The 60,948-nt window shown below is 42.4% G+C and overlaps 3 protein-coding genes across 3 annotated transcripts; all 3 read right to left on the bottom strand.

Annotated features, from left to right (window-relative positions):
* Nucleotides 1-1,342: 1,342 nt before the first annotated feature.
* On the bottom strand, nucleotides 1,343-21,875 carry LOC306818824 (protein NLRC3-like; the record flags this gene model as incomplete). Its single annotated transcript, XM_079336542.1, has 7 exons — nucleotides 1,343-1,403; nucleotides 4,923-5,096; nucleotides 5,644-5,817; nucleotides 7,958-8,131; nucleotides 17,093-17,269; nucleotides 19,136-21,321; nucleotides 21,840-21,875. The coding sequence occupies 7 exons, from the start codon at nucleotides 21,873-21,875 to the stop codon at nucleotides 1,343-1,345; spliced, it is 2,982 nt and encodes a 993-aa protein (XP_079192668.1).
* A 22,283-nt stretch (nucleotides 21,876-44,158) lies between these two features.
* Nucleotides 44,159-52,112, bottom strand: LOC306818495 (uncharacterized protein). Its single transcript, XM_079336111.1, has 11 exons — nucleotides 51,792-52,112; nucleotides 51,354-51,620; nucleotides 50,150-50,572; nucleotides 47,576-47,842; nucleotides 46,739-46,993; nucleotides 46,388-46,633; nucleotides 45,888-46,145; nucleotides 45,501-45,815; nucleotides 45,129-45,392; nucleotides 44,731-44,814; nucleotides 44,159-44,568 (listed from the first exon to the last, which is right to left on the bottom strand). The coding sequence occupies exons 1-11, from the start codon at nucleotides 52,097-52,099 to the stop codon at nucleotides 44,502-44,504; spliced, it is 2,754 nt and encodes a 917-aa protein (XP_079192237.1). The 5' UTR covers nucleotides 52,100-52,112; the 3' UTR covers nucleotides 44,159-44,501.
* A 19-nt stretch (nucleotides 52,113-52,131) lies between these two features.
* LOC306818823 (protein NLRC5-like) lies at nucleotides 52,132-53,523 on the bottom strand (the record flags this gene model as incomplete). Its single annotated transcript, XM_079336541.1, is given in 3 exon segments — nucleotides 52,132-52,395; nucleotides 52,397-53,292; nucleotides 53,425-53,523. Coding segments are annotated over 3 exon segments (1,182 nt in total), but the record flags the coding sequence as incomplete, so codon positions are not given.
* Between the last annotated feature and the right edge of the window lie 7,425 nt (nucleotides 53,524-60,948).

Genomic DNA, 60,948 nt, shown 5'->3' with positions numbered 1-60,948 from the left:
AACCTTGAACCCATCTGCCTGTCTGCTTCTCTAAGCAGCCAGTATTCAAGTGGTGGATTTTGGCCACTAGATGGCACTCTTTGACCATACAATCCAACAATTAACATCAATTTTATGTTTATGAATAACCTGACTATGAATAATCAGACTAGACCCACATACGTGCTCTTACCTAAATATCATTGAATAATATTCCAACTAAAACAGGATTGTATTTGCATATGTAATCCAGCCAAACACACAAGTGCCTGCTATGATAAACATTGAACATAACATACTTTAATGAAAAAAATAATTAGAACACATGTCCTGCATTTGGAGGTCTTCAGTGTCTTCAATTTATTTGAATTATATGTGTATAAATAATCATGATGGTAAAAAATCTTTGTGATTTACTTTCTCTTTCCCATTCATATCTAGTAGCCTCAATTTCCTTATATTTCCTAGAGAAAGTTTTGACTGTGAAGGGGATAATTTAAAAAACCAAACAAAACCATTATAATTTGCATTTTTCACATTTTCAGAAATAAAACAAATCAGTTTATAATTCAAGAACTTATCTGTGCTTCATTACATTCACCTCCAATTGTTGTCCAGGCTGATATGGCCACGATACAGAGACGCACAGGTACGAGCTCTTTATGTCTGCTCTGATGGCGAGCACAGTTATGCAATGCCAAGTTTAATTTGAACTACGTTTTGCTTATATAAAAAGATAGCAAACGGTACAATCAATGATATACAGTTTAATTCATTAATAAGGTATTACCTTTCACCTCGAACAATACCAACGTTCAAGTCGCTCACAGTCATTTATTTTGTATAATATTTGGATCACGTGTATGGTCTTACGGACGTCAATAATATAAATAAAACATAATGTAGATGAAGGTACTCAATCCTAAACAATTATTTTGCTCTCAACAGGACCTCCTTTTAAAATAAAGTTTTATGGGCAATTTTATTTGTCTCAAACTAAACATTATTTTTCTATTGCTATGAAGTGATTTAATATTTACCTGTTCATTCTGATAAATACACAATAATGTTTTTCTAAAGAGTTTGAAAAATGACTCTTGGTAATTAGGATATTAACATCGACTGTAAACAGAATGGAAGGGATGAGGTCCTCGATGGAGTGAAACTTTTATTTTTAGAGCTCCCCCTGCTGACTACTTTCTACTATTCCTTCATTGAGGGTATCATTACATTCTCCATGCTGGTTCTACTCCGAGCGCGGTCACAGTCTGCTCTAAGATCAATCGGACTTCCTGTAAGGACTCTGTCTACCATCGAGGAGCAGCAGACCCTCAGTTTAGCAGGTTGGACCATGCAGGACCCCTCACACGCTCTCTTCCCAGCGATGAGAGGCTCCCTTCAGAACGCCGCCTTTTCTGCCCCTGCTGCAGGACACAGAGGAGAAGAGCAACCTTTGTACCCAGGGCTGACCAGCTACTCAAATCCTGCCCCCTAATGCTGTTTATTATGCTTATATTGGTCTTCATGCACTTCTTCTGTTTGAAATCAGGTCTCATATCTTATCCATCAAAGCATTATGGTCACTTTATTATTTCAGTATTCATCTTTGTTTATATAGTTCTAGTATATATTTAGTCTGTGCTCTATTGTGCACCATGCACCTCTATCCCTATCTATCTGCCTACTTGCACATAACTCAGTGTATTTATAAGTATAAATCATAACGTAACAAGCTATATATGTACATATATACACGTATATAAATGTTTGTATGTTTATATGCAGTGATACGCAAAGCATTCAGAACCCTTTACATTTTTTCACTCTTTGTTTCATTGCAGCCATTTGCTAAAATAAAAAATAAAAAAACACCCCAGTATGACAGAACCCCCCCACAGAAATGTAGAAATGCTTGCAAATTTATTAAAAAGGAAAAACTGAAATATCACATGGTCATAAGTATTCAGACCCTTTGCTGTGACACTCATATTTAACTCACATGCTGTCCATTTCTTCTGCTCCTCCTTGGGATGGTTCTGCTCCTTCATTGGAGTCCAGCTGTGTTTAATTAAACTGCTTGGACTTGATGAGGAAAGGCACACACCTGTCTACATCAGACCTTACAGCTCACAGTGCATGTCAGAGCAAATGGGAATCATGAGGTCGAAGGAACTGCCCAAGGAGCTCAGAGACAGACGTGTGGCATGCTTTAATTGTCTAAACAGGAAGTGACGTCCACAGCGAAAGTGAAAGTAACCACCACACGCTCGATTTTCAGACCTAAGGTTGGATGTGTGAAGGCTCACGTCTCACTCAGATTTACACCTCGCTGAACATAAGGAACTGTTTTAGATTTACATGGACCATAGACTATAAAATGAGGACACAGAGGACACGTGCATTGAAGTCAACAGAAGTAAGAAGTAGGCAACAATAAAATAAAGAAATTAAAATAACCACCTGTTTTAATTGTTGGACAAAAAAAGAAGTATTAATGATGTGACATGTTGGAGAATTACATTAATTCAGATGGCTTAATGCTGATTATCTCGAGCCTTTCATTAAGTGGCAGTTTTGTGTGACTATTGCGTTTAAAAACACTCAAAACTTTGAGTTCATATGAAACTCTAACGTTTGTGTCATGGCTCTTTCTAAATGAGCACAGTTCAGTATGCAGCGTGGACTTGTCAGTGGACTATATATATATATATATATATATATATATATTTATATATAAACTTTATAAAACTGATACAGGATAAATCAAATATGATCAGAAACAGAAGACCACCGTTTGATTACATCTAAACAATAAAAATGTGTTACGATTCTGTTCTGTTTTGTGCCCTCCCACTTGTGTGTTGTCTGTTTTCCCTGTCTGTCTTGCTCCTCCTGTTTCTCACGTCATGTGTGTCTCTGTTTGCAATCAGCGGGGGTTTGGCAGCCAGCTGATCGTCATCATCTCATCAACCTCCTGTGCTTATATACATTTTGGGAAAGTACTGTGAGTTTGAGTGGAAGATCACAAGCTCCATCTCCTGGAGAACATTGGGTTGGAAGAGTCTGATTAGATACTTTATTAAAGCTGGTCAGAAATCTCATTACACAGACTCTATCTCACTTCTCTTCAGTGCTATCTCCTGGCTCCTGGGCCCAACCCCACGTAGTTCTAGACCGGCCATGTTAAGGGTGGTCCCAAAGCTCTTATACTGAAAGAAGGAGAGAGGAGGGAGATCTGAGGAGAGAGCTGACTTTACCCAAGTCTTTTTACTGACAGCCAATATCTCTGTGCATCTCTGCTGGGAGGGACTAAGACACAAGTGGAGGACACTTGGATGCAATGAAGGGAACTGAGATGTACCCATAGACTCTTCTAGCTGCTGGAGGAATTGTGGCTCACAGGAAGCAAATCCCTACCACCTGTTCTGTCAGAAAAAACACAGCTTCTGCTTTGAGATCCACAGAGAACCAACCGATGTCTTTAAAGTCAGATACCCAGGAATGGGAACGAGTCTTCCTTGCTAACCTGCATTCATCCACTAAACCAAATACTCATTTGGAAGCCTGAGCATTGCTGGCAGAAAGGCCATAACAAAGAAATGTTCCTCCACCAGTGGAAGACTGCTACCATGTAGTTTATGAAATCTATTCAATGACACAGATCACTTGTTCTCTGAAGCTTCACAAAAACTCATTTGAGGATCTCTGGATAAAATGAAAATCCTATATCTCCCCTAAACTCCCATCTTTTCTTTCAACTGCTTTTCCTTTAGTTATGAACCCCTGTATACTTTGTTTTTGTCTTTCTCTTCAGTGGGAGATCACCTCATCTCTTACATCGGATTTTTTGTTGTTTTATATATTTTTCCTATCTGATTTATTTTGTTATGTGTTAAAGCACAAAAACATAAAAAGAGGAATCACTCTATTGTTTAAGCACAAATGACTGCACTGTACAAATGTCTCTGAATATGTGTGATTATAAATACAATTAAAAAAAGGCATATGACTGGAATGAAGTGTGAGCTGATTCCTCTGTCAGTCCCTGATGGATGAAGCTCTCCTCAGCTTGCAGAGCTTCTCCACACACAAGATGGTGGAGGTTCCTCCTCTGTGGATCATCAGCTGCTCCTCTCTGCACCACCAGCGTCCTGATCATCATCTCACATTATGACAGAGATGGTCTCCATCTAATGAGAGAAGAAGAGAGATGACAGAAATCATTTTCATCAGCTGTGAGTCATCAGATTCCCCCACAGCGCTGTAACTAAGCTCCGCCCCCACTCCACCTTTGGACTTTAACACTGAACGGTTTCATGTTGGTGTCTGAGTGTGAGTTTACACTGAGTTATGAGAGCTTCACGTCCACAAACACTCAGACACACACAGCGTCGTTCTGTCCTACCAGCTCCTCTCCACTTTAAAGAGTCAGAGCAACACATTCAGTTCAGAGAAGAAACAGGACTTATTATAGTCAGGTCAAAGGTCAACTAACCATGGGAAGAAAATAGGAGAAGCCGTAGTTTGGACATGAATCCTCTCTGATGTTTCTTTGTTTCTCACAGTTGTCCTTCCTGCATTTGTTCCTGCAGCTGTGTAACTTTAGTCTTTGAGCCTGTTTGTCTTCAACTTCTTCATGTTATTCAGATCGTTTGTTCAGTCTGTTAGATATTGTGATAGGTTATATTAAGATAGCTCCGCCCCTTTTTTGAAACTCTGGGTTTACTTCTCAGGTTGATAAGCAGCTTCATGTGACTGTTCAGCACCATCTCTTCTGTCAGGGTTAGTGAAGCCAGATCACAGAAAACCAACCCTGAGTATGTTGAACTCTCTTTGTAGTAGAGAACCAAGAAAAGGATTTCTCCAACAACAAACAACAACAATGTAAATATATGTGTGAGCTGATATGTGGAGGGTTTACTAAAGAACACTGAGAGACTTACCTCAGAGTCTTCAGTCCATAGTTTGGATTCTCCTGAAGAGGGTTCAGCAGCTTCACGTCTGAACCCTGCAGCTTGTTCTCACCCAGGTCCAGCTCTCTGAGATGGGAGGGGTTGGACTTCAGAGCTGAGGCCAGAGAAGAACAGCTGATCTCTGACAAACTGCAGTGCCACAATCTGAATAAAGAATAAAAGAAGAATAAAAATAATGTGTAATCCAGTCACATGTGTTCAGGTTGTGATGAGTATCTCAACATCACTTTGTCCTGATGAATCAAGTTTTCTCTAAATGATTAGAGGATCATTTGTGTATTCACTAAATCTAAATCCTCCAAATGTCAGCTCAACATTCATCCAGCTGTTCATGTGCACAGATGAAGAACAGGCTGCTGATCTCAGTCAGCTCTGTGATGTTAGTACATTTAGCAAATCAGACAATATTGAATCACAAGTCTTCATGATTTCACTTCTTAACAGAACCAGAGAAAACCAGAGAGGCTTCATGTGCACCTTGTTCAACTTTACTTCACAGAGTCACAAAAACATTTTCACATCAAATCTCTAAATTATTCAGCAACTTCAAGAAGAAGAAATCTCCTAAATCATTTCATTTCCAGAGATTTAAATTCAGACAAATACTGAAAATATATAAATCCTGAAATGTGCAACAATGGAGGATGTGGATTGAAATGATTCAAATGAATGACACAGTCAGTGATCTGACCTCAGAGTCTCCAGTCTGCAGTTTGGACTCTGCAGATAATCACACAGCAGCTTCACTCCTGAATCCTGCAGCTTGTTCCTGCTCAGGTCCAGCTCTCTGAGATGGGAGGGGTTGGACTTCAGAGCTGAGGCCAGAGAAGAACAGCTGATCTCTGACAAACTGCAGGCCCTCAATCTGAATAAAGAATAAAAGAAGTAAATGTAGATGACAGTGAGCTTTATACATGAATGTATGATGTTGTCCACATGAACACACTGATGTGATCATCATCTGTTCATTCACACATTTAAGGACTTCATAGTGATTCATTCATGTTTTTGTACTTCCTGATCATTCTTTGATTGAAACGTACAATATGTTGAATTTTATTAGAATCTTTACATTTAAATCTGAATTCTTTTTAAATGGACTAAACCCATGTTATATATCCAGTGTTTCATGGTTTACAGCTTCATGGGGGGACTTAAGTTTTAATTTTGAAAATAACAGTCAACAATTAAGTCTTGAAGCATTGTGATGCTAAAGTGTTTGTTCAGCATGCTGGTAACTGTAAGAGTGGACTGAATCTATTTGATATTAATATGAGGCTGTGATAGAGCTGTCACCTTTCTCTCCTCCTTTCTGCTCTGAGGGAGAAACTCTTCATCCTTACACTTGGACTTTAGGAGCTCTCTTAAGGACTGACATGCTTTGTGAATAACCTTGATCTTTATCAGGATCTAGTCTTTAATCTAAGTAGAAATGTAGCCGCAGCGTGTTCCAGCTCCAGCTGTCTGCCACTGTGGCTGAAACTTCTCTTCTCCCTTCTGTTGTCCTCGTGCCCTGCTGTCACTCTCCACTCTTCTCAGGACTTTTTTCATTTCAATCTTGATTTTAACCCGTCTGTTGTCGGGATCTGATGCTTTTAAACCCTTTAACCAAAAGTCTTTTTCATGACAGAAATCCTGGGCTAAAATCTGTGTGCCAGTGCACAATTCAAGTGTAGCAAGCGCTCACAGGAGTGACAGCAGTGAAGCTGTCGGGTACGTTGACAGCACGTCCAACTTATTAAAGCAGTCAAAAAGATAGCACGCCAACGTGAACATCACTGCAAGCAGGAACTAAGACAGTGTGGAGCAAAGCCAAGTCTCCTTTGCATTTAAACAGCCTCTTGATAATAATTCTGAACGGGCCAAAGACATAACAAACACCACTGCTGTTTTTATTACAGTGGATTACATGCAGAATGGGACTTTGTGTTTTTACAACTTCTTATATTGACAGAGGGAAATATGAATAGTTGTGAGATGAAACTGTCCCAGCTTTATTTTGTGCTCTAAAAAGTGCTGACTTCATAAACAGAAAGGTGTCAGTGTTTGTCTCTGTCATTTAAAACACATCTTTTTGTGTAGACTATAGGCTATATGGATGATTTTATTTCATTCTAAATTACTTTATTTCATTCATTTCTTTTATTGATTGGAGACTCTTTTGGTTATAAGTATATTTTATTTGATGTTATTTTTGAATGTTTAATTGAAAATGTCATGAAAAAGAAACCTGAGCAGGTGAAGTCTGAACTGTCCATGCTGAACTTAAGACAATGTGTAAAAGGGAAGTTGTAAATGTTCCTGATAAAGAAAAGAAAGTGTTGCATCAGGTCCCTTACTGGACCCAAAATGTACCCAACCCAATCTTCAGAACTGAGAACCGTACCCAACCCAAATGTTTGTGTAGCGTTACAGCCCGAGTAGAGACACAGCTGATAGTAAAGTCATTTCATCAAGTTCTCAACAAATCAAAATGTGAACCATGTTTGAACAGCATCCCCCCCTTTTTAAAAGCAGGAATAAGACGGGGGTCCTTGATGTTGTAGCTCACCTCTTTTTATGTCTGATTATTTTATGTTTCTATAAAAGTCTGACGGAGTTGACTCAAATCTGGGACACAACTTTAACAGGTCCAAATGTTCCTAAAAACAACATTTTAAAGTGTCAATGACTATAATAGTATTTTTACACCTTTAGTATCAGAAGGTTTTATAGTTTGAAGAGTTTGACACTTTTTAAATAGTTTCAAGATTTAAATTGTTTTCTGTCATAGGGCAGCTTTAGACATTAAATAAAGAAATCAGAACCAACATTTGGGATTTCAAATTAGTTTCATAATAAAAATCTTTTAAAGAGATTTTCATTAAAAAAGGAATAAGTTCATTTGTAAGTGGTGTTTGTTTGTCTGGGACATGATGTTTCCAAATTCTGAAGAATGGGTGAAATTCAAACAGTCAACACAGTTTCTATTATATTCATATCTATATTACAGTCAATGATCTGACCTCAGAGTCTCCAGTCTGCAGTTTGGACTCTGCAGATAATCACACAGCAGCTTCACTCCTGAATCCTGCAGCTTGTTCCAGCTCAGGTCCAGCTCTCTGAGATGGGAGGGGTTGGACTTCAGAGCTGAGGCCAGAGAAGAACAGCTGATCTCTGAAAACCTGCAGAACTCCAATCTGAATAAAGAATAAAAGAAGTTAATGTAGATGACAGTGAGCTTTATACATGAATGTGTGATGTTGTCCACATGAACACACTGATGTGATCATCTGTTCATTCACACATTGAAGGACTTCATAGTGATTCATTCATGTTTTTGTACTTCCTGATCATTCTTAGATTGAAACGTACAATATGTTGAATTTTATTAGAATCTTTACATTTAAATATCTGAATTCATTTCAAATGGACTAAACCCATGTTATATATCTTTTTTTTGTTGAGTACTTACATTGCATCAAATATTTCCAACAGTGATCAGAGTCAGAGAAATATTAGAGATGTAACTGGATGTGTCTTGTCGTGGCGGCAGATTAGGGCTGGGAGATATATCCAGTTTTTAAGATTTATGGATATGTACTCAAACATGATATAGGGTAAGACAATATCTTTAATATGGATATAGTTCATGTTGCATTAAAATATGGTTCTACACATCTTCTGTAGAGCTGACAGTTCAGCTATTTCTCATCTCACTGTGTCTCCCTCTTCACCCTGCTCCTCCTCTCTCTCTCTCTCTCTCTCTCTCTTTCTCTCTCTCTGTGAGCCTAACTCAAAAAACTCAATGGATAACAAAGCACTGTTTTTATTGAGGACAGCCAGAATAGTAGTTATTTAGCTGACTCTTACTCCCAGCATGTTCTGCAACAGCTAACACATAGGTGTGAAGTTTAGGGTGAATAAAAGCAGTCGTCTCCCATTGTTCTCTCTCTTCAAATGCTTCCAGCATCCAGAGAAACAAGTCTACTCCTGCTTCACAGCATGCTGCTGTTGTGTCCAGCCAGGATGGCAAAATTCAGGCTGTGTACGTTTGGAGAACTACGACAAAAGACTCTTTATCCCAGCATGCCTTGCAGGTACTCCCAGAATGCTTTGCCACACCTAACACATAGGTGTGAAGTCTGGGAGGTATAAAACCGGCCATGCCCCATTGTTCTTTCTCTTTCATACGTCGTCTGGCGACGTTCGAGGATACCAACTCTGCTTCCTGTTTCAACACGCTTCTCTTTGTTTAAAAGTTTTGGCACGCAGCTAATCCAAAGGCCTTGAAGCATACCGACGCCCTGAATTCCGAGCTCAGATCATCCATTTGAACGCATCTCAAAGAAGAGCGTCTTAATTCTCCTGTAGTAAAACGGTATTGAGAGAGATTGTAAGGATTACGTCTCGTTCCGTCCTTTAAAGAAAGGACATCCACGGAGATCACCTCGCTCGACGGAGGACACGACGGCTCTGCTCAAACCCCGTGGATGCGCTGCCATCACCATATAACTGCAGGAAGACGCTAGAGACCGCCACAGCGACGGACCCTCTTTGTTGCTCCTTTCATCAACCGTGGACAAAACGGTTACAAGTGAGGCTTAGCTAGGTCTGGGCAGTTAGATATAGAGAGTGTGTTTAATAACTGAGTTATTATTGTGAAACGGTGATAATATTTGCTTGGTGTTTGACCACTGTGTCTTAGGTTTTATGAGGGTAAAATCTCTTTTGTTTTCTTTATTTGTGCTGCTGCATCCCGTGTGTTTCTCCGTGAACTCTTGCGTCATAACCGGGTAATAGAGTCATTATCAGAAAGACTAGTGTGAACGCCGTCTGATACAAATCCGGCCACTGGCTTCTGATAGTGAAGTAAACTATGCTCTGAGTTGAGCGTGAGCTCCAGTCTGAGATTGAGCTTTCGAGGTTGTTTTCTCTCTCGCTTTACACACACGCACCTTTCGGCAGACGCACACACATAGAGATCTGTGGCTTTCCAGACACTGAATAGACCTGTGTTCAGTGTCCGCCATCACGTGACCACGCGTGGTCGCCGCCATGTATGTATGTATGTCTGTCTGTCTGTCTGTCTGTCTGTCTGTCTGTCTGTCTGTCTGTCTGTCTGTCTGTCTGTCTGTCTGTCTGTCTGTCTGTCTGTCTGTGTGTCTCTCTCTCTCTCTCTCTCTCTCTCTCTCTCTCTCTCTCTCTCTCTCTCTCTCTCTCTCTCTCTCTCCGGTGTGTGTGAGCGTGAGTGGAGGTGGTGGTAGTGAGAGTGGCGCGGAGTTTGAATTCACCTGTATGTTTCTTTGTTTCTCTTCATGATCAGGTAAGTGTATTTTGTATTTTGTATTAGTGAGTTTAACTGTGTGACGGACAGATCGTCAGCGGGTTTGTTTCGTGTTTTCGGGAGGAATGGCGTCCGCGGAGACGCCACCTCCGACTATCCGGCACGGTGTCCGGATAGTCCCTCCGGACGGCTCAGTGAGCGTGGAGGAGGTGTTGCTGTCTGTCCGGGAGCAGGTAGGACATGACAAGCTGAGCTTTGCCTCCAGGATGAACAAAGCTCTGGTGGTGTTTTAAAAACGGAGCCTCAGGTGCACCAGCTGATCGAGAGCGGCATGTTTATCAGGGATTTGTTTGTCCAGGTATCTCCCCTCTCTGTTCCCTCAACGCGGATCACCGTATCCGGTGTTCCGCCGTTCATACCGAACGAGCTGTTAGAGAACGAGCTCCGGCGTTTTGGTAAGTTCGCCAGTGGTTTAAAATCAGTGAGTTTAGGATGTAAAGATCCTAAACTGAAGCATGTTCAGTCTCTGAGGAGACAGGTCTTTATATTTTTAGACGCCTCCTCACAGACTCTGGAGGTCTCCTTCAGAGTCAAACACGGGGACGCGTCATACATGGTTTACGCCAGCTCAGGTCAGATGAAATGTTTTGAGTGTGGAGACGTGGGTCACAAGCGTTTCGCCTGTCCACATAGACAGCGCGGGGCGGCTGATGCCGCCGGCGCTGTTGATGTTTCTGCTGCGGCTGCTGCGGCCAGCGGCGCGGCTGCGGCAAGCGGCGCGGCTGCGGCAAGCGGCGCGGCTGCTGCTGCAGACCCCGCGTCTGGCGTTTCTCTCGCGGTTGATGCGGTTGATGCGTCTGGTGCGCCTACTGTCTTTTCCGCGGCCGACGCGTCTGACGCTGCTGACGCGTCTGGCGTTGCTGACGCGTCAGGTTTTTCTCCTGCGTCTGGTGCGTCAGGTGTTTCTCCTGCGTCAGGTGTTGATTTTGTAATCAGAAGTCAGTTAATGAAAATAAAGAGCCAGAGAGGGACACACAGGCTGAGAAGCAGCAGGGCTCTGAAGCTGCAGTAAATCTGAGTAGCTCTCAGTCTGCTGCTGTTAAGAGAAAAGCAAAGACAGGTGTGAATGAGGAGGAAGAAGCTTCCTCTAGTGGGACAGGTAAGAGTGAATGTGATGTAGTGAACAGCCAGGCTTCATGTGAGGGAGACGACATGGAGGAGGATTATGAAACTGAATCAGAGGATCTGCAGGAAATAAATCAGTTCATGGACTCAACTTTTAACAAGAAGTATGTTAAAGTGAGCGATTATTTCAGCGATACAGAGAAGTTCATGGAGTCCGTCAACACTCTGAAAAAACAGGTAGGGTATGACATTTTAGACAAACAGAAACGTTTCCGTCTCTCAAAGCAGCAGACTGCTCTGAGGAAGAGTAAAAGGAAAACTGTTCAGAAACCTAAAAAGTAAAATGATCATGGATCACAAGGTGTCACTTTCATCACACTGTCCTTCATCGTTTCTTTGGTGTCTGTCTCTCTTCTCGGCCCTCCTCATGCAGAACCTTAATATCGGCTCTTTAAACATTAATAGTGGGCGGGACAGACAGAAGAGGGCGCTCATATCTGAAGTCTGTCGTCAGAAGAGGTTAGACGTGATGTTTCTCCAGGAGACACACACTGTTCAGTCTGATGACACAGACTGGGCTTTATGGTGGGAGGGCTCATATCACCTGAGTCATGGCACAAACTTCAGTGCAGGTGTAGCTGTGCTCTTTAAAGCCTCTGCTAATGTTCAGGTGTTGTCCTGCAGGGAGCTGGTTCAGGGCCAGCTGCTGCTGGTCCAGGCGCATTAATGTATATGCTCCTAATGTTGGAGCTGATAGAGGAGCGTTTTACTCCCTGCTAAAGAGGGAGCTGATGGTCTACCATCAGGACCAGATTATCATAGGGGGGGATTTTAACTGCACTCTAGACTTCACTGTAGACCGGATAGGAGAGGAACCACACCCACAGTCATCACACTCACTCTGCTCTGTCATCTCTCACTTCCATCTGTTAGACACATTCAGGGTCAAACATTCACAGACTAGACAGTACACATGGATCAGGGTCATCAACAACACAGTCCGAGCAGCCAGACTAGACCGGATCTACATCTCCAAAACCCTCAACCCCAAACTGGTTCACTGCATCATCAGCCCCGTGGGTTTCTCGGACCACCATCTGGTTAGCATCCAGCTAATCCTGTCTCCAGGGGAAAGGGTTAAATCCTGCTGGCATTTTAATAATAAACTGATAAAGGACAGCTTCTTCTGCCAGAGTTTTAAAACTTTCTGGGAACAGTGGCAGAACAAGAAACCAGACTTTGGTTCCCTGAAGCTGTGGTGGGAGGTCGGGAAGGCCCAGATCCGAGTCTTCTGTCAGCAGTACTCGTCTCATTCTTCTGCTCGCCTGAAAGCTGCAGTAAGAGACCTCGAGAGAGAAATCAGAGACATTGAGGAGGGGCTGCATCAGGGTCCTGATCCCAACCATGGTCCTCGTCTGCAGGAGAAGAAGATGGAGCTGAGCGCCTTCCTGCAGGAGAGGGTGAAAGGAGCCCTGGTCAGGTCACGCTTCCTCCAGCTGAAGGATATGGACGCTCCGAGCTCCTTCTTTTTTAACCTGGAGAGGTCAGTGGCTCAGAGGAAGCTGATGTCCTGCCTCAAGCTTCCAGGGGGCGGAGTGACGACTGATCCAGCGGAGATGAGGGGTCACGCCATGGGTTTTTACGCAGACCTCTTCGGTTCTGAACCCTGTGACGTGGAGTGTCAGCGGGAGCTTCTGGAGGGTCTTCCTCAGCTCAGCCCAGAGGAACAAGCTGCTCTGGATTGCGAGCTGACTCTGGAGGAGCTAACAGCTGCTGTAGGTCAGATGGCATCAGCTGCTGTAGGTCAGATGGCATCAGGCAAAGCGCCTGGTATTGACGGATTATCTGCTGACTTTTTTAAAAAGTTCTGGAACATTGTTGGAGCCGACCTTCATGGCGTGTTTTTAGAGTGTTTGGGCACAGGAGCTCTGCCTGGGTCCTGTCAGAGGGCTGTACTCTCCCTGCTGCCAAAGAAAGGAGACCTGGCTCTCCTGAAGAACTGGAGGCCAGTCGCTCTCCTCTGCACTGACTATAAGATCCTGTCCAGGACTTTGTCCAACAGACTGAAGGACTTCCTGGGAAGTATCATTCACACAGATCAGACTTATTGTGTACCTGACCGCTCCATTATGGACAACATCTTTCTTGTCAGGGATGTTGTTGATTTGTGTTCTGTGTATGATGTTGACTGTGGGATTTTATCTCTTGACCAGGAGAAGGCTTTTGACAGGGTGGATCATTCATATTTGTTTTCTGCACTGAGGGCGTTTGGTTTTGGTGACGGGTTTATGTCTTGGCTGGGTTTGTTGTATGAGGGTGCACAGTGTTTGGTGAAGATGGGGGCAGGGCTGAGCCGGCCAGTCCCTGTGCAGCGGGGGATCAGACAGGGTTGTCCCATCTCCGGCCAGTTGTACAGCTTGGCCATTGAGCCCCTGCTGCACAGGCTGAGGGCCCGACTCAGCGGGCTCTCTTTGCCCGGGTCCTGCGTCATTGAGTGTCCCCCTACGGTCTCTGCTTATGCGGATGATGTTAATGTTTTTGTCTCCAGCCAGGGGGATGTTCGGTGTCTGCAGGACACCCTGTCCCTTTTCGAGAAGGCAACGTCTGCACGGGTGAACTGGGCAAAGAGCGAGGCTCTGTTGCTTGGACGGTGGAGGGACCAGGCTGTGCCCGGTCTGCCTGGTGGTCTTGAGTGGAGGAGGGAGGGGTTGAAGGTGTTGGGGGTATTTTTGGGCACTGAGGGTTTTCAGAAAAAGAACTGGGAGGGAGTAAAGGAGAAAGTGTGCGCTCGGTTGTCTAAGTGGAAACACCTGCTACCCCAGTTGTCGTATAGGGGAAGAGTTCTGGTTGCTAATAACTTGGTCGCCTCGACTCTTTGGCACTGGCTCACTGTGCTGACTCCACCGAGGGACCTGCTGGAGGACATCCAGAAGACCATCGTGGACTTCTTCTGGTCTGGCTGTCACTGGATAAGGGCAGCTGCTCTCTACCTGCCGTTGGCTGAAGGTGGGCAAGGACTTATTGACATCCAGTCTCGGATGGTGTCTTTCAGACTGCGGACAGCACAAAGACTGTTGTATGACTGTGGTCCCAGTTGGATGGACACGGCTCGCCTGCTGCTTCAGAAGGCTGGACGCTGGGGATACGACCGTCAGCTCTTTCTGCTGAGGTCGGAGGATATGGACCTTAGTGGACTAACGTCTTTTTACTTCTCCGTGCTGCAGGCCTGGAGGACCCTGCAGACGTCTCGGGTCACAGATGAGACTCCGGGCATGTGGCTGTTTGAGGAGCCGTTGGTTTTGAACTCGTTTTTAAGGACTCAAACCCTGCAGTCTGCCAGTCTGAGGGTCGGGCTGAGAGAAGCAGGATGCACCAAAATGGGACACCTGATGAGGCTGAAGTCTTCACCTATGGACCTGCTGAGACAGAGGACCAACATCACCTCAGTCAGGCTAATCCATAGAGTGCTGGAGGAAGTGTGTGCTGCTCTGTCACACCATCAAAGGACCTTTGTGAGGAACCAGACACTGTGTGAGCAGTGGGCTGAAGGGGGGGAGTACAGCTTCCCTGCTTTGTCTGTCTCCGCTGCTGTGGGGGACTGGCAGGAGGGCGGAGGTCAGCTGCTGTCCTTCACAGCCCTTCACCTGGAGGACTTTAAGGACCTGGAGAAGAAGGCCATGTACCAGGTGCGTGTGAAGGTCCTGAATGTCCGGTCTCTGGAAGGAGTCAGGGAGTCGAGGTGGACCGAGTTCTTTGGCCCAGATGTTTCCCTGAAAGGCTGCTGGCGGTCCCTGTACAAGCTGCCTGTTGAAAAACGGACAGCTGACCTCCAGTGGAGGGTAGTACACGGAGCTATAGCTACAAACAGATACAAGGCGCACATTGATCCTGGGGTGGGGGGGGGGGGCAGTGTGGTTTTTGTTCTGAGCCTGAAACTCTCACACACTTGTTTGTTGACTGTTCACGTCTCGCTCCTCTCTTTGAGTTTTTAACTAAATGGTTTCAGGCTCTTGGGGAGGTCTTTTCTTTTCTTTTGTTTTGTTTGTTTGTGGACCGAAGTACTCGGCTAAGAAAAAGGCCGTTCACACGCTGATGAACTTTCTGTCAGGTTCTGCTAAGCTAGCCATCTGGCTGAGCAGGAAGAACCAGGACAAGGACTCTGGGTGTGTGGATCCTGTGATGGTTCTGAAGGGACTTGTGAAGGCCCGACTGAGGGTGGAGTTTGCCTATTATAATATGATGACTGACGTGCAGACCTTCACTCGTGTGTGGGCTGTTGGGGGGGCTCTGTGCTCTGTGGGGGAGGGGGGACAACTGCTGGAAACATTTTGATTTTGTTTTGTTGGTGATTTTTATTTTTGTTGACTGTTTGTAAAACAGTAATCTGACTTCTCTTTGAGAAGTTAATAAAGGTTTTGTAAAAATCAAAAATCTCTCTCTCTCTCTCTTTCTCTCTCTCTCTCTCTCTCTCTCTCACAGAAACACACACACACTTGATTAACTTGATGTTGCTTTGTTAAATAAATTCTGTTGTAATTTAAAGAGCAGTTGTTTGTGATTACTATTTGCATTGTGACTTAGGCTGGGTGAAAGGGCTTTGTGTTCGGATTTCACACCTTCAATGAAATACAGATTATTAATTATTAATGATATTGGTATTTAATTAAATAATTTGAGACTGATATTTTGGTTGTTCCCTGTTTACAGGGTGGTGCCCCAAGGTTTATTAAACTCAGTTTAATAATAATTATTGATTTATATTAATAATTAAATAAACTTAATTATTAAATTTATTTTGACAATCAAATTTTACGTCATAAAACCCAACCTAACCATTGGTCAGGTATTCGCTCCTGAAAACCCCAACACTGCTCTTTCTTTCAATGTTTTAGCATGCAGGCAACCCGAGGCCTTAAGGAATTACAGCGTTCAGAATCCCCAGCTTGCATCATCCTTTGACCTTTCCCCGCCTCAACCGCGGACAAACGGTTTGCAAGTGAGGCTGAATCAGGTCTGAGCACTGAGCTTTAGAGAGTGTTTAATAACTGAGTTATTCATGTGAAGTTAATATTTGCTTCTTATCTAACCACTGCGTCTCTGGTTTCAGACTGTGATCCAGCCTCTTCAGACCGAACACACACACACACACACACACACACACACACACACACACACACACACACACACACACACACACACACACACACACACACACACACACACACACACACACACACACACACACACACACACACACACACACACACACACACACACACACACACACACACACACACACACACACACACACACACACACACACACACACACTTTAAAGAGCAGTTGTTTGTGATTGTTTGAATTAATTCCAGACTTGTAATATTTGCTTTTAAGGGTAAATTATATTTGGTAAATAGTATTTTTACACCTTTAGTATCAGAAGGTTTTATAGTTTGAAGAGTTTGACACTTTTTTAGTTTCAAGTTTTAAATGGTTTTCTGCCATAGGGCAGGTTTAGACATGAAACAAAGAAATCAGAACCAACATTTAGGATTTCAAATTAGTTTCATAAAGAAAATCTTTTAAAGGGATTTTCATTAAAAAAGGAATAAGTTCATTTGTAAGTGGTGTTTTTAAGTTTGTTTGTCTGGGACATGATGTTTCCCAATTCTCAAGAATGGGTGAAATTCAAACACAGTCAACACAGTTTCTATTATATGCATACCTATATTACAATCAGTGATCTGACCTCAGAGTCTCCAGTCTGCAGTTTGGACTCTGCAGTCCCTCACACAGCAGCTTCACTCCTGAATCCTGCAGCTCTTTGTTGTGGTTCAGGTCCAGCTCTCTGAGATGGGAGGGGTTGGACTTCAGAGCTGAAGCCACGACGTCACAGTGAGTCTCTGAGAGTTTACAGTCAGAAAGTCTGTAGTGACACATATGATAGAAAATTAATAGTAATGAAAGAAGCGTTGATATTCACGTCTCACATCTGATGATTGAAGTTTGACAGGTCCTGTTTGGTCTTAACTTTACACATCAGTGGAATCTCTCACTGACACAAAAAGTCTCATCACTGCTTTTCAAACCTGCACATTCTTCATCTTCCAACCATTTACTAAATGTTACAGATGTAACCCTGCTGCTAAAAACAGATTAAAAGAGTCATCAACAACATAATTATTGGTTTAGTTCATCACTTCATGTTGTATTTATTTGATGTAACACACTCGAGCTGTGATTATTAAGTCAGTGAGTTTATTTTTGCAGTTTTGTACGACTAAAATCAACAGTAGTTTTGCAGTGCAGATTGATGTGCAGCAAAGTAAAAGTCTGCGATGCAGGACGAGAGTTTCTTTTTTTATGAAGCCAGTGTGAGTAAGAGATGGTCACCATGTTGTCACCATGTTAAATGTAGAAGTTGATAAACAGCAGAACTAAGTTATAAAGATGGGCAGAGGATAATTCATCAGTTAGCAGTGAGAAGAGTTCCTGTAGAAGTCATGAAACTGAGTGAAGTGTGTGTCATCTTAAAAAGCTGCACTTCACATGTCTCAGTCAGCCAGCTGCTCACTTCATTGTGCTCGTTTTTCTGCCTGTTAGCAAACAAGTTATGGCTTTGCAAAGTCATTCAAACCAGTTCATGTGATTTTGTGATCCTCTAACTCATAAAGGTAAACATCATTCATGCTCATGATTTCATTTAGAGGTAAAAATCCTGATTTGACTCAAACAAAGCTGCTGTTCCTTTGTGTGTGTGTGTGTGTGTGTGTGTGTCTGTGTGTGTTTGTGTGTGTGTGTGTGTGTGTGTGTGTTGTATGGTTATTGTGCTCACGACCTCGCTGCTCCAGAACCTAGAAAGACGTGCATTTATCCAGGAGGGTTACACATGGAAACACATGGAGTTTGATTTAGGATGAGGTCACGTCTATAGTGATCTAAAGTGGGATCTATACAGAGGACTCTCTCTGCAGTAGAAAACCATTTGAAATTCATTGAACAGTAACTCTCGAAGAGGACCATCTCATTCTCCAGCCGTCTGGCTCACTTCTATAAACATGAAAATACAGAGACTGCTGCATCAAGACCATTTATGAACTCAGGACAAATAACCTCAAAAACATCACGTATAGGAAAAAATACTACCACTGACTGTTTCTCCTGAACATTAACAGAGGAACAGTTTTTAGTGAACAGAGAGGATTTACTTTAGTTTTTATTTATTAAATTATTACATAGGGCTGGGAAATTAATTTAAAATTATTACAAACCGACTTTCAGAATTAATCGATGTCATCTTGCCCATGTCAATTATTTCAATTATTGTCAGGACAGAGTCACGTGAAGACACGTCCAATCCACGACGTTGAAGTTTGAACACATTTTGTCTTCATGGAAGACGACATCCAACAAAAACAAGTCAAATGAAAACACTGAAGAAAAAAGTTTCTCTTTTAGAGAAGTTAGTTTCTCCCTTAAAACTAAAATGTGTGGTTTTCATTTCAAGAGATGATTTGATTTCAATTCCAAATATGCACTTAATAACCACTCGATAGTCTATCAGAAATTCACTCTTTCATTAGAAAAATATCCCAGCTTTAATAGTCGAGCACATTTACAGTAGAGACCATGTCAGTGAACTATGAAGGAAAAAAACTGAAACAAAATCATCTTTTATTAATCTTAACTGAGGTCAAATGTTCAATAAATGGTGATATTGATTTGAGGTCATATCACCCAGCACTATGAGTACATGACACTGATTTATAATGCTCATCACATCTGGACTTACTTTGCCTTCCTGCAGCTCCTCACAGCTGGAATCAGTCTCTGTCGTCCTTGGACTGATGTGTTGTACTTCTCCAGGTCCAACTCCTCCAGAACCTCCTCGGACATCTGCAGCATGTAGGCCAGAGCAGAGCAGTGGACCTCAGAGAGTTTCTCCTCTGATCTGTTCTCTGACTTCAGGAACTCTTGGATCTCCTGATGGACGGAGAGATCCTTCATCTCCGTCAGACAGTGGAAGATGTTGATGCTTCTGTCAGGAGAGATATCTTTACTGTTCATCTCCTTCAGGTTGTTGATGACTCTCTGGATCATTTCTGGACTGTTGTCTGTCTGACCCAGCAGGCCTCCTAAGAGTCTCTGGTTTGACTCCAGAGAAAGACCATGAAGGAAGCGAACAAACAGGTCCAGGTGACCGTTCTTACTTTGAAGGGATTTCTTCATTGATTCATTTAGGAGAACACCAAGAGTTAAATATAAATGTGTTCGTCCCAGAAAAGTCCTCAGTACTGTTGTGTTCCTGTCGGTGAAACAGTGGAACATGTAGACTGCAGCCAGAAACTCCTGAACGCTCAGATGAACAAAGCAGTAGACTGTTTTCTGGAAGATCACACACTCTGTTTTGAAGATCTCTGTACAAACTCCTGAGTACACTGAGGCCTCTGTGACATCCAGACCACACCGCTCCAGGTCTTCTTGGTAAAACATGATGTTTCCGTCCTCCAGATGTTCAAACGCCAGCCTCCCCAGCTTCAGAAGAAGTTCCCTGTCAGCCTCCATCAGCTCATGCGGACTCACCTGATGTCCCTCACCATACTTGTTCTTCTTCCTCTTTGTCTGAACCAGCAGGAAGTGTGAGTACATGTCAGTCAGGGTCTTGGGCAGCTCTCCTCTCTGCTCTGTGCTCATCATGTGCTCCAGAACTGTGGCAGTGATCCAGCAGAAGACCGGGATCAGACACATGATGTGGAGGCTCCTGGATGTCTGGATGTGTGAGATGATTCTGCTGGACAGATCTTCATCACTGAACCTCCTCCTGAAGTACTCCTGCTTCTGGGCGTCAGTGAAGCCTCGCACTTCTGTTACCCTGTCAACACATGAAGGAGGGATCTGATTGGCTGCTGCAGGCTGAGAAGTGATCCAGATGAGAGCTGAGGGGAGCAGATTCCCCTCGATGAGGTTTGTGAACAGTGTGTTTAACGATGACTTCTGTGTGACATCAGACACAACCTCCCTGTTTGTGAAGTCCAATGACAGTTTGCTTTCATCCAGGACGTCAAAGATGAACAACAGTTTACAGACAGTGAGCGTCTCTGCTGCCACCTTCCGTAATGTTGGATGGAAAACACGGAGCAGCTCAAGAAGACTGTAGTGCTCATCTCTGACCAAGTTCAGCTCCCTGAATGAAAGCAGGATCAGCAGACTGACGTCTTGGTTCTCTGAGCCCTCGGCCCAGTCCAGAGTGAACTTCTGCACCGAGAAGGTTTTTCCAACACCAGCCACACCGTTTGTCAGAACCACTCTGATGGGTTTTTGTTGGTCGGGTTGAGCTCCTGTCTTTGGTTCCTGTTGGTCGGGTTGAGCTCCTGTTTTTGGTTCCTGTTGGTCGGGTTGAGCTCCTGTTTTTGGTTCCTGTTGGTCGGGTTGAGCTTCTGTCTTTGGTTCCTGTTGGTCGGGTTGAGCTCCTGTCTTTGGTTCCTGTTGGTCGGGTTGAGCTCCTGTCTTTGGTTCCTGTTGGTCGGGTTGAGCTTCTGTCTTTGGTTCCTGTTGGTCGGGTTGAGCTCCTGTCTTTGGTTCCTGTTGGTCGGGTTGAGCTCCTGTCTTTGGTTCCTGTTGGTCGGGTTGAGCTTCTGTCTTTGGTTCCTGTTGGTCGGGTTGAGCTCCTGTCTTTGGTTCCTGTTGGTCGGGTTGAGCTCCTGTCTTTGGTTCCTGTTGGTCAGGTTGAGCTCCTGTCTTTGGTTCCTGTTGGTCGGGTTGAGCTCCTGTCTTTGGTTCCTGTTGGTCAGGTTGAGCTCCTGTCTTTGGTTCCTGTTGGTCAGGTTGAGCTCCTGTCTTTGGTTCCTGTTGGTTGGGTTGAGCTCCTGTCTTTGGTTCCTGTTGGTCGGGTTGAGCTCCTGTCTTTGGTTCCTGTTGGTCGGGTTGAGCTTCTGTTTTTGGTTCCCGTTGGTCAGGTTGAGCTTCTGTTTTTGGTTCCTGTTGGTTGGGTTGAGCTCCTGTTTTTGGTTCCTGTTGGTCGGGTTGAACTCCTGTCTGTGGTTCCTGTTGGTCGGGTTGAGCTCCTGTCTTTGGTTCCTGTTGGTCTGGTAAGGCTTTAAAGATGTCCTGGCACTTGATTGGAGTCTCATGGACGGTTTTCTTTTTAGAGTCTGTCTCAATCTGTCTCACCTCATGTTGGGTGTTCACCTCTTCTCTCTGCCCCTCTGTGATGAAGAGCTCAGTGAAGATCCTTTTGAGGTGGATTCTACTTCCTGCTTCATCACTTCCTTCAGTCACACGTTCACATCTCGTCCTCAGACTGACCTTATGTTGATCTAAAACCTCCTGCTGACCTTTATCTACTGAAAGAGAGAATGATAGAATCTGATTAAATCTGATAAAAGAAGTAAAAAGAGTTTTAATTTCTAGACTTTTGACATTGACCAATAAAAGTCGTGTTTTAGGAGGAGATCACAGAAGGTGTACAGTCTTACTTTGTTCAGTGCTGCTCTGACTGACGGTCTGCAGTCCAGCTCCTGGTCTGGATCCATACTGAGGACAGGACGTCTGCTCCTCTCTAACATGAGTCCTCTTCGTCCCCCTGTGAAGACATGTCTTTAGAACTAAACTGATGGTTGACTGATAGAATCAGTGTAAATGTAAACAGTCAGATGATGACAGAGAGCAGGAAACAGTAGGTAGGTAGGTACCTACGCAAAAGGATGAATAGTGATAGAATAAAGTGGCCTTAGTGCAATGATGGATGAGATATGAGAACTGATATCAAATAGAATAAAGTGGAGTGGTGCATTAAGACCAAATAAAGCATTAGGCGGTTAAGGTGCAGCATAAGGAAAAAAGAAAACAAAAAGGAGGGAGGTAACAGAGTTCACAGCTTAGCATGTCTGGCTACCCTCATCAAACAGTTTAGTGAGGCTGAGTTATAGGTCTGAGCAGTTAGCTTTAGAGAGGGTGTTTAATAACTGAGTTATTCATGTGAAACTGTGATCATATTTTTCTTTTATTCAACCACTGCACCTTTGGTTTTACCAGAGTAAAACTTATATTTGTTGTGTTCATTTTGGCTGCTGCGTCCTGTGTGTGTTTCTCTGTGAATTCTAATGTTATATCTGGATCATATCAGGGAGACCAGTGTAAACACTGTCTAACATAAATTCAGCCACTGGCTCCTGGGGATGGAGTAAACTATTCCAGAGTTATGTGTGAGTTACAGACTGTGATCCAGCCTCTTCAGACACGCGCTGTTTCTTTTCCCCTCTCTTTCTAACACACACACCTTTCAAGGTCACCTGAAAACAGGGGCCGTGCTGAGCGCCGTCTTCTGCTGCTAATAAACGTAATTTGTAAGACAGTTAAGATTAGATTACAGCTTTACAAGGCGACCGACCCTACAAGGAAACATCTGAAGAGACAAAGAGTTAGTAAGAAGACTTACTTTGTGTCTGAGGGTCCAGATTCTTTACTGAAGTCTATAAGACCACCTTTGGACTGATCACTCTTCAGAGACAGACAGCTGGGTACAGGAGACTCTGCTCTCTGTCTGCTCCTCTCAAATCTACAAGAACAAACTTTGTGTTATATTTCCATCACATGAATACATCTTTAGATACCATAGCAACAAAACAGAAGTCTGGGCTCCCAGAACGTGATGTTCTTGTGTTTAATGACCAACCTGCACACAGAGGAAGATCACTGCACGAATACGACAACATTTGATAAACAGGAAATATGAATGAGAGAAATAAAAAGGATTTTTTTAAAAGTTTCTCCTCAAAGTTTAAACTCGCTGATTGATTAAAGTAGAAATTAAATCTGAGGTTAAAATGAGTTAGTAAGAAGACTTACTTTGTGTCCGAGGGTCCACTTTTATTTCTGAAGTTAAAAGGATGACCTTTGGACTGATCACTGTTCAGAGACAGACAGCTGGGTACAGGAGACTCTGCTCCGTCCTCCTCTTCCTCTAAACTCACATCCATGATCTGATCTGAAGTCAGTCTGAGAGGAAACACAGAAACACTCACTGAGAGAGCAAAACAAGAGAAACAGGAGAAACCAGTTTCATCTAACACACACACACACACACACAAACAACGATAGATAGATAGATACTTTATTGATCCCGAGGGAAATTCATATGAACGTAAGCTGTGACTTCATTAGAAACTGTCTGTGTTCAGTTCACAGGAGGAAACAGAGTACAGAAGTGAAGATATAAAAACTCTGGATAAACACTCACCTTGCTTCACTCTTTACTTCTCTCTTCACTTCTGTCGACTTCAGACGGAGTCTGCACTGACTGATTGTCCCACAGGTTTCCTACCTGTCCCGCCTCCTCTCATGAGTCTGGATGACCTTTTTGCCCCTCCCTCCTCCAGTTCCAGGGAATCAGCTGGGGTGTGGGTGTGTGTGTGTGTGTGTGTGTGTGTGTGTGTGTGTGTGTGTGTGTGTGTGTGTGTCAGAGTGTAAACTTCTCTCTCAGTCTGAACACTCTGAGTTTCAGATAAGATAATCTTTTATTCATCTCACAAGCGGAGACATTTATAGTGTTATAGCAGCAAGCAGGATAGCAGAAGAAAATCACAGTGAAAAAAATTAAAATAGATACAAATATAAAATGTTGAAAAAATATGCATCAAAACAATAATTAAAGAGCTAGTAAAAACATGCATCACAAAAGGAACAGATGAAATGCCAGTGTTACAGATCAGAATAGGTTTGGACCCAGACGCACGACTTAGAGACGAACAAGTTCCAATCAACGAAATATTTAATAAGAACAAGCTAGTGACATGCGGTGAATAAATGTGCAACAATAAATATAATGTGACTCTAAATGTGATCCACAATTCCCGTTTCTAACACGAGGGAAGAGAAGCCAGATTCAGACGAACAAACGACGAGAAGACAGAGTTGCAGGTGGGGCTCGACTTGGGAGCTGACGAGAGGAAAAAACACAAGAGGGTCAAAATCACAAAGGACAAACACGAACATCCAAAATCTTCTTGAGATAGAAAGCTGACACAAGGAGTACAAACCGCTGAAGAATGAACAATAATCTGGCGCTTACTGCAGGGAAAGAGCAGGCTTAAAAGCAGCGCTGATTGGACTAGTTTCACCTGTGGACACACCTGACTCCAATGATGATAAGGAGGGAAGGGAAACACAGGAGGAGCAGACAGACAGGGAAACAAAACAACACACACACGTGGAAAAGCACAATAAACCCCGGGACATGACAGCCAGTAACTTAAAGATGTAAGTCTGTGTAAACAGTATGAACACTATCATGCACACAGTGCATATAAGGAGGGAATGTTATTGCACAAATTGTCCCATAAATAAATATTGCAATGCAATCAAATTTAAAAATAAAAAGACAAGTAAGATCAGGTGACATCTTACAACATTATCATTGCACAAGAAGTAAGAGTAAAAATTGTCCAGTGTGGTGTGTTTTATGATCTACTGGGAGCTGATTGGTTAACCAGTCTGACTGCAGCAGGAAGCAAGGACCTGCGGTCTCTCTCCTTCAGACACCGCAGGGGGCGGAGCCTGTCACTGAAGGAGCTGCCCAGTGCTGTTACAGAACCATGCAGGAGGTGGGAGATGTTCTCCATCAGGGATGATAGTTTCTTCATTATCCTCCAGTCTCCCACCACCTCCACAGAGTCCAGAGGGCAGGTCAGGACCTCCACAAGGTCTAGGGGCCAGCCCAGGACCTCCACAGGGTCCAGGGGCCAGCCCAGGACAGAGCTGGCTTTCTTCACCAGTTTGTTCAGTCTGTTCCTGTCTGCAGCCGTGGTGCTCCTGCTCCAGCTGATGCTACCAATGAGTCATAAAAAGTCTTCAGGAGAGCTCCCTGCACTCTGAAAGACCTGAGTCTCCTCAGCAGGTGAAGTCTGCAGCTCTGTTCGGGCACGAGCGGACCAGGTGTCCCTCTGCTCCACAACCAAAACATTTTAACGTGTCAGAAGACACATGAACAGTGCCCCCAAATCATCGATCTGAAAACTGAACACTTCTCCTCCACCGTGACGCCAACAGCCGGAGAAAGTTTGATGGCATGCCGGCGAGTCACCTTCTCCATCATGAATGTGCACAGTTACTGTGACTTACCAAAGATTCAGATAAATGGTATTCAAAGGAACAGCCAGGATCTGCAGCACCGCATCAAGTCAATCCATCAGAGAGCATCGTTCAGAGGATTCATCATTTGTATTGTAACATACCACCTTGATCAGTGACGTAAACTCCAGGTCAGGAACATCATCCTTGGTGCTGTTTTCTAGGTTTCCAGTCAAAAGGAAATTGTGGCACCATTCTTGTAAGAACTTTGGCGCGGGGAAACAGAAGCAGCACTTCTGAAATTAGAGTCATTTAAGGAGTATTTGGGCATTTTCCCCCTGCCATCCTTTCCTTCAAACAGCCCAGTCTCTATGCCAGCAATCATGTCTCGGGACATTATGGAGTAAAAAAAACTGTTTTAACTGATTAATCAACCAATTAATGAATTATTCAAAGACGTTCACTTGAAATCCTTTTTACTAACTTCAGGAACAATTTGGCCTTCCCTCAAATGACTTCTACAGATATTTGTAAATGAGGCACAACATTATAAATCTGAAAGAAAAAGAACAAATTAGTAAAAATCCAAACAGAATAGAACAATATTTTATTAACATGGCAGAAAAACCACTTCCATCAGGTAAATATGTTTCCAATCTTTATAAAAGACTTGAGTCAGACGGTGGAGAGAATACTGATAATATCAAAGAAAAGTGGGAACTGGAAACTAATACCATTATAGAAGACGAATATTTGGATCAAATGTTCAACAACACCCATGAAGGTATCAACAGTCAGCAGTGGACACAAAACAACTGGAAAGTCAAAATCAATTTGAAGTTGTGTTACAGATCCCTCTGCTGCCCTCTGCTGGAGACAATGCAGTAAAACAGGTGATCTTATGCACATACTCTGGGACTGTTATTTAAAAATACTGGAAAAATATTAAAGGAGGAGAAAATTATGAAAAGTGAAATTCCATGAAAGGTTCAGTTCAACCTACTTTGTGCTATACCTGACCATATTTTCACTGCTGACCAAAGATATAGTCTGAATATTTTATTATCCGTCGCCAAGAAAAATAAAACACCAAAATGGAAGAATGTTAAAAAACCGAATGTGGCTGAATGGAAGCAAAGATTGAGACAAGTTTATCTCATGGAAAACAACGGCATCATTACAGATGATAAGGGAGCGTTTTGATCGGAGGTGGAGCACAGTCAGAAAATACCTGGCAAAGAAACTTGGGCTGTCAAGGTTGAACTCTAAGTCGTGGAATTGAGCCTTGTTTATTTCTCTTTATTATTAAGTTGCATGAAATGCATCATAATGCAGAGTTGCATCATATGCAGCAGTGTCTATGTATGCAGTATGTTTTGTACCTGTCTTTATTTTGTTTTGTTTTTTTTCTCTGTTGTTTTGCATCACTGATCTTGTCTCAAATTCTGTTCTATGTTTTGTGGGAAAAAAAAGATAAATAAAATTTTCAAAACAAAAATGTTTGAACTACCTTCCAGTATCATTCCCAGCCTCTCCCATGAATTGAACCTTTCAGGGGTGGACTGGGGAGCTGTTCTTCTGGTGCTGCCACAGCATCAGTCCACGTTCCAGGAGATCCATTCTAGACACGTGTGACCCGTGTATAAGTTCTGCGTTGTGTTCTGCCGTTTCAGCAATGTCTCAGGAGACAGCTTGTGTTCTTGTATTCTGTATTCAACAGATAAAAGTACAATCAACAGGTCGTGTGTGGAGTCAAGCATCTCCCCTCTGAGCAAACTGAAAACCGGTTCCTTTTGATATCTACACAGAAAAATCCATAAGATTAATATTTACATCAATCAATTAACAACTGACATATATTAAGACTGAAAAACCCCTCTCCATACCTGTATTTAACAGATAAAAGTATAATCAATCAGCCGTTAACATTTGCTACCAAACTCATTAATAACATTATATATGATATTTGTCACGGATCAGAGGAAGAGACCCAAACGCACGACTCCAGGGCAAAAGGCAGTTTCAAAAATCCATTTTAATCCGAGTTAATCCGCATCATAAATATTTCATACTGATTTAAAAAAACCTAATAAGTGGACAACATTTGGATTAACTGTAAACCATGTGAAGCAGGGACAGTGCTGCAGCCTTCATCACATTTCACATTGACTGTAAATGTCGCTTACAATTCTCTACAGACATGAAACATGAAGGGGATCCATTTGTGTGGCCTTCTTCATGAGAGCAGCCTGATCCTGCTGCAGCTTCTCACTGAAGCTCAGGATGCTCGTCTTCAGAGCACAGACCTTCTGCTGGTGCTCTTTCTCTTCCTTCAAGTCTTTACTGGACTGATGTTTGAGGGTGAATTTGTCCAGATCTTCATGAGCTGTCTGCAGCTGCAGGTTCAGCTCTGAGGCGTCTTTGTCTTCAGTCTTGGCGCACTGATTGGCTGCAGAAACCTCAGCAGTGGCGTTGGTGCTTTGCTGCTCCTTTTTCTGTTTGACCATCTCAAGTTGGCTCTCCAAAGCTGCAGCTTTATTCTCAACTTGGAGCAGATCGGAGCGAGTCTTCTTCAGCTTGGTCTTCAGCTGTGTAGCTTTCTTCTCTGCAGCTACATATTTATCGTAACATTTTTTGTGCTGGTACTCGGCATCTTTGAGTTGCGCTGTTAAGTGAGTGTTTATTTCCATCAGCCGGGACATTTTGTCCTCCTCGAATTCTGACTCAAACTGGTATTGGAAGTCTTCCATGCTGCTGCAGGTATCCTCCTGATTTCTGCTCCTCCTTGGATTTTGAGCTTGGTTGTGAAAGCGTCATCGCTGCAGTTAAACTTCGTACAGAGGTCGAAACTACTGACCGAGGAACTGAAAGTTTTTTAAAGGTTTGTAAAAGTACCGACTGGCTGTGAAACTAGCGACTGATCGAGAGGCTGCTCAAAGTGGTTATGAAGCTGGGAGTGAACTCTGAGCGCTTTGTGACCTCAGCGTTCCTTTGACGTCTCAATCGAGGATTCTGTTCTAGAAAAGACTCCAAACTCTTTGTTTGTGTTTAAAAACAAACAAACCATGTTCCCTCTGATGTGATTGGTCAGGGTGTCTTAAAGCTTCAAATATGGTTTCCATGACGATCTGAGAGAGTCTAGTTTGAGCTCTGGGATGAAAATGTAGGGACCAAAGAGCAAGTTTAAGAAATATCCGTTTAAGGCCAAGATGAACTTGCACAAACCGCCGTAACTCTCCGTGTTTGTTTTTCACGCTCCTTTGGTCAAACTAAAGCAGGGAAGCTCTGAATCTGTGCGACGAAGCAGCGTTTGAAGTTCTGTTTGTTCAGCAAGAAATCATTTAGGAGACAATGAAACGCTTCCACAGCTCGGATCTAAAAGACGACGGCGCATCCTTGAATTGGAAATCTGTCTCTGCAGCTGCTGAAGCTCACCGTGTCATTGAGTCATTTTTCAGAGCATGGATGTGAACCTCGACACCTTTGAATGGTTTTGTCACGATTCATCTTTACATCCTGACTTTTCAGCTCATCAAACATTTTATTTCCACCTCAAAGTGAGCGCTCTCCGAGTTTCAGCATCAGAAATGATTCATAGTGATTTATAAAAACCTAATAAGTGGACAACATTTGGAATAAGTGTAAAGCATGTGAAGCAGGGACAGTGCTGCAGGATGAGAGCCTTCATCACACTGTTTTCTTTTCTTTAATGAAGTGACACAGCTGGGTGTTAACTGAATGAGAAACTTAATGGTATATTTTCTGAGCTGCAAATACAATGGGCATGGCCATATCCAGAAATCTGATTAGTCGAAACTTTGTTTTGTCATTTGCCTGTCGGAGGCGGGACTTATGTTTAATCCAAGAATCAATTTAAATTTGTTTTTCGTAGCTTTTTTTTTTTTGCACAAAACTTTGTTCATCTACTTCATTCGCACATTACTCTTCAGCTCACTTCTGCATCAGTCAGTGTCCCAGTTAGCCAGTAATGCCACACCAGTTCAAAACAAATCTGAGTCTGCAGCTTTGATTGTTGAGACACTGAACTTCACAATAACATCAGTATGCTAACACACAGACGCTAAGCGTCAACTTTTCAAAGCTCATAATCTGAGCCTTTTAGCTACATTTGCTCATTGTAACTCGTGAATATGTTGCAGACAATTCTTTGGAGAAATTGACAGAATTAAAATCGATTTCACGACTTTGCTAACAAGTATTTTTTAGAGACAACTCATACCTGTATGATAATAAAAAAAGCAAAGAAAAGATCTTCCAAATATTTCCTTTTGTTTTGATTTAATCTGGACATGAGCGGTCGACCCACTGACAAACATTTCGATGACGTAGACCTTCACATCGGACAGATCTTGATGCTGTCAGAGCTGGAGCTGAACTGTCCGAGGGCAAAATCCAGACCGACGCCAACTCCACTGCCGACCTCGAATGCGGCGTAAAGCGGCTGGGTGAAGTTAGCGCGGAATGTGTGAAGGTGTGTCATGTTTTCCGCCACGCTGTAGAACGCCTGCGTCCCCACAGACAGGTCCAGGTAGATCCCCAGGCGGGGGGAGTAGGTGACCGGTATGTCCTTCTTCTCGTTGTCGTGCATGGCAGAGCAGCAGGTTTCCAACAGCTCCATGGTCCAGGACTGGACGTTGTAGCCGAGCCCGGATCTTGCATCTGAGCCCTTCCTGCTCAACTACACTGATGGAAGAGCCCCATAATCTCCACTCCACCTCCCAGTAAGAGCGCTGGTTGTACAGCGGGCTCGGGCACATCACCTGGGTCCAGCCGTCGAAACGCGTGTGTCGAGGTAAGGCCCCTTGAAGAGGAGCTTTTGTGTCGCCTTCAGAGAGAACCAGACGTCTGTGGGCTGTGTCGGGGTCAAGGGTCAAGTTCACAGAGTCTGGGAAAGAGAGGGTTGAATTAAAATGACTGGAGTGTTGACTGTAAATGTGGCCTCATAAAGCGCTCAGAGTTCACTCCGAGCTTCATTACCACTTTCAGCAGCCTCTCGGTCAGTCGGTACTTTTACAAACCTTTAAAAAACTTTCATTTTCTTTTTCTGAGAAAATAATCATAATCTCATCTGAAGTCATGGATATTCATATCATTCCGACACAAACGAAGCACTTCAAAACATCATACACAAAGGTACTTCTTTTCATTGCAAACTGCTGACCAGAAAACCACTCAGGTTTTTTTTTTTTTTTTACAGCTATTCAGCTGTATTTTAACTGTTGTTATTTTTTTCAAGTATCGACTCATTCCGGGTCTTGCCTACACGGTGAAGGTCAGTTTCTGTCCCGACGAGTGGCGTTACGTCTATGACAGTGTTCGGGTTCTTTGCAAGGTTTGGGTCCAAAGATTTGTCTACTAACTGTTGCAGTAGAAGATATCAAGTCGACTGGCTCAGACAACAGTGAAGTTCACATGCTCACTCCTAAACAGCAATTAGTCTGGAGAAACCATACGATTGGCTTCCTCCAAAACAAATTCTGCCACCCACAGGAGTGGCCAGACAATAGTGGAGTTCACACGCTCTGCAGAAACCATACTATTGGCGTCATCCCAGACATATTATCCCACAGGGGAGTGGCCACTAACTGGGCCAGTAGAAGATGTCAAAGTCGAATGGCTCAGACAACAGTGGCGTTCACACGCTCCCTCATGAACAGCAATGACTCTGGAGACACCATGCTATTGGCGTCCTTCCACACAGCTAGGGTTCAGAGTTCACACACTCCCTCCTTAACTGCAATCAGTCTGGAGAATCCATACTATTGACGTCCTCCCAGACATAACTGCCGCTTGGGAAGTTGCTACTAACTGGGCCAGTAGAAGATATCAAACTCGACTTGCTCAGACGACAGTGGAGTTCACACACTCTAGAGAAACTATACTATTGGCGTCCCCCCAGACATATACTCCCACATGTGAGTAGAAGATATCAAAGTCGAATGGTTCAGACAACAGTGGAGTTCAGACGTTCCCTCCACAACATCATTGAGTCTGGAGAAACCATACTATTGGCGTGCTCCCAGACAGATGCTGCCGCCAAGGGAGTTGCCACTAACTGTGTCAGTAGAAGATATCAAACTCGACTGGCTCAGACCATAGTAGAGTTCACACGCTCTGGAGAAACCATACTATTGGTGTACTCCAAGACATATAATCCCACAAGGGAGTGGCCATTAACTGGACCAGTAGAAGATGTCAAAGTCGAATGGCTCAGACAACAGTTGAGTTCACACGCTCCCTCCTTAACAGCAATCAATCTGGAGAAACCATACTATTGGCGTCCTCCCAGACATAACTGCCGCCCAGGGAGTTGCCACTAACTGTGTCAGTAGAAGATATTAAACTCGACTGGCTCAGACTACAGTGGAGTACACACGCTCCCTCCTTAACAGCAATGAGTCTGGAGAAAACATACTATTGGCGTCATCCCAGACAGATTCTGCTACCCACATGAGTGGCCACTAACTGTGCCAGGAGAAGATATCAAACTCAATTGGCTCAGACAACAGTGGAGTTTACACGTTCTGGAGAAACCATACTATTGGCGTCCTCCCAGAAATATACTCCCACATGGGAATGGCCACTAACTGTTCCAGTAGAAGATATTAAAGTCGACTGGCTCAGATAACAGTGGAGTTCAGACACTCCCTCCCTAACAGCAATCTCTCTGGAGAAACCATACTATTGGCATCTTCCCAGAGAGATGCTGCCGCCCACTGGAGTGGCCACTAACTGTGCCAGTAAAAGACATCAAAGTCGACTGGCTCAGACAACAGTGGATTTCCCATGCTCCCTCCTAAACAGCAATCAACCTGGAGAAAGCATACTATTGACGTCCTCCCAGACATAACTGCCGCTTGGGAAGTTGCTACTAACTGGGCCAGTAGAAGATATCAAACTCGATATATTCAGACGACAGTGGAGTTCACACGCTCTGGAGTAACTATACTATTGGCGTCCTCCCAGACATATACTCCCACATGGGAGTGGCCACTATCTGTGCCAGTAGAAGATTTCAAACTCGACTGACTCAGACAACAGTGGAGTTCACACGCTCCCTCCTTAACAGCAATCATTCTGGAGAAACCATACTTTTGGCATCCTCCCGGAAATATACTCCCACATGGAAGTGGCCACTAACTGTGCCAGTAGAAGATATCAAACTCAATTGGCTCAGACAACAGTGGAGTTCACACGCTCTGGAGAAACCATACTATTGGCGTCCTCCCAGACAGATACTCCCACAGGGGAATGGCCACTAACTGTTCCAGTAGAAGATATTAAAGTCGACTGGCTCAGATAACAGTGGAGTTCAGACACTCCCTCCCTAACAGCAATCTCTCTGGAGAAACCATACTATTGGCATCATCCCAGAGAGATGCTGCCGCCCACTGGAGTGGCCACTAACTGTGCCAGTAAAAGATATCAAAGTCGACTGGCTCAGAAACAGTGGAGTTCCCATGCTCTCTCCTTAACAGCAATCAATCTGGAGAAAGCATACTATTGGTGTCCTCCCAGACAGATACTCCCACAGGGGAATGGCCACTAACTGTTCCAGTAGAAGATATCAAAGTCGAATGGCTCAGACATCAGTGGCGTTCACACACTCCCTCCCGAACAGCAATAATTCTGGAGAAACCATACTATTGGCATCCTCCCAGACATAACTATCAAATTCGCCTGGCTCAGACAACAGTGGAGTTCACACGCTCTGGAGAAACCATACTATTGGTGTCCTCCCAGACAGATACTCCCACAGGGGTATGTCCACTAACTGTTGCAGTAGAAGATATAAAGTCGACTGGCTCAGACAACAGTGAAGTTCACACGCTTACTCCTTAACAGCAATTAGTCTGGAGTAACCATACGATTGGCTTCCTCCAAAACAAATTCTGCCACCCACAGGAGTGGCCAGACAACAGTGGAGTTCACACGCTCTGCAGAAACCATACTATTGGCGTCATCCCAGACATATTATCCCACAGGGGATTGGCCACTAACTGGGCCAGTAGAAGATGTCAAAGTCGAATGGCTCAGACAACAGTGGGGTTTACACGCTCCCTCCTTAACAGAAATCATTCTGGAGAAACCATACTATTGGCATCCTCCCAGACATAACTGCAGCCCAGGGAGTTGCCACTAACTGTGTCAGAAGAAGATATTAAAGTCCACTGGCTCAGACAACAGTGGACTTCAAACGCTCCCTCCATAACAGCAATCAGTCTGGAAAAACCATACTATTGGCGTCCTTTCACACAGCTAGGGTTCAGAGTTCACACGCTCCCTCCTAAACAGCAATCAGTCTGGAGAATCCATACTATTGACGTCCTCCCAGACATAGCTGTCGCTCGGGAAGTTGCTACTAACTGGGCCAGTAGAAGATATCAAACTCGACTTGCTCAGACGACAGTGGAGTTCACACGCTCTGGAGAAACTATACTATTGGCATCCTCCCAGACATATACTCCCACATGGGAGGGGTCACTATCTGTGCTAGTAGAAGATATCAAAGTCGAATGGTTCAGACAACAGTGGAGTTTAGACGTTCCCTCCTCAACAGCAATTAGTCTGGAGAAACCATACAATTGCCTTCCTCCAAGACAAATTCTGCTGCCCACAGGAGTGGCAACTAACTGTGTCAGAAGAAGATATCAAACTCGACTGTCTCAGACCATAGTGGAGTTCATATGCTCTGGAAAAACCATACTATTGGCGTCCTCCAAGACATCACTGCCGCCCGGGAAGTTGCTACTTACTGGGCCAGTAGAAGATTTCAAACTCGACTGACTCAGACAACAGTGGAGTTCACACGCTCCCTCCTTAACAGCAATGAGTCTTGAGAAACCATACTATTGGCGTCCTCCTAGACAGATACTCCCACCGGGAGAGTGGCCATGAACTGTGCTGGTAGAAGATATCAAACTCAATTGGCTCAGACAACAGTGGAGTTAACAGTTCTGGAGTAACCCTATTATTGGTGTCCTCCCAGACAGATACTGCCACCCGGGGGAGTTTCCATGAACTGTGCCAGGAGAAGATATCAATCTCGACTGGCTCAGACAACAGTGGAGTTCACACGCTCTGGAGTAACCATACTATTGGTGTCCTCCCAGACAGATACTCCCACAGGGGAATGGCCACTAACTGTTGCAGTAGAAGATATCAAGTCGACTGGCTCAGACAACAGTGAAGTTCACACGCTCACTCCTTATCAGCAATTAGTCTGCAGAAACCATACTATTGGCGTCATCCCAGACAGATTCTTCCACCCACAGGAGTGGCCACCATATGTTCCAGAAGAATATATCAACATCGACTGGCTCAGAAAACAGTGGTGTTCACACGCTCCCTCCTGAACAGCAATGACTCTGGAGACACCATACTATTGGCGTCCTTCCACACAGCTAGGGATCAGAGTTCACACAATCCGTCCTTAACAGCAATCAGTCTGGAGAATCCATACTATTGACGTCCTCCCAGACATAACTGCCGCTTGGGAAGTTGCTACTAACTGGGCCAGTAGAAGATATCAAACTCGATATGCTCAGACGACAGTGGAGTTCACACGCTCTGGAGAAACTATACTATTGGCGTCCTCCCAGACATATACTCCCACATGGGAGTGGCCACTATCTGTGCCATTAGAAGATATCAAAGTCGACTGACTCAGACAACAGTGGAGTTCACACGCTCCCTCCTCAACAGCAATCAGTCTGGAGAAACCATACTATTGGCGTTCTCCCAGACAGATGCTGCCGCCAAGGGAGTTGCCACTAACTGAGTCAGTAGAAGATATCAAAGTCGACTGGCTCAGACAACAGTGGAGATCACATGTGCACTCCTTAACAGCAATTAGTCTGGAGAAGCCATACAATTGCCTTCCTCCAAGACAAATTCTGCCACCCACAGGAGTGGCCACTAACTGTGTCAGTAGAAGATATCAAACTCGACTGGCTCAGACCATAGTGGAGTTCACACGCTCTTGAGAAACCATCCTATTGGCGTCCTCCAAGACATATAATCCCACAGGGGAGTGGCCACTAACTGGGCCAGTAGAAAATGTCAAAGTCGAATGGCTCAGACAACAGTGGAGTTCACACGCTCCCTCCTTAACAGCAATCATTCTGGAGAAACCATACTATTGGCGTCCTCCCAGACATCACTGCCGCCCGGGAAGTTGCTACTTACTGGGCCAGTAGAAGATTTCAAACTCGACTGACTCAGACAACAGTGGAGTTAACACACTCCCTCCTTAACAGCAATCAATCTGGTGAAACCATACTATTGGCGTCCTCCCAGACATAACTGCCGCCCGGGAAGTTGCTAATTACTGGGCCAGTAGAAGATTTCAAACTCGACTGACTCAGACAACAGTGGAGTTCACACGCTCCCTCCTTAACAGCAATGAGTCTTGAGAAACCATACTATTGGCGTCCTCCCAGACAGATACTCCCACCGGGAGAGTGGCCATGAACTGTGCCGGTAGAAGATATCAAACTCAATTGGCTCAGACAACAATGGAGTTCACAGTTCTGGAGTAACCCTATTATTGGTGTCCTCCCAGACAGATACTGCCACCCGGGGGATTTGCCATGAACTGTGCCAGGAGAAGATATCAATCTCGACTGGCTCAGACAACAGTGGAGTTCACACGCTCTGGAGTAACCATACTATTGGTGTTCTCCCAGACAGATATTACCACCCGGGGGAGTTGCCACTAACTGTGCCAGTAGAAGATATCAAACTCGATTGGCTCAGACACCAGTGGAGTTTACATGCTCTGGAGAAACCATACTATTGGCGTCCTCCAAGACATATAATCCCACAGGGGAGTGGCCACTAACTGGGCCAGTAGAAGATGTCAAAGTCGAATGGCTCAGACAACAGTGGAGTTCACACGCTCCCTCCTTAACAGCAATTATTCTGGAGAAACCATACTATTGGCGTCCTCCCAGACATAACTGCCGCCCAGGGAGTGGCCACTAACTGTGTCAGGAGAAGATATCAAAGTCGACTGGCTTAGACAACAGTGGACTTCACACTCTCTGGAGAAACCATACTATTGGTGTCCTCCCAGACAGATGCTCCAACAAGGGAATGGCCACTAACTGTTCCAGTAGAAGATATCAAACTCGCCTGGCTCAGACAACAGTGGAGTTCACACGCTCTGGAGAAACCATACTATTGGTGTCCTCCCAGACAGATACTCCCACAGGGGTATGGCCACTAACTGTTGCAGTAGAAGATATCAAGTCGACTGGCTCAGACAACAGTGAAGTTCACACGCTCACTCCTTATCAGCAATTAGTCTGCAGAAACCATACTATTGGCGTCATCCCAGACAGATTCTTCCACCCACAGGAGTGGCCACCATATGTTCCAGAAGAATATATCAACATCGACTGGCTCAGAAAACAGTGGTGTTCACACGCTCCCTCCTGAACAGCAATGACTCTGGAGACACCATACTATTGGCGTCCTTCCACACAGCTAGGGATCAGAGTTCACACAATCCGTCCTTAACAGCAATCAGTCTGGAGAATCCATACTATTGACGTCTTCCCAGACATAACTGCCGCTTGGGAAGTTGCTACTAACTGGGCCAGTAGAAGATATCAAACTCGATATGCTCAGACGACAGTGGAGTTCACACGCTCTGGAGAAACTATACTATTGGCGTCCTCCCAGACATATACTCCCACATGGGAGTGGCCACTATCTGTGCCATTAGAAGATATCAAAGTCGACTGACTCAGACAACAGTGGAGTTCACACGCTCCCTCCTCAACAGCAATCAGTCTGGAGAAACCATACTATTGGCGTTCTCCCAGACAGATGCTGCCGCCAAGGGAGTTGCCACTAACTGAGTCAGTAGAAGATATCAAAGTCGACTGGCTCAGACAACAGTGGAGATCACATGTGCACTCCTTAACAGCAATTAGTCTGGAGAAGCCATACAATTGCCTTCCTCCAAGACAAATTCTGCCACCCACAGGAGTGGCCACTAACTGTGTCAGTAGAAGATATCAAACTCGACTGGCTCAGACCATAGTGGAGTTCACACGCTCTTGAGAAACCATCCTATTGGCGTCCTCCAAGACATATAATCCCACAGGGGAGTGGCCACTAACTGGGCCAGTAGAAAATGTCAAAGTCGAATGGCTCAGACAACAGTGGAGTTCACACGCTCCCTCCTTAACAGCAATCATTCTGGAGAAACCATACTATTGGCGTCCTCCCAGACATCACTGCCGCCCGGGAAGTTGCTACTTACTGGGCCAGTAGAAGATATCAAAGTCGACTGGCTCAGACGACAGTGGAGTTCACACGCTCTGGAGAAACTATACTATTGGCGTCCTCCCAGACATATACTCCCACATGGGAGTGGCCACTATCTGTGCCAGTAGAAAATTTCAAACTCGACTGACTCAGACAACAGTGGAGTTCACACGCTCCCTCCTTAACAGCAATGAGTCTTGTGAAACCATACTATTGCCGTCCTCCCAGACAGATACCGCTTCCCAGGGGAGTGGCCACTAACTGTGCCAGTAGAAGATATCAAACTCGATTGGCTCAGACAACAGTGGAATTCACACGCGCCCTCCTTAACAGCAATCAGTCTGGAGAAACCATACTATTGGCGTCCTCCCAGCCATAACTGCCGCCAGGTGAGTTGCCACTAACTGTTCCAATAGAAAATATCCAACTCGACTGGCTTAGACATAGCACTGAGTCTGGAGAAACTCGCGTGCCGGCGAGTCACCTTCTCCATCATGAATGTGCACAGTTACTGTGACTTACCAAAGATTCAGATAAATGGTATTCAAAGGAACAGCCAGGATCTGCAGCACCGCATCAAGTCAATTCATCAGAGAGCATCGTTCAGAGGATTCATCATTTGTATGGTAACATACCACCTTGATCAGTGACGTAAACTCCAGGTCATGAACATCATCTTTGGTGCTGTTTTCTAGGTTTCCAGTCAAAACCCACCATTCTTGTAAGAACTTTGGCGCTGGGAAACAGAAGCAGCACTTCTGAAATTAGAGTCCTCTCCCTCAAACAGCCCAGTCTCTATGCCAGCAATCATGTCTCGGGACATTATGGAGTGAAAAAATGTTTTAACTGATTAATCAATCAATCAATCAATTATTCAAAGACGTACATTGAAAATCCTTTATACCAACTTCAGGAACAATTTGGCCTTCCCTCAAATGACCCACAGGGGAATGGCAGATATTTGTAAATGAGGCACAATATTATAAATCTGAAAGAAAAAGAACAAATTAGTAAAAATCCAAACTGTACAGAACAATATTTTATAAACATGGCAGAAAAACCACTTCCATCAGGTAAATATGTTTCCCATCTCTATAAAAGACTTGAGTCAGACGGTGGAGAGAATACTGATAATATCAAAGAAAAGTGGGAACTGGGAACTAATACCATTATAGAAGACGAATATTGGGATCAAATGTTCAACAACACCCATAAAGGTATCAACAGTCAGCAGTGGACACAAAACAACTGGAAAGTCAAAATCAATTTGAAGTTGTGTTACAGATCCCTCTGCTGCCCTCTGCTGGAGACAATCCAGTAAAATAGGTCATCTTATGCACATACTCTGGGACTGTTATTTAAAAATACTGGAAAAATAATTAAGAGGAGAAAATTATGAAAAGTGAAATTCCATGAAAGGTTCAGTTCAACCTACTTGGTGCTATACCTGACCATATTTTCACTGCTGACCAAAGATATAGTCTGAATATTTTATTATCCGTCGCCAAGAAAAATAAAACACCAAAATGGAAGAATGTTAAAAAACCGAATGTGGCTGAATGGAAGCAAAGATTGAGACAAGTTTATCTCATGGAAAACAACGGCATCATTACAGATGATAAGGGAGCGTTTTGATCGGAGGTGGAGCACAGTCAGAAAATACCTGACAAAGAAACTTGGGCTGTCAAGGTTGAACTCTAAGTCATGGAAATGAGCCTTGTTTATCTCTCTTTATTATTAAGTTGCAAGATGTGTATCATAACGCAGAGTTGCATCATATGCAGCAGTGTCTATGTATGCAGTATGTTTTGTACCTGTCTTTTTTTTCTCTCTCTGTTTTTCTGCATCACTGATCTCGTCTCAAATTCTGTTCTATGTTTTGTGGGGAAAAAATGATAAATACAATTTTCAAAACAAAAATGTTTGAACTACCTTCCAGTATCATTCCCAGCCTCTCCCATGAATTGAACCTTTCAGGGGTGGACTGGGGAGCTGTTCTTCTGGTGCTGCCACAGCATCAGTCCACGTTCCAGGAGATCCATTCTAGACACGTGTGACCCGTGTATAAGTTCTGCGTTGTGTTCTGCCGTTTCAGCAATGTCTCAGGAGACAGCTTGTAGTTCTTGTATTCTGTATTCAACAGATAAAAGTACAATCAACAGGTCGTGTGTGGAGTCAAGCATCTCCCCTCTGAGCAAACTGTCAACGGCTCTGCGTTTACAATTATACATTACACATTCATTCATAATAAGTTCAAATAGAGAGATACATGTACATTAAATACATCATACAAATATTTAGAAAACTACCTTCAATATATTATGCACTAAAACAGCAGATTAATAATATGAAGCCAGAAAACCGGTTCCTTTTGATATCTACACAGAAAAATCCAGAACATTAATATTTACAATCACAGCTGCTCTACATCAATCAATTAAAAACTGACATATTAAGACTGAAAAACACCTCTCCATACCTGTATTTAACAGATAAAAGTATAATCAATCAGCCGTTAATGTTTGCTACCAAACTAATTAATAACATTATATATGATATTTGTCACGGATCAGAGGAAGAGACCCAAACACACGACTCCAGGGCAAAAGGCAGTTTAAAAATCCATTTTAACTGTACGCAGGGTTCAGTACACACGAGTCAAAATCTAACAGGTTCAGATTCCAAAAGTCAAGACAGAAAAATGCTGGAACACAGACACTGGGAACAAGACGACATAGAGACAAAAATACAAGACGAACTGGCACAGAATGAGGGGAAGGCAGACATTATATACCGAACAGGGGGTGGAGTTAACAAGACACAGGTGAGACACATCAGGTAATCAGACAGGAGGGAAACAAGGAACAAAGAGCACAAGACCAGAAACTGAGGACAAAAACAGAGTAAAACACAACACTGACAACACCAAAACCAGATATATAAAATAAAACAGGAAACACAAAAGACTAACGTAAATACCAGACTATGAAATATTAAACCACACAAGGGAAACACTTACAAGACAAAGACTAAATATACAAATCAGAAACACTTGGACACAGGGAAACACTTTGAATACATGACAACTAAAGACAAGACAGGACATCAAGATCATGACAATATTGAAAACTTTACAACACTGATACAGGATAGAGCGACTATGATCAGAAACAGAAGACCACCGTTTGATTACATCTAAACAATAAAAATGAGTTTATTGACGGAGCGTGAGTCATCATTGGCCTACCTCTGACCAAACATCTGTATCATTTAAGTATGTTGCAAAAAGAGTCGCCCTTTCCACATGTACCTGTGTATGTGAAATCAGTGAACTAACACAGCTGGGTCTCTACTCGGGCTGTAACGCTACACAAACATTTGGGTTGGGTACGGTTCTTAGTTTTTGAAAAACAAAGAAAGAGACACATACTCTGTGTATTCTTCAGTTCATTCAGTTTTATGATCACCATACTATCATCATAATATTCACCCAACATTTCATTTCATTGAACATATCGATGAAAATAAACTCCAGGCAGTATTGTTGAGTCTTGATGCCGTAAAAACCTTCGATCGGCTCAACTGGGATTTTCTTTATAGAGTAGGAGAACATTTTGGATTTCAGCAGACCTTCATTCAGACTATTCAAGCACTTTATATAAGCCCAAGTGCAAGAATCAAAGTGAACGGAGCCATATCAAAGAAATGTTGGAAAGTTGATTTGAGTAAAAAGCTGTTGAATGCTGTGAATGTTGGTTTCATTATCTGAGTAAGGTTTAGTTTGGTATGAGTTGTCTTGAGATGGAACGTTGATTCTATTTCCATAGTTTTAGGATAACTGGGTGTGATTAGATCCATGCATAACTGCACAAGCAATTTCACTTTCATAGTAGGAAGCTTTTTGTCTCTTTTTTGGGGGTTGGTAAAATTGTTGTTTTTAGTGTGGTAACAGAGTGCTATACTTGGTGTCTTATATGTCTGGTATATTGATCCTAGATGCTTTCAATTTTGATCAATAATTTGTCTATCAATCTCATTTTTGATTAATTTTGTTTGAAGAAATAAGAGGGTTTTTCTCATGTCAACGATGAGTACTAAAATTACACAAGCAGTCACTTCTGTTGATGGTGTGCAGAAGATTAATCCATTTGTTAAAGAAATTGCAAAAATATCACAAAAATGGAGCAAACGTTGGTCTGACATTGACCAACCCTGGATGAAAGAGGGACTTTGAACCCAGATGTGATTAAAACAATGCAAGTCCTTGTGTCCACTTCTAAAGTTAATCAGAAGAAAGGAAGGAAAGGGAAAAGGCGTGAAGAGAAAAGACAAACTGAACTTGGAATTCTGCAGCTGTTCGAAACTGAGGGACAGAAATTGTTAGAAGCCTAAAAAGAAAGAAGGAGAAAGGAGCATGAGCAGAAAGAACAGAATGAGGAGATCCTCAGAAAGCGTAATCAAATACAGCTGGTGGATAATAGGAAAAAAGAGAAGAAAGAAGCTGTTGTTATGCAGAGTCAGCCTCAACCAAATCAAATATCACCTCAACCGCAGCAGGGACAGATACAGTTTCAGCCAGACCTGCCGACACCTATGATCCCTAATGTTTCTTTTTTACAGTCAGATTTTGGCCAACCATAAATATGGAGAGGAAGAGGTCAAGGAAATTTAGGAAGAGGTAGAGGAGGAAATTTCCAACAGCCTCCAGATGTGCGTTGTAATTGTGGATTGTTGGGACATGTTGCTCATAACTGTTACAGGACAGGAGGAGGCTTCAGAGGGCAATCAAGGTCACCTCGGGGACCTGTGAACCCTTACAGAGGCCCAGAGCCAGGGTTTCAGTGGTGCACAGAAGACTCAAAAGGGGGGTGTCAGCAGGTAGTGTCAGGGCAGAGCAAGATCCAAAAATAGAAGTAAAAGTAAAGGTCAACTATTAGAAGTAATGGCAGATTGTGAAACAGCTGATTCCTCTTAAGAAACCAATTACGCTCCGTTATAAACATTGTAAAATAAAAATACCTATATTGGTGTCAGAACATGCACCAATTGCACTTTTAAGGAAGAGATGCTTTATGTAAAATGAATTGCACAATAAGGTGTACACCAGAAGGCTGTCTGGTGGATGTGTTGAGTGATACTAGTCATCACCTATTTATGACACCAGTGTCTGAGACTTCTTCAGTGTACTGGAGTCCAGAGCTACAAGTCAGCTAAGCTTTGGAAGAAGTTCATTGTAGCAAAAATGCCTCATGCTAAGCTGAGTATTTGTACCACTGTATGCTTAAATATTTTGAGGAAACAGATAAGTAAACACAGAAGACTGGTTGAGTAGGCTACCTAAGGTTTAGCTTAGCTCATCTACAAGATACGTTTTCTGTAATTTCAGTGTAAATTTAGGTCTGAACATTGTGATCATGAAAGATATTTGTTTGGTAATTTTTGAAACTATCTCAGAAGTCTGTTTAACTTAAACGATGATGTCACCTACTTTGAAAATCAAACACATAGATACATATCTATTCAAAAAGGGAACAGTTTGAAAAGTAAAATTTGTGGAAAACTTTGTGAAAAAAGGTAATAAAAAAGGGTGTTTGTAGGATACATTTATGCAAACATTTGTCTTCAATTAATAATAAAAAAGAGATGGTGATAAGTAACTTTTACTTAAAGTAGATTTTCAGTGAGTTGGATTTTACTTTCATTTGAGTGCATTTTAAAGGGCTACTTTAACTTTGACTTCAGGGAGATTTTAATAAAGAAGGGTATTTTCACTTGTAAGAATATTTTGGCTGTCTTTATGCCTCTGACTGAGGGTCGTTTGAGGTCTGTGGAGATGATGTGAAAGGCTGATGGTAGTACTCTAAGATCTGCTAGTCTGATGATTCAGGAGGCACATGATCAGCTCATGTGCAAGGGGGGAAGTTATAAAGAATTAAAAAAAATCTGTTTAAACTAATTTTCGGAGGAGAATGCTGACACTCAGTCTGTTGTTCAGTTTTTGCTTCTATTGTCAAGTTTTTGCTTTGTGAGGTTATAAGCAGGTGGAATGGTGAAAAGTTATTGAATAAAATAGAGAATAAAACAAGATAAAAATAGAAATATAAAACAGAGAAACAATATCATCTGCAAAGCCAAAGTGTTTGTGAAAAAATGAATGGTGTGTTAAAAATTTGTATTGTTAAAAATCTGCCAATTGAGAGACTGCATGGATAAAGGGGGGACATTGAAATATGTTAATCATACATCAGGATCATGTGAAAATATGAAATAAAATGATTATATTTTTCATGTTTTTCTTGTGCAAAGATACTGGTTTGTGATTTCTCTCCCTAGGATAGTATTTGGGGAGACCAGTGTGAGAGTGATGGACTGTCCAGAGATTCCTTCTGCCTAAAGGACGTGAACATTCAAATGCAGGCGAGTGGAGGATATCCTGATGGACAGTGGACTTGAATGAACAATCTTTGAAGTCCTATGGAAGAAGTTGATACTCCGAAAATGTGTTCAAAGTCAGGCTTTTTAGATTTTATTTCTGAGTTTCTTAATGTATGCATTTTTATATTATCAGAAAATTCAAAAGAATACATTCATCATCGAGTTCAACAGAACTGATTAAATACAAATCAGTATCTTTTACAAAACAGTTACGCTTTCTGTTTGAATCCCAATATAATAAATGATTCTGTCACGTTCCAACAGAAAGATCTGAGGGTTAGACGGGTCATAAACATGGACCTTAGATATGAGCACAGTGAAGGAACGCTCTTCAGCCCACCACACTCACACCTGGTTCACCAGATTTCAAACTTCTTGGTTTTCTCAAAGGGTGCTTGGATTACAATGTTGTTCCTGAAGATTCTAGAAAACAGAGAAAGGAGAGCAAACATCACTCATTCAGCCAGAACCCTAAGTTTCAGTGTATATCAAAATAAGCTAGAACAATGATGAATGACTCATCTGTAAGAGTATGATGAGAAATGTCTTTATAAAGGAAAGGTGCTGTTATTAATGCATGCTCACCGCACAGTTTCGATGGAGGAGTTGTTGGAGATCAGTTCGAGCAACGTGGATGTTGAAGCATCGGTGATTTTATTGTGACTCAGGCTGTGAAATACACACAGAAAAAAGTGACGCGGTGATTTGTTTATCACACGTCATGTCTTTTCAGAGGATAACAATTGCTCTGCTCTGACCAACTCTGGTACATCTGACCTCCAGAGTCAATACATCAACAAAACCACTTTGGAAAACAAAATAGGGAGGTGCAACAGTCTGGAAATCAACATTTGTTTTCTCTTTTTATCAGCAAAGGTTGTGTGGTCACATCACTGGCTCTTTCTGAAACCTTACACCAACTGCACCCGTTGTATCCAAATATATTCCTTATATATTTTTACACTGTTGTCTTGTGAACTCACTCGAGGACGTGCACTTTGTGCAGATGTTCCTTGATTGTGAGCAGCAGCTGGTCGGTTAGCTGGCAGTGACTGAGGTCCAGCTCTGTCAGCCCTTCAGAGAAGTCCAGCATCCAGGCCAAAGCTCGACAGGCCTTCTGATCCAGTACAGTGTGACTGAGATCCAGCTCTCCACCCAGGGCTTTACACAAGGACCCTGCACGTCTCGTTGAGTTCCCCCTCAAAGGAAGCAGCCACAACAGCTGGAGCAGGACAACTTTATTGGCTCTAAACGGGAGAATCAGAGTGAAGGGCAGGCTGTTAGTGTACTGACATGAACAACAGAAACTCAAACTCTGGTCTTGGTCATTTTGTAGTCCCCACCCAACCCCAAACCTGAGGCGGACTCTGTCCAGGACAGGAAACAGCAGGTCCAGTCCACTGTCCTCCACCTCACAGTCCTGCAGATGGAGCTCTGTGTCCTGGCTGCTGTATCTCAGGATGATGGAGATGACGCTGCAGTCAGCGACCGTCAGTCTGAGAGTCTCACTCTGATCTTTCTCTGACAGCTCCACACAGGAGGAACAGGACAGATCTAACCTGTGCTGCAGAGCCCGGAGCAGACTGACTGCTGTCCTCTGCTGGTCATCAGAGGAAGCACAGCAGTAGACGAACTTCAGCAGCAGATTCCTGTCAACACTGTTAGGAACACTGATTAAAAAAAAGTAATTGTTAAACACATATTATCAGCATTTCTGTGAGGAACAAGCACTAACGTCCGACCTGAGTTGAGAAACGTTGTCCAGTGTGCACAGGATGGATTGGATTTCCCCTGTTGGTATGGATGTCCACAGGAAGTTCAGTTTCACTCCATCACTGTGTTTGAGGGTGAAGAGCAGAGCAGCACAGTCCTCTGAGTCCATCTCTTGGCAGGTCAGGTTGATCACGTGATCAAATGACCTGAGTAAGCTGGGGACAACTGAACTGGCACGAGTTGTATAGATCTCTCTGAGGGAAGTCAACGTAAAGCTGGGAGAAATCCTGAAAGCAAAAAAAAAAAAAATCCGGACTGAAAAAAGGCAGAAACGCTAAAAGAAATGTAGATTTATAAAAAATGACCTTTGATTTACCCTGCGTCTAATATTCCCCAACATGGGTCAGAGTTTACTTACACGTCCACATATTCTTCATCGAGTTTGTTTGAATTGATCAACACTTTTAAAGGGTGAGTGGCGTACATCCTTACAGGTCCAATTTTGTGAATAGTCCAAAAAAACACAAACCTTACACATGTGATCCTGTCCAGAAAGGGAAGCAGATGTGGGATGCTCTCTTGCAGGAAGCTGTTTTTCCTCAGGTTCACAGTTATGATCTGAGACGACTGCTGCAGAAGATGATGAAGAAGCTCCCAGTTCAGACAGAAGGGGGTCAAGTCTCCATTGACCTTTCTCAAGAAGCCCAAGGTCAAGTCCTCGTCCTGAGTTTGATAGAGGAGATCTAGTAGCTGCGGGGAAATCTTCTCCTGCAGCCTGTTGAAGAAAATTGTCAATATATCTTCAGAAGAGTGAATGATTATTACATTCTACGTGTTTTTTACACATTCTGTGATTATAAAGTTGAGGAAATATGTTTACTTGATTGTAAGAGGGCCATCATGACAGAGAAGTGAAATGAGACACCGAGCAGGGATGCAGGCCTCAGTTAGATCCAACTCTCTGACTTTCCAGTATCGCAGCAGAGATGCCAGACTACTCACAACCCTCAACAACACTTTCTCTGAAGGCCGGTCTGATTGAGAGTCAAGAGAAAGCTGCTCGGTAACAGTCAGACGGGGAACTCTCTGTCTTCTTACCCATCCAGACAGAAGCAAGGCCGCGCTGTTGGAAAGCCTAAGATAGAAACATTCAGAGAGAAAGCACAAGTTACATAAAGAATCTGGACATTTAACCCTCTATCGCACCCAAGCACATTCATGTGTTTTTGACTTTTTATTTCTAGCATATTTTATCCTTTTTTTCATGCATATTGTTGATGATTTATTCAAGGTTGTGCATTTGTGAGTGTTATACTCTTTTTTTCTTAAACAATATAGCATGAAACACTTTACTTACACAACCTTCACAATTAAATGTGCGCATTGAAAACCATTCAAATCACTATTTTTGATACTGCTTGAATATAAAGTATAAAACATGCATCTTCTCATTTCACTCCTTAATCTGAAGCCTGGGGCTTTAAGTGAGTGCTCTGAGGGATTTCCTTCTCGATGACTTCCTTTTTACCATATAAGGAAAATACATTGAAGTGCAAAGTTTGCATAAAGTGAAAATTTAACATTGAGGAAATAATAATAATGCATATGAATAAATATCGCTAAAAGGTTACATAACGTCAGTATTTTAAAAGGTGTATCACAGGGTTCAACTGAACAAGATGATGTTTTCAGAAAAAGAGGAATTAAAAATGCAAACCTCAGACTGTGTAGTCTTTTCGTGTGTCTAAATAGAAGTGATGCTTTTCTGACAGACATCATTCTGGGAGTGAGGATGAGATCCACGCTAGGACCACAGAGTCCAAGAACTTGTCCCACAGACTCGCAGGTGTTGCTGTGCAGCATTCCTGTTAACTGAAGGTTGAATCCGAGGAGCCGCAGCAGAGAAACCAACTGCTTAGCCTCATCTCGAGATCTGACAGACACCAATCTGCACACGACCTGGAAAAACTCTGGCTGACTGCAGCTAAAAAAGAAATATGTGGATGAAGTGTGAAAACAGCTGAGTTAAGTACGGGACAAATATTATGAACAAGCTCAGGTGCAATGTCTTTCATAATAATAAGATATTAAAAGAAAATCTTTTTAAGTATGATTCTATTCTCTTTGCATTAAAAAAAAACTATATAAAACTCTGCTGCTCGCTTACAGACAGAAACACAGCTCTTCTTTATTTAAACTCTATAATCCAGGTCTGCTCTAAGCTCGGCCAATGAAAGGCGTCTGATCCAACCTTCACAACAGGGTCCAAAGTCTCTTCTCATCTGTCGGAATGAAATATCAAACTCAATATGATCTGCAGAGTGAATAGCTATGACCTTCATGATGATGATGATGATGATGTTTAGGATGGATTTGATGCTGATCAGAGCTCCAGAACAGCTGTCAATGTTGCTGTTGACAACAAGACATTAACATGTCTGATTGTCTATGGTCACTTCCTATCAGCACCTGTGTGTCTGATTGGAATTGAAGCTGAAGATCAAATGTTTCTAAACTGTGACTAAATATAATTCTTGAAAACGTGTTGAGGACTCAGAAAGGTCAAAGACAGAGTTGTTTCTTAAAGTCTGTCTCAATAATTCATCATCAATGATCTCCACAGACTGAACCAGAGGATCACAAGTGTTGATCCGTTTATTGATTGATTTGTCTATTTCTGATCGTCTTTTTAATGTGCCACAGTACATTGTCATGACTACAACAAATGATCAACATGTAGGTACATATACAACGTACACCATTCTGCTGACTTCTTTTAAGTTAGATTAGTGTAAATGTCATGTTTTGGTTTGTTTGTGTCTCTTCCCCACGTGTGTGTGTTTTGTTTCCACGTCTGTCACTCCCTCTATGTGTCCCTAACCATCAATCAGTGTCCACAGGTGTGGCTCATCACAATCACCGGGTTACTTAAGCTGGCTCCAGCCGGGAGGCCACCGCCAGATTATTGTCGTTCCACAGTGGTTAGTAGCTCTCCGTGTTCTCTAGTGTTTTCAGTGCTCCAGTGATATTTCTTGTGTGATTCCCTGTCGTGTTTATTAACCTCCGTGTTCTCTTTCCTCTTAGTGTTCCCAGTCCTGCGTTCCTGTCCCCGTGTCCGTCGTCGTCTGTTTCGTCTCATCTGGCTTCTTCACGCGTGCCTTTGTACACCTCGTGTCACATAGTTTGTTGTTGCACATTTAGAGTCACATAGATTTTCATGCACACATAGTTGATTGTCACATTTAATAACTTGTACACATTTTCGAGTCACTTAGATTTCATGTTACACATTAGAGTCACTTATATTACTTGTATTCATTATCACCCGTGTTATAATAAATTGTTCCTTCGTTTCATTTTCAGTTTGTCTCGTGCTTTTGGTTCCGCATTATTCTAAACATAACAGTAAAGCTTTTCTCTGTTGACAGAGGCTACCCTCTATGGACTTGTTTTATCTGCTTTGAGACTCCTGAAGGGAGCCGTAATAAAACTATCTACATCCAGAGAGAAGGTGACAGACAGCAGGAACTGACTGGAGAACTGACTGTAATGATGGAAGGACTCTCAAGCCTGTTTTAGTCTCATAGTCCTTCATGTGGGAGCACAGATCCAGAAGGAACTCACACTGATATTCTTTAAAGACGTCCCATCCCTTCACATCACCAAAGGGGAATGTTTTATATGAGCACAGTGATGATAACAGCTGCAGTGTGTTCTCTCCTGTCTGCTGATCGCTCTCTGCTGCTGCACAGAACAGACGTCCACAGAACTCGACTCCTCTGTGAGACCAGTCAGAGAAACTGAAATGAAAGTAGAAAACTTTGTTCAGTCAGCATCAGAAAGGAGACATGAATCACTGACAGAGTGCATCTACTCAAAGCTGACAAATAAACACAAAGGAGCAGAACACACTTTGGTCATCTACACACAAATAATGATGCAATAAAGAAGATCAAATGTTTCTAAACTGTGACTAAATATAATTCTTGAAAACATGTTGCAGGACTCAGAAAGGTCAAAGACAGAGTTGTTTCTTAAAGTCTGTCTCAATAATTCATCATCAATGATCTCCACAGACTGAACCAGAGGATCACAAGTGTTGACCAGTTTCATTCTAAATCTTTAAAAACTTCAGTAAACAGTTGTTCAGCTAAATGAGGATTTCTGGGAGTATGTTATACATGTCAGCATCGTGTGTTGTTGGATAATTCAAGGTTACAGTGACAGGATTCAGATGGAGGAGAAAAACCTTAACAGATGTACACTGTGGTGTGAAGAGTCATTCATTTACCTGAGCTGTGAGATATGAGGCAGACACTGAAGGAAGCTCCTCACTTCACTCTCTTTACATGGACAGTTCTTCAACTTCACTGGAGTCTTCTTTGGTCGGAGTCTCAGCACTTCCAGGAGGATGGAGGTCTTTATCTCTGAGAGGTCAATGAACCAGACAGCAGGAACTGACTGAAAAAGCCGACCCAGTTTTGGAATATCTAAACCTCTTGTCTTGACGTGTTGATACAAATCAACAAAGAAGTAAAGCAAGTTAACAGAAAACAAAGAGACAAGTTTACACACGACATGGTGAAAGCTCTCTTCTTTGTAGCGTGCTGCTTGCAGGCATAAATCCAGTAACAGCTTCTTCTTTTTTCTCTCTAGAGTCCCATGGCCTGGCTCCTGGTCCTCCAGTCCTGGATCTTGGTGGGTCATCCTGAAGCTTCATGATAAACAGATACATACAAACAGATCTATGAATACACTAACATGGACTGTAAAAGTACTTTAATTACTTCAGTCCCGTGTCCACCTGGCGTTTTCTTCTGAGCCCCGGCGTCTTTTTTCAACTGTTCCCAGTTTGCAGAGAGTATTTGCAGCAGCAGGGGGCCAACTACAGAAAAAGCACAGCAATCGGCACCAACGCTCTTTGTAAAATATTTATTTAGTTTTTGTCTCCTACAGATCGTGTTGTGTACCCACATCCTCCTCTGTGTCTGAATGAAGCTGCGATAGCGCAGCCAGCCGTCATAGTTATTTGAGTCATCATCCAGGCATAGCAGTTTGTGATCACAGTGAAGGAAAGAAACAATCTCAAAAATAAAACACAGGCTAAGAAAAGAAAAGAAATGAAGCACTTTCATACAGCGGCCATTCTTAAGACAGTGTTGTCATGGAGACAAGACGCACGTGCAACGAGCACACGGCAAATGCTTTTCTATCTGAAAAAAAAGCAAGGTGGACACAGGTGCCTAAAGTCACTTTGAGTCTTTGAGTCGTCTTTAGAAATAATTCTGGATTTGGTTTTGCGTCTGTAAACAAATTAAATTATTCATGAAAGGATTAAAGGAAAAACAAGGTCATCATTTGATCAGGGGCTCCATTTTCTCACTGCATGTTAAGTTAGTTTGTTTAATTTATCCTACTCTTTGTAACACAAAAAATGGTTTTATTATTAAAGAGAAATATGTTTGTATGCTGGATTAAGAAAAAAAGCTCCACACCTGAGTGACCTGCTGTCCAGCAAAGCCTCCAGGAGGGACCCACACAGATTTGGGAAGGCAGTAGATTCTCTATTGTCCCAGTGAAGGCAGACATTTATCTTCATGGGATTATTCTGTATGAAATACGCTGCAATTTCAAACAGCTGTTTTTTACCCTGAACTGGAAGGTGCAGCTGATTTCCTTTAAGGCCGAATAAGCTGAAGTCGATCTTCTTTCCTTCATTGGAAAGAACAATTTTCAACAGCTGTTTGGGCAGAGGGTCCCCACTGTGAAAGAAAGAATCAGAGATCAGTTCCTCATTATAAAGAGAGAAAAACACTGTTCATTATTCCAACAACCATTTGTACTCGATACGATCAGGGGATCATTCTCTTCTTCAATCTGCTTTATAAGACATGCTGTACACTGAACATCAGTATGAAATGTTTAACACATACCACTGGACATTGATAAGGCATCCATATAGATGTCTCATTCCTTCTTCTGATACACAAACATCTTCAAGGTTCAGCTGTACTTTCTTCTTTGACTGAGCGACCACGTAGGCCACAGCACAGCAAAGATAGGAATCCAAACTCTCACCGCTGAGATCACGTTGGTAATCCAGTTTTTCCAGAAAGCTGGTGCACGCGTCAGGACACTGAGACTCAAACAAGCATGAGAACAGTATGTCCACATCAGGCCCAGTGTCCTCAGCAGGAGCCTCGTCATCCATACACTGGTCAGGTGAAAATGTGCTGATCATTTCTGTAAAGAACCAGTTAAAACCTCCCTAATCTGATCTGGACTCTTCAAGAGCCACACTGCTGCAAAAAACTCCTGCATTGTGTAATGGAGAAAAGCGTACGTTGTTGTCGTCTCAGTGGGAGCCACTTTGAGATCAAGTGATTTCAGGAAGGAAAGGACACAGCTGTCCTTGCAGTGCAGGTCGGCCAAGCTCACCGTTTTTTCTTCAGTTGCATGAAAAGCAGCCTCAGTCAAAGTCAGTAGATCCGCCCTCTTCTCCTCGATTAAGGCGTTGAGATTTTTCTTTTTTTTTGCCGCTGCTCGTTTGAAGACAAAAACGAACAATGTTGATGTATATTTCAGTCATACTGCCTGGCTGTGGAGAGTCTTCTGGAGTCTCAGACAACAAACAGACAGCCACCATCAGTGCGTACATCGGGACGTGGCACAGAGTGAACAACTCCAGGTTGCTGGAAACCTTTTGTTCCCTGCCAATCACAGAGAAGTATTTTTGAATGGTCTGCTCACTGAAGCCTTTCACTTCCACTCTGTAAAAGTCTCCGGAAAAGAAGTCTTTCTCGTCATCTGGTCTGCAGGTTATGATGACCTTGGCATTTGGTAGGAGGTCATTCTCTACAATTCTCTTCACCACTGAGGAAGAGAGATCTGTGATTCCATCAAAAACAACGGTCACTTTGTCAGAGTACTTCTTTATGTCCTGAAAGACTTCTTCTTTGTCTTCGTCTGGTTCACTGTATGCGCTGAAAAGAAGTTCCTCCAGGCTCATCCTATCTCTGATGAGGGATGTCTCCCTCATGTCAAAGTAAAACATGTAATCAAGTTCCCTGCTGTCTGTTTCTGCCCAGAGTTTTAACATTTCATGACTGAGTGCTGTCTTTCCAATTCCAGGCTTCCCAACGATGACTATGTTTTTAGATTTTTTCAGCAGGTCACTGGGGGAGATTTCTGGTCTGTCCTCAGGGATGTATTTCCTGAGCTTTTTGGGGCGAATCATTTTGCTCTTTTGCTTCTTAGCTTTCTTTATTTTGGATGAAGAAAGTCTTCCGTGTGTGTCTAGTACAAGTGGACTGTATGACAGATCGGGCATGTTGATTCCTTCAAACTGATTTTTGTTTCTCCTCCAAAATTCCTTGGATATTTTTTGTGCTTTTGACTTTAACTTTTCTTTGTATCTGTGGCACGATCTCAGGCCTGAAAAAGATTAAACACAGGGAAAGAGTTTATAAGTGTGTCATGCTCGCTAGTCACATATTTGTACATAGACAAATTTAGGTTCATTATCTTACATCATTTAGTATAAATCACAATTCTGCTTCAAAATACCTTGGGAGGAGTTTAGATCCATTTCTGTCGTCCTTGAAAGGGAAGCAGCTGATCATGAAGTGAAGGTCAAACTCTTTAGTCCCAGTTAAAGCTTCAGTCGTTCTCTCAGTGAGAGAAGATATCCTCCCAGAGGTCCTCCTGTGAATTGTGTCAATAACCTTCAGGAGTTTTTCGCAGGCTGCTTCCCCCTTCTTTATAACTGAGTCCAGTATTCTTCTTGATTTATCATAGTCATCTCTCTCTGCCTTTATTTTACTGACCTCTTCGTCACCGAAAACTCCATGGTCGTTTAAATTCTCCACAATCACAGAGACCCCGAGATTCTTTAATTCTCCCACAAGGTGGCATCTATTTTTATGGACTAGGAATGAAGCAGACTGTGCTGAACACGCCATTTGTCCTCACTTCTGCACACACACCCTCCTTCAATGATCTGTAGAACAAAAGACGAGGTAATACAAATGTAAATTTCCTCATGCATCTTCAGACAATGTTTATAGAATAGTTTCTTAATCAGTTGCTGTTGCAGGCTAGTTATTGATCTGTCCAATCATTCCAAACTCCATCTGCTGTTTGGTGCCAGTGGAGGGTGACTGTCCTGAGCATTAAAGAAACAAAAAAAGAACAAAGTAGGAGTGGTAACTAATAACTGCACTGATAGTTAATGGTACTTAGAACAAAATAGGTGTTTATTATTTAGCTTAATTATTAATATTACATTTAAAACATACTAAAAATAAAATAAAAAATATTATATATTTTTATTCTGACTATTCAGTATTGTATCAGTAAAAAACAACATTCATTTAAAAGATTATAAAAGGTTAGACTTTTACTGGGCTTGTCATGAGTTTCCCAGGGAGCAAAATCCAGATCAATAACCAGTGCACTACAGGTGGAGGAACGTTCATGTACTTATAGATTTGATGGGGGATGGACCTTCTGTCGTCATAAAAATACCTTAAGGAGCCAATATGGCTGCTGCAGAGCTAACATGAACTCTGCATCATGGGGTGCCTCCACAGTCTGACAGTAGACAGTCCCTACTTTCTGTGCTGTATACTTTTAGTACCCAATGATCAGTAGGTGCGCACAGTACGCTGATATTTGTTCCCACTTTGTCCGATTAGTTCTAAGTGGAAGTGGTTTAATTTGAAAGGTGCAGCATCCATCCTAGTTTTTATTTTATTTTAGCTTAATTTCAAGAAGAGTTATGTACATATACAGTGAGGTAGACTGAAAACTAGTAGCACTATGTACATCAAATAAAAGACAGATAAAATAATAAAATAATATACAGTATATACAGGGAGTTACTAATGAAAGACAGTAATTATATAAGTAATACGTGTACTGTATATCAAATTAAACCATAAAGACGCATACATGAATAAGAAATTCATTGTTTAAACATAGATCTCAGGGGAAAAGGTTTTATAATAATTGATTAAAGTTAATTCTCGCTAGTTTGTTTTGATTTGGAGGAGCAAGGGACCACACACACACACACACACACACACGCACACGCACGCACGCACGCACGCACGCGTCAATTTCGCACAGCATTGCATGTGTTGTGGGTTTCCTGAAAGGATGGATAAAAACCGGAAGTCACCATTACACAACGACGTCACTTCCTGTTGAGACAACGAAGCAGAAAATAAAAAACAAGAAACAGAACAAGACTCACAAAACAATAAAGAATCTACATGTAAATCACATGAAATCCTTTTCTGTTTATAGTCCTAACACTTACAGCAGTATATGGATCGTGTTGCTTCTCTATTGACTAACTTTTTGTTTGCAAAAAAAAAAAACATTCATGAGGGACTTAAGAACTCACGAAACGTTTAATATATCAAATAGGGCAAAACTAAAATTCTAACGTATGGTTTGAGAATGAAGCTTGTTTTCTCAACCGGTTTTACAAAATGTAACTTCTTTTTGCCAACAGCACAGTCTCTCCCTGCTGTAACTGCCATTCACAAAAAGAGCGACTCAAAATACACAGCTGTCAATCAGCGTCTTATATGACGTAAAACAGAGCACAGTGTAGGGGGATAATAAATAATGATCACAGCAGATTAAGGTTTGGAAAACATTATGTGACGAGTATGTTGACTTCACAGTTTGACATATATCCCACCTATAGGCCTACTGTAGCCAGTCAATTCAATTCAAAAAGCTTAATTTGTCCCTGAGGGGCATTTCACAGGCGCAAAGAGCAGTAAATGAACGACAGTGCAGCTATTCTAAACAAATAACCAAAGATAAAGTGTCAACAAAAGAATAAAGTGTCAAGATGCAGGTACAAAGTCAAAATACAAAATTAAAAAGTGTAGGAGCCATTTTGTGTTTATTGTTATTGGCATGTTATTTAGTTTCGATATTTCTTGTATATTATTTTCCACGAGGGACACTGAAGGCAAGGGGGTGTTTATATAGGAGCATAGGTGACAGGAAGGGGAGGAAACAGGTAGAGGGAGCACAAACAGTTCTCACCAGACCAGCACTCAGGTCAGACCAGCACTCATGTTACCACCAGCACTAAGAAAAACCAATGGAAAATGGTATGTTTTGTTCTCATTTTATCATCATCAATTCACTACAATAAACCGTCAAGTCAACAATAATTACAACTGGACTGTCATGATTCGCCTCTGCGTTAAAACTTCACCTCTGCCTGCCTGTTAATGGCAATCACATAAAAGGACGTACAAAATTGGAAAATTGCCATTACATATGTGTTTAGTCACTTTGAAATGAAGTGCGTTAGTAGTTGAAGGTTCATTTAATGATATGAACGAGTGATACCTTGCAGAGTCATATCCTTCTCTTCTTTCAGGTCCTTTGTCTCCTGCTGTGATCAGGAGAAGACTGCATTTGACCGTACTGGTTAAAAAAAAGTCTTCTGCCGTTTCTGTTCTAATTGTAGCTTGAATTTCCCTCGGGATCAATAAAGTATCTATCTAGTACTAAGTAGTGAACTCCATCTAAGTAAACTGAAGTACAACTAAGGGAATAATATACTTACATATTTTTTTACTTCATTTTAATACACAGTCATGTCTTTGCTTAAAATCGAGAATTTTTAGAACATTAAAGTGTTATTTTTTTTTCACCTGGGCTGAGAAAAATTAACTGGGATCTTCATTGGTTTCAAGTATGTGATCCAGGGATCTGCATGAATCATCAACAAGAATACAGTGAAATACATGCTTTGTGTAACAATCCCAGTTTGGGCTACTTTCCTGCAGCTTGTTGACCAAGAGCCACTGTGTTTCCTGGAAGCTCTCCGTGGCCCTTCAAAGTCTTCTTTTTGGATTTTAAGACACTTTGTGAAGGACTTGTCCACGGAACAGAGACTCGAGTACATCCGCAGTGACTCAGTCGTCTCGGCGGTTGCCAACGCAGTAATCGTGCGGTTCAGGCTGACCAGAAACTTTGCCCACTCATCAACTTCCTCCCACCCTGAAACACCTCTCGCATCACTTCTTTCCTGAACTCAAGTAAAAAGGGAAAGTAGAGGAAAGATAATTCGTTCTGATTTTAACATAATATTATATAATATAATATTGAAGAGATATTAAATGATCACACATCAAAAGCCTTACTTTGTATGAAGTGCTGGGGCCACAGTCTCTCAACAGGACTGCTGGGGCTGTGAAAGACCCCGCTCGTATCTAAACTGGTATCCTTGGAAAAAAGACTCATTAGAAACAATGCCTCGACACGAGTTGTTTGTGTACAAAGAGTTTGTATTTATTGTTGACTAAAAAAACATACACGTTTCAGACGTTCCCGTTAACTGTTAAATGTAGTTCAATTTTACACAGTTGCATATAACTGTATGCATCCCACTAACGTACGCCGGAGGTTAAGTACCACGTGGCCTTTTGCCCCATTTTGGACATGTTAGAACTTTGTTAGGAATAGTCAGGACTTATGTTAGGACTTCATTTGACACAAACACAGCCTTTCAGTGACAATCTACACAGACCTGACAGGTCAGAAGTACCTGAACGCATCAGGTATTTCTGCAAGAATCACAGGCTAGTTGTTCCGCACTGGTGCAGCATGCACGGCTATTCAAAACACGTTTACAAAATTCACTATTTTATCATCTTTCACAACAAACACAATGAGCAGTTTTCACAAATATTCCCACTGCATTTCTATTTCATATGAAACGCACGTCTAGCGTCAAATCTATTTTACACCACACTGGTTTTTTAGGCCGGGCATCAGGTCAGAACATAAATCCAATAATTAACCAAATAATTAAACAATAAATAATTAAACAAAAATGTCACAACATCCCTGCTTAAATCCTCAATAAAATCACAACACTTAACATGTCATCTTAGATTTACTTTCCAAGTAAACAAACTTTACCTCACCGCTGCGGCTCCTCCATGTGAAGATCAAAACGCGTCTTCATGAAGCAATGGGCAGGTGAATTCAATCCCAATAATCAATCACAGCAACCAACCAAGGGGGAGAGAGAGACATACAAACCAGGAAGTGTACTAAGGAGCAAGGAAAAAACAAAGGAAACTAAATACTGACATCATGATGTTCTGTGTTTTAGCAACTGAAATTTAAAGATAGTGACATGCAGTAATATGATATGAAAGCAGAGACAGAAAGAGGGGCATTCCTTCCCACACAGTCATTTCTGTATCTACCTACTATGGAGGTTTTGGTTCAAATGTGCTGTTGTGCCATCGAACTGCAATGTGAACATGCGTCTAAGAAAATTCAATAAAATACATACTCAGAGGCTCACCTGAAGAAACTCAGTCAAAAAAAATTTCAAAAGATTTTATGAAATGTATTGTAAATTCAAAAAGGTAATTTTTTTTTCAAAACTCAAATTCAAATCTGTAAACTAAAAATATAAAGTAAAATAAAATGAAAGTAAAAATTTAAATTAAGGCTTCAGTTCACAACAAACATTCACCTGCTTTGTGTGTGTATGTGTGGGCATTTTCTTCTTTTAACCACAGGCTCTGTTATTCACTGATACTGTACGAGCTGTGAATGACTCGTGAGTAAAATGCGCCCTCTAGTGGTCGCTTTGTTCATCTCAGGACAAACGTTGGATCAGCTGACACAGAGGCTGCAGAGTTCACTGCGCACCATTATCACAGACTGCTTTAAAAAACTCAACTGAAGTCCACAACTACACAAACTCTTCACTCTTTATCGTGTTAATTAACAATTATCTATTCACAACACACCTTTTATCCAAAGGGGCGAAACAGCTCATATTCTTTTTTCATGTGATGATATTTCAGACATGCTTCTTTTCTTACTGTGCAAATTAAAAAATAAATACATCGATAAATAAACGCCACAGAAACATGTACAGTTAAATGTTTTACCATTTATTTACCAGAATAAATCAAACACGCAAACAACAGGTTGTCTTCTTGTCCACTAATTTATATGACTCTTTTGAGTTTTTAAAGACATTCAGTTTACTGTGCTAATTTGAAGGCAATCAATCTGTGTTTGTGTCTTTAGCTCTGTCTGCTAAAAGCCCAGGCAGTGCTGATGAGACAGCATTTTGTTCAAGATGTTATCTAAAATGTCTGTAGAAAAAAAACATTTTATCAGGAATGAGTCTACCACTTTATTTCAAAAGTGTAATATTAAAAAAATATTTTACTATTTTTAGTACTCTCTGGCCAGTATTTCTCTCCTCTCAAAAGAAGCAATATCTCACCTATGCCACAAGGTGGCAGCATATAACCGGTACAGACCATAGACTGACTCCAGCAGATGTCCAGTTTAAGTAGCGGGATGGGATTAATCCGGGTTCAGACCTGATGAGTTAATTACCTGCTGCTGACAGTTAAACAAGCTCAGAGAGAGTGAAAGAAATGCACATGAGGGGAAATTCAACGCCCTAGAGAACAGGAAACTGTGAAGGCGGAAATATGATGCCACAACAGTTGGCACATAATGGAGTGAGCGTCTGTTTTTGTGAAATAACCTTTCTCAAGCATTCGAAAAATATGTCATAAAGAAACTTACTTGGCATAGTTTATTGAAAATTATATATCGAAAGCGAAATAAGAAACTTCACATTTGATCAAATATCTTCCTGTGACAATATGTGGGCTTTAATTGGGACAGGCATCAATAAGAGACAAGCCTTTTATTATGTTTGAACATTGTGCACAGCAAAGATTGGAAAGATTATAAAAGTGGAAATGTATACCAGAAATAATATTTAATCCTCTACAAAATGAGGATATTAAAAGAGAGAGGCCCCTCATAATATGACCAATGAGCTGTAAGCATATAGACCAGCTTTAGTTGTTTAAAGCACGTTATAGCACTAAAAATGTAGCATGTAAAAAACACATCTCTTTTCATACTCTCAATTATTTATTTGAATCTCTAAAGCCAACACAAGCAGCAGAGTCCCCGCCTTTCCTGTTTTTTTTTTTTATTATTCGCTCATTACTAAATGTGCTCGACTCTGTCTTTTTACAGATTGTGCAATCCACCGAGAAATCTTTTGACTTTGCAACATTGAATGCATACAGGCTTCCTGTCTTTGATAGTCAAAATGTGTGTCAACACAGGCTAGTAATAGGTCCTGTGACTTCATTTGGGATGGGCGTTTATTTGAAGTTTTCAAGGGTATATAAAAAACATTCTTCCTTGAAACATTATGCTATATGTCATGCTGTTGGAGCAGCCACAGAGCATGCTCATCATGATCACACCTCTGGCTGATTACACTCACTCATCATTCATCAGTCCTTCATCAAACATTTTCCTCTAAGGTTAAAAAGTGAAATTGTTCACACCCATTAGTTGTTTGCTTTAAAGGTCAAACATAATGAATGTCTGCCCCTTGGCACTGTTTTTATTCAGTGAAATATACTCTTCTAGGAAAAAGTCTGCTTCAGTTTATTACATTGTTTTTTTCTTACATGCCCATAGTAAAGCAATGTTATGTCGGCTTGATCATCAAGGAAATGCGTTTTAGAGAGTAGGACCCTCCGTGAAACTCCGCCCAGAAGACCCCGTCCTGGTAGCGGCTGCGATAGTGTCCACCCCGATACCACAGACCGTTCAGGTTGGAGTGTGCGCACATGTGGTACCACCAGCCTCCCTTGTTTTCATGACATCATCTGATTTCATCTCTATGGTAGCAAGGAGTGCCCGACTGTAAACAGTGAAGCATCCCACTGCAGGCACAACCCACTTCAGCACACTTGTAACACGCTTTTTAAGGTTTTAAAGTATCCAGACACATTCTAATCATTTCTCATCGTAAAGTAATTGTTATCTTCACCAAGAATACGTCCAACAGGGGGTCGCCGGTGGCGCAGCGGCAGTGCGCGCGACCCCACGTATTGAGGCTCAGTCCTCGCGCGCGGGCGGCCCGGGTTCGCGTCCGGCCTGTGGCCCATTTCCCGCATGTCTCTCCCCACTCTCTCTCCCCCTTTCCGACTCTATCCACTGTCCTCCCTCTACAATAAAGGCATAAAAACGCCAAAA

The sequence above is a fragment of the Symphodus melops genome, assembly GCF_947650265.1.
Source record: "Symphodus melops genome assembly, chromosome: 23".
NCBI classification, from domain to species: Eukaryota; Metazoa; Chordata; class Actinopteri; order Labriformes; family Labridae; genus Symphodus; species Symphodus melops.
The sequence above is the reverse complement of the archived record's forward strand: the minus strand, read 5'-3'. Positions and strand labels throughout refer to the sequence as shown.

Excerpts from the sequence above, each read along its gene's own strand:
- LOC306818495 (XM_079336111.1), bottom strand. The coding sequence starts at position 52,099 with ATGATCAGCACATTTTCACCTGACCAGTGTATGGATGACGAGGCTCCT. Across the intron at positions 46,634-46,738 it reads GATGGCCCTCTTACAATCAA|GCTGCAGGAGAAGATTTCCC; the intron begins GTAAACATATTT and ends TTTCTTCAACAG. Across the intron at positions 44,815-45,128 it reads CACAAAGTGCACGTCCTCGA|CCTGAGTCACAATAAAATCA; the intron begins GTGAGTTCACAA and ends TGTATTTCACAG.